Raw genomic sequence first — 68,982 nt, forward strand, 5'->3', positions numbered from 1 at the left:
AAATTCGAGGACGATTCATTCGACGGCGATGGAAAACACTGACGTCTACACAAAATCAACATCGTGTTTGAAAGAACTGCCTTGGAGATTCGTGAATAGTACGCATGAGAAGGAAGACAGACAGCCTTAGCCGTAAATGTAATTAAAGAAGCTGAAGAACACGAAAACAAAGAAAAAGAATCAAGAAAATAAAAGACCGTAGTTCTCAAAGTCTGTCATTTTGTTGGTTTATCCATGTCATGACGTCAATAATTGAGTTCACTTACTCCATAACCCATTTCAAAGCAGCCGCTCATAAAATATAACCCGGTTGTTTCGTCATAACCAACCTTTAATCGAGTTAAGTGTTTCGGGAATTTTAACCAGGTTTATAAAAAATAAACCCAGTTAACTGCGGCCGTAACCATAATATCATTCTAGACACAACTCTGCGTGAATTCATTATTTTTTCACTTATTGCTCACTGATTAAATAGACTTCATCGTGTTACGCTCTTATCTTATTTATTTAAATCAGGAGCCTGTATTTTCTGGAAGAAAAACCTAGGAGGTCCAGATGGGGGTCCAGGAGGGTGTCCACATGGGGTCCAGATGGGTTCCAAAAGGGGGTTCAGTAGGTGATCCAGATTGAGGGATCCATATTTTGTACCGACCCTTCATTGAGCGAGGTTTTTGACTTGAGAACATAAAACTCAAACGAGATTATTTGTGAGCTTTATGGAACTGCCAGCAGTTCGGAATAAAGGTTTTGACTTCACCTCCTCAGTTAAAACCGTAATTTGTTAGTTGTTTTAACTTAAGCGGAATATACATCCTTGAGATTTTACACGTTTCGGAACTGGAAATAAAATAATTATACAATTGTGTGGAACCCACATTATTTACCTGTTTCTCCTCAGGTTACGCTGCAAAAATCTTGTTGTACCTAGGATTAGACATCTTAATTAAAAGTTCTAGATGTTTTACACGGGTGTGGACAAAACGTGGGGTAGGCCATGGCCTAAGCCATGGTGTGGGCCATGGCATACCCTGTGGTCTACACTATGGCCTACCGGTGGTCAGATTTTTACAAACATTAACAAAACATCAGTAAGAGTCGAACGAGTTAGCTGGCATAAAATTATATCCCTCTCATAGGGGTATACTAAAAAGTCACTAACATGATTCTCAACATCAGAGGGAACGAAAAAATGCAAACCTTACAGCGCGCAGCCTTGAAACATGTTATTTCTCGCTGTCTTAGACATCTAGCTTCCCCAGCCAAGCAATCAACCATAACGGCAGGTTAGGAGGGAGGGGAAGGGCCCGGGTGGGACTCTCATATAAAAAAGACGTGGGTGCTGGTCGGAAATTTTAGAAAGAACCCCTGAGAGGTACCAAAACTGCGTTTTTAACCCCTAAAAAGTATGGCAAACCCCTGTCATTTATATATGGGATTCCCCCCTCCCTGGGAAAGGGCTGATACTACGTGGTCGCTGAGAATATCCAAAGTGGCTGCTCCACGATCCATACCGGTTGCCAGTTTGTAACATATTTTGGAGTGCTAGTGTAAACATCTAATGAACGGCATTAGTGACTGTTAGTGCTGGTGTTAGTGACTTTTCGTATACCCCTATTAGAGGGATACAAGAAACCTCGAGGGATATAATTTTATGCCACCTTACTCATTCGACTCTTACTGATGTTTCGTTCATGTTTTTAAAAATCTGACCACCGGTAGACCATAGGGTAGGCCGCAGGGTAGGCCATGGCCTACACCATGGCCTAGGTCATGGCCTATCCCACGTTTTGTCCACACCCGTCTTACACTTGATCCAAGCATTATTTACTTTAAATGTATTTGAACCGGTTGTCTGATCTCGCCTCAAACCTGCAGGGTAGTGCATTTCTCAACTTTCAACATCACCCTTCCGTAAGAGATCTGCTTCCATTTGGTAAGTACTGGATTACTGATCATACTGTTATTTCGAAAATCAATTCTGGCGTTTTCACTTTGCATGGTAAAATGCTTTTGAAATCATGAACTTTTCCAATCATCCGCGATTTCTTCGTGTCAGAGATAATTGGTCAACGAATTCTTTATGGCAGCACTTCTTATTCGCTATGTTATAAGTTCATTGTATAGTGTTAAAGACATATGTCACTACAATACAGAATGTTACAATGCAAGCTTTTCAGTGCTACCTAAATGAATGGGGTTTTGTTTTGAACCAGTTGCGTGGCCTCAGTTTGAAAGTACACTATGGCCTCCTCGGTTCATTTTGTTTGGATTGACATTCGAAACCACTTGCGTTCGAGGTTCCTTTACGTGCGAGCGTTCCTTAGCCTGAAGGTTGTACTTTTTATACTTGGACACCAAAATGCTTTACCTTGTACATTATTTGTGGAAAGTTCACATCATTTCCAAGCATTCGTATTGCTCAAAAAAGTGGGCTGGTGCCAAAAAACTTAAGCTAGATTGTGTTATATCCCGTGCGACTTACACGAAGTCGTGGTTAGATGATATATATTTAGTGTGACTCACATGAAGTGTGATAATAAAAACCATGTGCTTTTGGAGTGTTACATTGGCGACGAGGAGAAAAACAAGAGAGAATTATGACGGAACAAACAGCAGCAACAAGTGGAGCAGCACAAGCGATTCAAGTCGTCACAGAGACTAGAAACCTTCGAACACAGCCATTTATCATCCCCGACGAAGCGAACAGCGTCGGCAGCATGGGAAGAATGGCTGGAGGGAATTGAGCGAGAATTCCGATACTTCAGAATTACGAGGGCCGTCGATAAGAAGGATGCTATAATAATTTACGGCGGGAAAGAGATAGCTCGATTAGAAAAGAGCCTACCGGATCCTGAGGTGGAAGATGTGTACCTGAAGTTGCGTACTAAGCTGAATGATCACTTCACTCCAAAGAAGAATAAGCATCGTGCGAGGTATTTATTTTTGAAAATGAGGCCACACATGGGTGAAACCACAAGTGCATACGCGGCAAGGCTGCGAGAGAAAGCGAAGGAATGTGAGTTTGGAGCTACATTCGACGAGAGAATTTTGGAGCACATAATTCAAACCATTGATAACAAGAAGATGATTGAGAAAGCCATTAGCAAGACGTGGGATCTAACACGATTTCTGACCGAAGCAAGCCAGACGGAGGATATTGCGAGGCAAATGAAAGATATGGGAAGTGAGAATGTTTCCCGTGAGAATGTTTCTCGTGTGCATTCCGATTTGCAATACCCCAAACAACAAAGCAATGGATCCAACGAAACACAGCGGCCTGGGAAAAAGCACAAATGTCAATATTGTGGATTGTTTGGAGTCCATGAGAAAGGGAAAGATTGCCCTGCGTATGGTAAGAAATGCCATAAATGCCACAAATTGAACCATTTCTCCTCTGTATGCAAATCTGAGATTACTCGTAGCCACAAGTTCAGAAGACAGAAGCAAAGTAAAAGGAAAAGCAGTGGGAGAATTAAGAAGACAACTGAAGATGCAGAATCCACGAGCTCAGATGATGATTTTTTCGGCCTGGCAGTGCAACACTTAAAGCAGGCCAAGAAGATAAGAGTGATTGGCAAAAATGGTGATGATTATCGAACTGTTATGGTGAGATTAAATGACGTGGATGTCTTGATGGAAGCTGACAGTGGGGCGGATGTTAATATTATGGACGAACACCAGTTTAAGGCATTCAGCCACAGAACACATGACAAGCCAATCCTTGCAAACAGTAATGTCAAGTTGCGTACTCTCCAGCACAAACTCGAGGTCAAAGGAGAATTTCAAACCGTGATTCGTAATGAGACGTGTGGGAAACCGACCAAATTTGTTGTAGTGTCAGGAAGGATCCAATCACCTCCACTGATTAGCAAGGAAACACTAATAACATTAGGAATGTTGAAGATTCAACCAGATGGCAGCTTCGCTGAGCCCAATGATCTGGCCATATCTGTGGAGAGACATAATGCTAACACTGTTAAACAGGCAGAAGGTGAACAGGATACGAAAGATTTCATCACCAAGTATAGCCACTTATTTCAAGGTATTGGCAAGATAGAGGACAAGAAGAATGGTGGCGAGATCCTAAGCCGATTCCATATGAAACCCGGAGCAGTGCCGGTAGCACAGAAACCTAGGCAGGTACCATACTATCTTCAAGAGCCGCTGAAAAAGTGGTTGGACTTAGGCATTCAAGAAGATATCTTCGAGAAAGTACCTGACGATGAACCAGTTACCTGGTGCTCCCCTTTGGTGGTGCAACCAAAACCGAGGTTTGCAGGTTTGCGATTGGACCAGCTGGAGCCACACATGATCAGAGCGAGTGTTGACTTACGAGTTCCGAACCAGTACATGGAAAGGAGCCGGATCTCACAAGCACCAATAGTGGAAGATTTCATTCACAAGTTCCATGATTGCACTATCTGGACAAAAGTGGATCTCCGACAGGGGTACCACCAGCTAGTACTACACCCAGAATCGAGATCAGTCGCTACCTTCAGCACCCCCTGGGGTAATTTTAGACCTAAAAGGCTTGTATTTGGTGCAAAGGCATCACAAGATCTATTTGATGAGGCAATGTACAGAATTTTTGGCGACATTCCCCAATGTCTTAACCAGAGGGATGACATCTTGATTGGAGCGAGCAATTGGAAGGAACACAATGAAACACTGGAGTCAGTATTTCAGAAAGCTGAAGATTATGGAATCACCTTCAACGAGCCTAAGTGTGAATTTGGCCAGAAACAAATCACCTTCTATGGTTACCAATTTGGCCAGGGTGATTTAAGACCTACACCGGAGAAGGTACGGGCCATCCGTGAGTGCGAACCCCCTCAATCGAAGGCAGAGGTAAGAAGTTTCCTTGGTATGACTGGTTATCTATCCAGATTTATACCTCGGTATGCTTCGCTCACGAAACCACTGAGAGAGCTTACTCACAAGGAGGCTAAGTTTCACTGGGGAAGAGAGGAAGATGATGCATTTGAAGAATTGAAAGCCAACATCTCCAGCAAGGATACAATGGCATTCTTCAACCCCAAGCTACCAATCATGGTGAGAGTCGAAGCTAGTTACAATGAAGGTTTATCAGCTGGCCATTTTCAGCAATCTGCCAGGGGCTGGCAACCAGTGCATTTCATAAGTCGTACTCTGACTGATGTGGAAAAGAGGTATAGCCAGACAGAGAAGGATGCTTTATGTGTTAAATGGGCCAAGGATCGATTTTCTATCTACCTTCTTGGTGCACCCAGGTTTACGATTATTACTGCACACAAACCACTCCTGCCATTGTTTAATAAGCCAACGGCGAAGCTTCCCCCCCGAATCGAGAAATGGGTGATGGACATGCAGGATGTGGACTTTGAAATGAAATACGAGCCTGGTAAAGATGAGGCTGACCCTCTAGATTTCTTGTCAAGGCACCCATTACCAGTTGTTGGAAACAATGACACTGAGAAGATTTTGAAGGCAAGCATTGAAACGGAGCATGCAGTGGTGCTAGACAGAGTTAGAGAAGAAACACATTGTGATAGAGCTTTGCAAAAACTGAGCCAAACTATCAGGAAAGGTAATTGGGAGACCAGCAAGAAGGATGCTGACCTGGCACCATTCTACCCGATTAAGGACGAAATTTACGAAGCACAAGGTCTGATATTCAGAATGGAAAGAATTGCTTTACCAATGGTGTTACAGCAGAAAGTCATCAGATCAGCCCACAAGTTGGGACATCTGGGAACCACCAAGACGAAACAAATGCTTAGGGCTAAGTATTGGTTCCCCGGCATGAATGCGATGATTGACCAAATGATAGGTCATTGTTTTGACTGTCAAGTTACTACCAAAGATCGCAGACAAGAACCTATCAAACCATCGGTGATCCCGAAGGAACCTTGGGAAGAGATTTCAATCGATTTCGGAGGACCTTACCCAGACGGTCATTACGACTTGGTAGCAATTGATCAAAGAACCCGATACCCGGAAGTAGAGGTGGTGTCCTCAACAGCAGTGAAGCCGACTAAAGAGAAGTTGAAGAAAATGTTTGCTCATCACGGTGTACCCAAACGAGTGCAGTCTGGCAATGGTCCGCCTTTTAATTCGAAAGAGTTTGCAACCTTTGCAAAAGAAGAGGGTTTTGATCATCATCATGTGACACCAGAACACCCCCGAGCCAACGGCCAGGTGGAACGGTTTATGCAAGTGTTAAACAAGACGGAACAAATCGCCCATCTCCAGGGAAAAACTGAACTTGACAGGAATATGGCTGTCTGTGATATGTTGATGGCATATAGGGACACACCTCACCCTGCCACTGGGGTTACTCCATACCAAGCTATGTCGAATAGGCCTATTAGGACCAAACTTGATCACACAGTACCAAGAGAAAGAAGTGAGCAGGATGAGCTGATCGATGAGAAAGACCGAGTATATAAAGAGAAGATGAGACGCGATGGCGTGAATATCAAAGAACACAACTTCTGTGTGGGAGACTATGTCCTACTTAGACAAAAGAAGGTGAATAAATGGTCGACCGCCTATGAGCCTATCTTCTACACAGTTATCAGAATTAGTGGTTCGACGATCATGGCAAGGCGAGTTACAGATGGTCGTGAGATAACCCGAGATTCGAGCCAGTTTAAATTGGCTAATGCTATCATGCATGAGGAAGGTGCCAAAGGAGAAGATAGTGAGGATTGGAGAGAAACACTACTTATGAATTCTGGCAATCCAAGCACAGTCCAGTCCAGCAGTCCAGTCCAAGCCATCTCTGAACAAAGTGATTCTGCTGAAGAGACTGTTGCAAACGGATCATTAGGGCATGCCAACCAACAGTTTGAAGAGCTTCCTACAGTTCAGACAGAAGAAGGTTCTACTTCCAGCTCTCCTACTCCCAGAGTACAGTCATCTAGGCCTAGACGAGAGCGACGTCGACCTGCTTATTTGACTGGTTACGTCACGTGACATGTTTACATTAATTTTGATCGGACACCAGAAGCATTTAGAATATGCAATTGAGTTGAACTGCAGTATTAATTAGATGAACTTTGATATTTTGTTATGAGCATACTAACCTACTAACCCACTAGTTTTAAACATTAATTAGTCTCAAGACTTTGGTTCTGATTGATTCAAAGACTCTGGAACATTGAATTGGATTTTGCCATCCTGTGTTATTATTTTATTGTATGTGGACTGTGTAGACAACTGCAAAAAGGGGGAGATGTTATATCCCGTGCGACTTACACGAAGTCGTGGTTAGATGATATATATTTAGTGTGACTCACACGAAGCGTGATAATAAAAACCATGTGCTTTTGGAGTGTTACAGATTGCTGGGCTGTAGAACGAGCAAAGCTATTGAAATATCCTGTTAGATGGAGTTAGGACATATCCCACTGTAGTAAAAATAAGTTTGTTCTGAATTTCCTTGTATCGGAGTCAGTCATATTATTTTTTTAACGTGGTTTATTTACTGTGGCTTGAGAGTTCCATCTGGTATACTATCCATAACAAAATATACATTCCCTCGATCATAAATTGTCTGCGATCTCTCGCAGTCTTCGTAAACATTTCTTCGGCCACCAAGAAAAGGGCAGGAAAGTTCTGCGCGGGTGCGGACGTCCCGGTGAAGGGGTGTCACTAAGATGTCAGACAAGCGGCCAAAAAGGCAACAAAGGTAGTGTAGGATTTACAAGTATTTTCAATGTAGAATTTTCTGAAATTCAATTTAAAAATACCAACTGATTATCTCGCAACCTTGCAGTGGCAATGCGCTGATTATATAACTCCGGAAAACTCGGACGGGGAGCTTTCAAGCTCAAGGAGTTGTTTCCATCAGAAGAGAGAAAGAGGTAATTGCTTTTTTTCCAAATTCGTTGATGCAATTGTTTAGAGTTTTGAGCTTTCTTCGCTGCAAATATACGTTGCATTTCAGAAGCTCAGAAGAATTACTAAAAGAGAAACAGGAAGAGATAAAACGAAGGCAAGAGTTAGAGGGACGACTGGAGAAGGAGAGAGAAAAAAAAATGCACTTTCAGACCAATAAATTTTCAATAGAGAATTACTATATGATATAACCTCATTATAGTATTTTCTGGTAAACCCCTCGGAGAAAATGGATCCCTCACATTCTGGGGCATTTTTTGACCATATCTTTTCTTTTCTACAATTAAATCAGATTTAGCTCCAAAATATTTCATTTTCTGTAAAAGGAGGTAGTCGTCAAATCTGCAGAATGTCCACTCCAGAAACTTAACAAATCTTGCACGCAGATAACGTGTTTTTTTCCTTATAAACGGATTGTATGGCAGACATCCTGAGGAATCACAAACACAAAGAGAGAACCAACTGAAAGGATGAATGGAGAAAGGGAGAAAGAAGAATATTTGATGAAGAAAAATATAATTTTTTACTGCTTTTGATGCAAGTCTGACTGTCTATCAAAATGGCCATACACCAGTAAAAACCACTGAAATGAATGAGGGGGCTTTGAGCGTCGAAAAGTTCTTGGTTTTGCATCAACTAAGCTACACGATTGGCTTCAAAATCTCTCGCCACTTTTTCATCCAGACAGAGCTTAAACCAAACCCAATCGTGACTCACTCGCAAACATTTTCCCACCGTTCATTTCAGCTACATGTAATTACTGTGAGTTTTTATTGGTTCATTGTAGTTTCTGTGTCCTTTGTGACTGACTAGAGTTTTTAAAATATAACTTTGCCTTTGTTTTTACAACACTACCCAACTGAAAACCACTTTTATCATGATTTTAGGTGACTCAACAGCATCTAGCAATTAGAACTTGATGCATCGGAAAACCCCTCTTTATTACTTGATGCTACAATCATGGCATCAAAAAACTTCCCAATCATTGGTGAACAAGTTGTTATCATTTCTGTGACACAATACGTTACCACAGCAACAGTATGACCTGCTAGAAACACCCTTAATTTCAGCTTTAGGAGCATATAATTTAAAATTAGCACAGTAATTTTTTTTATATATATATTATCAAATTTTAATAAGCATAATGAGACGCAACTTTTGGCAAAGTTTAAAAAATTCTGTACATAGAGTTCAGAGCCACCTTAAATTTTCAAAAATTTAAGGTGGCCCTGGTACCTGTGTAACATGGTTGGCTAATCGCTTGCATTCAGCAAAGCTTTCACGTGCTCTTCAACAAGAAACAATATAGTCGCCTGTGCATGTCCTGATCTCAAAGCTCTTGCGCGCTATCTGGCTATTTCAGACCAAAATGTACGATTTTCACACTTTTCTGTCAAAATTTGTCGGTAATTATTACAGGTTATTCTTTCCATATTGCGTGTTTGAGCATTATGGTAATAATATTTTGAAACAGCAAAATCTATACACCCGATTTCAGCCTAAAATAACTAAAAAGCCATCACATAGGGGGCTTAAGAAAACCACGACGGCAACGGCAACGTCCCTAAACAAAAGGTTTAATGAGAACAATGGCTGTGCATTTGTGCTATAATTCTTGGTACATTTCCGGCTTTGCCGTCCTCTGCAAAACAACAACGTGAAATGACCAAATTCTGCGTTGTCTGGAAAACGTGAACCACGACGTAAACCCGAATTACAGCGGTACCGCACATTCTAGTGGCGATGGGCTATCCAGGGTCAAGTTAAAAACGTAAATAAAAGCCCCAGTTTTAATCAGAAATATTGCAATATTTTTCAAATCCCTCTTCTGATCAAGTGCACTATTTATTTATTTTTTTTTTCAGACAATTTTTTTAAGAATGATGAAACTGTTTCGAAAGCTGTTTTAGGTTAATTTAGATTAAAGATGTCGATAAGGGGGCAGTGAGTTCGTTCGGGGAATTTTCTAGCAAGACAAAAGCAGTTTAAACTACATAGTGGATAAAAACTACATGTACGTGAATGGATCAGGCTGTCATGTCAGACTATTTAGATATCATAACGCGTTCTCTTCCTTCTATGCAATAAATCCGAACACTGGCCTTAAAATGCTTTTGAACATGGATACCAAAAGTGTCTCTATCGAGATACTAAGAGCTGTAATGTAATTTCTCAAAATCATAAATAATCTATCAAGTTTTAAGAAAGGAAATCATGAACGTGATGGTGTTTGGATATCTCATTTAATTAGTATAAATTTTACGATTTTTTTTATCTCCATTTCTTTCTCAGTGTTAGTTTCGATTGAGAAGATATTTCAAACACTCAAGACCGTGTTTGACCTATAAGGTCATCCAAAAATACTCCGCAGGGCGTTCATTTTCAACTCTCTTTTCGGTGTTTGGAAACTCGGTTAAACATGGTCTTTCGTGTTTTATATATTACACAGCACATGGAGGTGATATGATAGTTTTGAGTTTGAGTGAATTAATACTCTACAAAACAACAGAAAAGAGAGAAACACATTTGAACGAGAAAAATTGTACTTCCTATTCTGCATAACTGTTTATCAGGCCGAAATTTCATATAACAATACCGTAAGGCAATATCAGCATTTTGGAAATTAACAACTGAACTAAACTGGCCAGGGCCTGTAAAACGACAACTGGACTATGCAGTTAGTGAGCAAAGTGAAGACTATCGAGAATTGCAAGCGAAGGGCTTTTGTTTGCAGTTTAGTTGTACTCGCGAAGAATATTTCTCGGCGATTACTCTTAGATGGCTCTGGATACTTTGAATTGCTCTTTATATTTGGACTAAAAGATCTTTATGTTTTCCCCTCTGGGCTTCTGGTATTACCATATCAACTGAGTGCTGTATTAACTGAGCTCGTTTACTGGCCAATAATAATTTAACTCTCACACAAATGTTTGGAGTTAAATGGCTGAGGGAAAGCCCAAAGCCGGATTTATTAAAATAATCAATTTGTAATTCATACAAAAATTTTACAATCTGTTGGAAATATTTTGGCCCAGTAAAGGTGAGGGCAACCAAAACGCCAAGAGCATTATAATGAAAATTATGATGCTGCCCCACCCCAGGAAACACAGCACTCACAAAAAGTGGCAAAAATAAAAACATCACAACTGGTCAAATATACTTATTCACTATATAGGAAAATATTGAGACTGCTGCCCTTGCTAATCAGTCCAATATAGTCCTTGAATTACTGGAGATATGGATACTGCTGCCCTTGCTAATCAGTCCCATAAATCCCAAGCAAGCATTATGACAAGAACATAATAAGAAATGGAGTATGACCTTTAAAGAACAGGTTTTAAACGATGAAACTAGTCAAAACTACTGAATCAAAAAGAAGGAAAATATGGAGACTGCTGCCCTTGCTAATCAGTCCCATAAATCCTTAACAAGCATTATTACTGAACACTGCTTATCAATTCGATAGCAACCATTAGAGAATAGGTTTTAAACAACAGGAGATATAGGAACTGCTGCCCTTGCTAATCAGTGCCATAAATCCTGAACAAGCAGTATTAAAGAACATTGCTAATCAATTGGATATAAACCATTAGAGAATAGGTTTTAAACCACACAAGATACAGGAACTGCTGCCCTTGCTAATCAGTCCCGTATATCCAGGAAATTATTACAGAACCATAATTATAAATGACCGAAACAGCTACATGTACTCATACTAATCAGTGTCATATTTCCTGAATAAAAAGACAGTGTAAGCTGCAGGTCTTACAACAAAAGGAACTAGGTTGATACCGAAGGAATGCGAATATATTTATGAAAGGCATTGGACTTCCACCTGCCCAAAACCCGTATCTGGGTATCAGATAAACCCCAGTCCGCAACATAAGAAGCAGCCCCAATCCTAAAACTGTGGCCCTTATAACGTGCCGGGTTGAGCCCACAGAATTTAAGCGCTAAAGACAGTTGGTCGGTAAAGGTGGTACGAGAAACTGGATGACCAAGTGATGTCATGAAAAGGGGGCCGGGTTTATTACCCCGCAGAGCTAAATAATCTAACATCAACTGGACTGGGCAAAAAGTAGGAGCACGAGTGATAACAATAGAAAAAGGGGGTTGGTTGTAATTGTGTTTAAAATCATGAAATGTAAGCTTTAATGAAACTATGAAACTTTAATGAGTCATTTCACCGACTCTCAGAAAGGCATAGAAGGCAATCGAGCACATGGCTTGAAATTGACAAATTTGATACCGGGAACATGAAAATCTAGAAGCAGCTTCAATGATTTTGTGCAAAATTGGAAGAGTAATTGGAAGCCGGCTATCCAGACGGGCGCCCAGTTTACTGTAACCCTTGAGCATTTGCATAATAAAAAATGCTTGAGAAGGGTCTGGAAATCCAGACAGCTTATGGGAATATCCCAATGCAGAAACATAACTTTTAACTGTCGATGGAGCATAATGATTATCAAACAAATAAGCAATAAACAGTGCCAAATTAGGGGGTGAAATAGGAAGTCCCATAGGAACCCCATGAAAAGTTGAATGTAAAAACTGATTATATAGCTTCCAAGCCCTTTTGTAAGTAGGAAGGGACGATGGCTGAAGGCTTGATTTCACAAGGGTTGAGACTATGGTGGCCAGTTCTGAGGCTGCAGAAACCGGGGAATCTCTGTGGGGCATTGATCCATATGAGCTGGAGCCAAACGTCTGAAAGTCGGTACCTGTAATCGAGACAGAGAGTCCGCTAAATTGTTGTAGATTCCGGGGATGTGTTTTGCCTTGAAGACAATGTTATGTCGTAAACAAATAGAAACCAGCTTCCTAACAAAACTCATCAACGGTTTGTCTTTGCATGATTGCTTGTTGATAACATGAACAAGTGCCTCGTTATCGGTAAAGAACAAGACACATTGATTACTCATTTCATGTCCCCACAGGTACAAACTTAAGACGATCGGATAAAACTCTAAGATAGCAATATTACAATAAGCCCAAGCTTGTGGCCATCTCCCATAGCACCATCTGCTACCAAAAACTGCACCAAAACCAATTGCACCCGAGGCATCTGTGTAAAGGCTCAATTTGCAAGAACTGTGCCAGGCATCATCAATGAAAAAGGACCGGCCATTGAATTCAGCCAGGAATGAGAGCCAAACTTTTAGATCCTCTTTGACCTCCTTATTAAGCCAAATAAGATGATGAGGCGACTTGACCCCTACCGTAAGGTCAATCAGTCTCCTTAAAAAGGCTCTACCTGGCTTGATGACCGAGCAGGCAAAATTTAATAGGCCAATCAATGACTGGACCTCCTTCAGAAATGTCTTTTTACGCTTCAAAAATTCTGAAATCAACAGTGTGCTTTTGCGAATTTTGTCAAGAGGTAGGCGAGCCTCTGAACAGATGGAATCCAATTCAATACCTGCAAATAACAAGGTAGTGGCAGGGCCACAAGTTTTCTCAGGTGCCATGGGAATGCCTAAGTAAGAACAGAGACTCAAAAACTGATTTAATTGGTCTTGACATAATTTAGCTGACGAGGCTACAATCAGAAAATCATCTAAAAGATGCAAAATGTGATCAATGTTCAATTTCTGTCTTGCAATCCATTCCACTGCAGAACTGAAAGTCTCAAAGGTGAGACAAGAACTAGAACATCCCATAGGCATGCACCGGTCGTAATAATACAAGCCCCTCCACTGCATACCAAGCAAATTGTAATCATCTGGACGAATTGGTATAATCCTAAAGGCATTTTTAATGTCAGTTTTCGCCAAAAAGCATCCCGGACCTGCCATTTTGATAAATTGAATTGCATCATCAACAGTAGCATAGCAAACCCTGGTATGCTCAGAGTCAATACCATCATTGACTGAGGAGCCCTTTGGATAAGACAGGTGGTGTATCAAACGAAACTCACCTGGGGTCTTTTTAGGCACAACTCCCAATGGGGATATACGGAATGGCTGAAGTGGAGGAAAATGAAAAGGACCGGCTAACCTATGGGAATCAAGCTCTTTCTTAATTTTATCGTCTACAACCGTGGGGTGTAGTGTCGGAAATCCGTAGTTGGCGTTACGCATTGCGTTACGCGTAGAGTTACGTATCTGGTCACCTGCTTAGCTTCAAGTTAATTGACAGATGAGTCATGTGCTTGAGAGTGAGAATGTTGGAGATGTTGATTGTGAATGAGAGAGAAAAGCACGAGTGTTTCAAAAAGATTGTTTACCTTGATAGTTCAAGATTGTACCGAGATTGTGAAGATATACAGTCCTCAGATTGAGGGAAATAAAGATTGTGAAGTCCTCATATGTGTGGCTTTCTAACACAGTGGTCCTTCGAGCCGGATTATCGAGCTTGAAGACGTCGACAAGATTGACCACGTGCGCGGACTGAAAATATGTCGGTCACCGACGCCATAGCGAAGAAAGTTAAAATCAGAGCTGCTCATAGAGGATCTGCGACGAAACTTCTTAATCGTTTGAAAGACAGGCTGAGTGATGAAGAAAATCCAGTGGATAAATTCTGGTTGAAAGAATCAATTCAGTCGATGCGACTGAAGATAGAGTCACTCAAAACATTAGATGACCAAATAATTGACCTTACTGCAAGTGGAACGGCCGAGGATGTCGAAGAGCGTATCGAGAAAGAGATTGAGAACAGTGATGGAGTGAGAGCAGAGTTGAACGAAATCGTGATGAGAATGGAAGAAATGATGAGTAAATTTGATCCGCCACCGCCGATAGTTCAGCCGAGTGCTTTGTCACCGCCCGCTCAAGTTCATTCAAGCATGGCGTCAGGAATCCCTCAGCAAAGCAAGGCGAAAGCAAGACTCCCCAAACTTGAAGTAAGGAAATTTCACGGGAAGATCCAAGAATGGCAAGAATTTTGGGACGCTTTCGAAAGCGCCATCGACCAAAACGAAGGCCTCACGGCCGTTGACAAATTCTCCTACTTGCGAAGTTTAGTCACTGAACCGGCCAGATCGTGACAGTCATCGTTCCTTTGTCACAGCTGGAGTTGCTCGGCTTGCGCGGCTTCCTGTAACCAGGCAAGACTGGCTTGCAATAAGTACATTTGGGCAACGCTCAAGGGATATGAAGCTAAGGGACGTCGTCCAAGTCAAGGTGAGTCCTATAGGGGGGGAGAGTTTCATTAACATGGAGGCATACGTAGTTCCAGAAATTTCTAGTATACCAAATACCCATGTAGAATTAGTAAAATCTGATTACCCCCACTTGAAAGGGATTTGGTTCTCTGATGTAAGTAAGGGAAGGGATGAGATGGTTATAGATGTATTGATTGGGGCAGACTACTTGTGGCATTTTCAGAAAGGGTGCACAGTTAGGGGTAAGTTTGACGAGCCCGTTGCTGTAGAAACGGAGTTGGGGTGGGTCTTGTCAGGGCCCATGAAGGGCCAAGACACATGTAGTGATGTACACTTCACCCAGATAAATTTCATTGCAAGCTCTGTTGAAGAGCAAGAAAGTCTAGAAGATGTTGGAAGATTGTGGGATCTGGAGACACTGGGTATTAGAGAGATTACTGACCAGGTTCATGAGTCATTTGAAAATAGCATCTCATTCAATGGGACCAGATACTCTGTTCGCTTACCTTGGAAGGAGGGGCACCCGGAACTTCCCAGTAATTATGGAACCAGTCTGTATCGTCTTAAAACTCAGATGCGAAGACTAGAGAACGATCCTGAGATTCTCAAGGAGTATGGGAACATCATAGAAGACCAGCTACGAGTGGGAGTGATAGAAAAGGTAGCAGAGTTGGAAAAGGCCCCCAGGATTCATTACTTGCCTCACCAAGCAGTTGTTCGCCAAGAGTCAGCTACTACCAAGGTAAGAGTGGTATATGATGCTTCCTCGAAAGAAAGTAAGAGTGTCGCATGTTTGAATGATTGTTTGCATGTTGGACCCCCTATGACCCCCTTGCTTTACAACATTTTGCTTCGATTCAGGGAAAATAGAGTGGTCCTGGTAGGGGATATTGAAAAGGCTTTTTTAAATGTGGAAGTTGACCCAGAGGATAGAGATTGTCTGCGTTTCTTGCGGGTGGAGAAACCCCCTGATTTGTCGCAAGTTGTTGTCTACAGGTTTTGTAGGGTTGTATTTGGACTGAATGCATCACCCTTTTTATTGAATGCTACACTCCGACATCATGTCAAAAGGTATGAAATTTCGGACCCAAGGTTTGTAGCTAATTTGTTGGATTCGTTTTATGTTGATGATTTTGTTGGTGGTGGAGCGACATCACAGGAAGGTATGGAGTTGTACCAGAAGACTCAGAGTCGAATGGCCGAAGGAGGTTTCAAACTCAGGAAATGGCTGACAAATGATTCACAGGTAAGGGCCAAAATGGCAACAAAAACCCAGATTGGTGATAAACAAGATGTGGTGACAGAGGAAGACATCAGTTATGCTAAGTCTTCTGTGGGCATGAAGTTGGGAAGCAAGGGCCAGAAGGTGTTAGGATGCGAGTGGGATTACGAAGCTGATGTCATCACTCTCGATCTGACGTTGATTGCGCAGCGTGCCGAAGGCTTACCTGCCACTAAGCGGAATACATTAAGACTACTAGCAGGAGTCTATGACCCCTTGGGACTTGTTAGTCCGGTTACAGTGAGTGTCAAGGTTATATTCCAAGAGATCTGTCGTCAGAAGTGTGGATGGGACGAACAGCTGGAGGGAGGGGTCAAGAAGGGCGTGGAAGATTGGATTAAGGGCCTCATTGACTGTCATAGGATTGATGTAAAACGCTGTGTTTATGACCACCCTCATGAGGAGGTGGAGGAGTGCTCACTGCATGGGTTCGCAGATGCAAGTAAGAGGGCCTATTGTGGTGTGGTGTACCTTGTTTATAGAACCCAGGTAGGTAGATATGTACGAATGTTGACTTCAAAGACAAGAGTGGCACCCTTGAAGGAGCTGTCAATTCCAAGGCTAGAGCTTATGGCAGCACTTATACTAGTGAAACTTATGGTCAATGTTGAAGATGCTCTTGCCTTGCAGCAGAGTGTTAAGCGTTCGAAACTGTGGCTGGACAGTCAGACTGCCTTGTTCTGGATTATGAACAGAGGGGAATGGAAACAATTTGTCAAGCACCGTGTGAACGAAATTTTGAAGCTGAGTGACAATGGAGATTGGAGGTACTGTCCAAGTCGAGAGAACCCTACGGACATTGGGTCGAGAGGAATGTCTGCATCCGGTTTAAAGCAGAATGTATTGTGGTGGCAAGGTCCGGCTTGGTTAACAGAGTAAGAAGAGAGTTGGCCTTCAGAGGGATCAGTGTCACCTACCACTGATCAAGAACAAGAGAGGACGACCAGCATCCTGGTGACCCGAACTGACCTGGTTGTGGGGATAGACAAAGTCATTGAAATTGACAAGTACAGTTGCATAAGGATGGTTTTGAGAGTGACAGCGTGGCTTAAACGGTTTTGCTTCAATGTGGCCAAGAAGACAAAGTCAGAGAGGAAGCATGGACCGCTATCCTTGCAAGAGCTGATGGAGGCAGAGATTGACTGGATAAAAGCAGCACAAAGAGAGTTAAAGTGTCAAGAGGACTACAAGCAGCTCTATAACAAGTTTGGTCTTACTGAAGACAGTAAGGATGTGATAAGATTCAAGGGACGGCTAGAGTATGCTGATTTGCCTGCGGAAGCGAAGGAGCCAATAATGTTACCCAAAGACCACCACCTGACATTCCTAGAAATTCAAAGATGTCACAAGAAGGTCCTTCACTGTGGAGTGAAGAGTACTCTTGCAGAACTGCGTACCAAATTCTGGGTTCCCAAGGGGAGACAAGTTGTGAAGAAGATATTGTCCCGGTGCGTGACATGCAAGAAGTGGGAGGGTACAGCATTTACCCAACCAGCGACTGCGAGTTTACCAGAATTTAGGGTCAATCCGGCCCCGCCCTTCTCAAAGGTTGGGGTAGATTTTGCTGGGCCAATGTATGTCAAAGGACGAGGTAAGCAGTTAAAGAAAGTTTATGTCTGCTTATTCTCATGCTGTGTTACTCGGGCACTGCACTTGGACTTAGTGGAAGATCTCTCGACTCCTACATTTCTGAGGTGTCTGAGGAAGTTCACCGCGCGAAAAGGAACTCCCACCTTGATCGTGTCTGATAATGCAAAGACGTTCAAAGGAGCAGAGAGAGAGATACGCACACTTTTTCGACATCCTGAGGTAAGAGCAGAACTGGAAAACAAAGGTATCGAGTGGCGTTTCAACGTAGCAAAGGCCCCATGGTGGGGAGGGTTCTTCGAAAGGATGGTGAAAAGCGTTAAACGATGCTTGAGAAAGGTCATTGGAAATGCAAGACTTTCCTTTGACGAGATGTTGACAGTCCTTGTGGAGGTTGAAGGTACCCTTAATTCAAGGCCCCTGACTTACGATGACAACAACCCATCAGAGGAGGTTCTTACCCCATCCCATTTGATACATGGAAGAAGGATTCAGTCATTGCCAGAGGTACTAGAGTCAGAAGAAGAGTTTGGAGAAAGTAGTGCAACATATACCAGGAGGCACAAGTACCTGACTAAGAAGCTGCAACATTTTTGGAAGAGGTGGCAACGGGAATATTTAACTGCCTTACGGGAGAGTCATGAAAGCAAAACTGCTGGGAAAGGAAGATCGCCTAAGGAAGGAGATGTCGTGGTAGTACATGAAGATGGAGTGAAGAGAGGCCTCTGGAAGATGGGAGTGGTAGAAGGGTTGATTTGTGGACGCGACAAAGAGGTAAGAGGGGCACATGTGAGGGTAATCACCAAGGGGAGGGATGTTCATATAACTAGGCCTGTTCAGAAATTGTATCCGATTGAAGTTCATGCTGGGCCGAATGCAGGTAAGAGACAAGACAGAAATCGATGCAACCAGCAAATTTGCAATGGAGCAGTCGGCCTCGCAGAGTGGCAGCTTTGGATGCGGCTAGAAGGATAAGCAGCCTGGCAAATCAGGAAAACGACTGACCTTGTGGCTGTATTCTTGACTCATACAAGTCAAGAGGGGGGAGAGTGTCCGAAATCCGTAGTTGGCGTTACGCATTGCGTTACGCGTAGAGTTACGTATCTGGTCACCTGCTTAGCTTCAAGTTAATTGACAGATGAGTCATGTGCTTGAGAGTGAGAATGTTGGAGATGTTGATTGTGAATGAGAGAGAAAAGCACGAGTGTTTCAAAAAGATTGTTTACCTTGATAGTTCAAGATTGTACCGAGATTGTGAAGATATACAGTCCTCAGATTGAAGGAAATAAAGATTGTGAAGTCCTCATATGTGTGGATTTCTAACAGTAGAAAAGCAGAAACAAGGTTTTTGGCTGTTGAAGACACTCTTTCGCCTTGAAATTGAATTGGAAAGCCGAAACTGAAACCAGAGTAAAGAAATTCCGCAGTGGAATGGTTGTACCCCGACAGCAGAGAAATCAACCTATCAACTTTTACTGGCGTTGGGAGATTTGGACTTGGCAGACTGGGTGTTATTATTGGCTGGCTTACTTGGGGGACGAAAATTACACTGAGTTGCCCTATGGTCCCCTGAACACTTGTAACAGGAATGCTTAAAAGAACAGCCTGGACAAACCAGGCCCCGGTGATATTTAAAACAAAAACCGGGAGGAACTCTAGGCAAATTTGCCCGCACCCGGGGCTTAGCAGCATGTTCAGGTTGTGGCCTCCTGGTTATAGGAGATTGAGCACGAAGCCACAATTCCCCATGCAAAACCCCCCAAGGAAAGGAAGAGGCCTGTCGTTGCCGTAGAAAACGAAAGTTTTGGTCATAATAACTCCAATTGTGACCCCTGGCCGCCAAGTCCTGGATGATCTCGCCATATTTCATCAAGGCAGGGGCCTCGGCTGGGTACTTAGAGGTGTAAACCCCTACAAAAATTAAAAAGCAGCTATTCCATGCTTCAATGGTCGTAATCTTCTTTGGTTTGGAGACTGGCTCCAGGCAGAGAGAGGGGATGGAACCCTTCTCAGCATTACATGTATCTACTGTTACACTATATTTATTTTCTAACTGAGGATTTGCAATAAGGGTTCCAAAATCAATATATTCCTCATTCCATATCTTGGCCCTGATCTTATCGGAGACACGAGCATCAAGTGGTAGACTGGATGATACAAACAACTGGTCAGGTCTGATGGTCTCACCTGTTAGGCTCTTCTGGACAGCTGTGATGGAGCCCTGGACAAGGGAACTACCTCCAGTTAAGGGGTCTGTGAAGGGAACCTCAGCTAGGGCATCTGGAGGGGGCACAACACTGTTGTTGGCATCCATCCGACGCGACACTTCGTCAGCCACCCTGTTGACAAGTTGGTCAATCAACTCAGGGGGAAGTATGGAAGTTGACTCCGGAGACACCACGGGAGCTTCTGGTTCTGAATGGGCTGCCCCGGTTCCTGAGGACTTCACAGATGTTCGTCTGCCACTCTTCTGCTTCTTCGCAGCTGGCGGTTTAGCAGTAGAGGCTGAAAGCCTGACTGAACGTTTAGGCGGCATAACTGCAAAGAGAACTCACATAATGGCAGAAACTGAAGCTCTTCTAAACAAGAAAATTAAGCTTAGAAACTGTTAAAGGATAAATAAAATGTAAATAAGTAAAGCGCAGGGACAAGCCATGTCAGACAAAGAGTCGACGCACCAGCAAGCCCTATAAATGCCCAAAAGACACAGAGGGCGAAGCCTCAAAAATAAAAATAATTTTGAGGGCGAAACCTCAAAGGCAAAAATAAAACAACCTTGAGGGCGAAACCTCGAAGGTAAATAATTATAACAACCCTGAGGGCGAAACCCCAAAGGCAAAGATCTAACAACCTTGAGGGCGAAACCTCGAAGGTAAATAATGATAACAACCTTGAGCAAAACCTCAAAGGTAAATAAAAACCTTGAGGGCAAAACCTCGAAGGTAAATAACAACAACAACCTTGAGGGCGAAACCTCGAAGGCAAATATAAAACCTTGAGGGGAAAACCTCAAAGGTAAATAACGATAACAACCTTAAGGGCGAAACCTCAAAGGTATATAATGATAACAGGCCTCGAGGGCGAAACCTCAGAGGTAAACATTAACATAAGCCTTATAAAAGTCATAAACCATTCAAAAATGATAGATACATTTATAGATACCCATCACAGGCCAGTAAAACAACTGAAGTATCAATGAAGGAGGCTACATCACATGCATTCATGGTTGGCAATAACCGATTGTGCCACAAGTACCAAAACAATATTAACGTCATAAAAGGGCGGGAGGGGGTATGATGAAATACATGCAGCCTAAGACCTAAGACGACCCAAAGCTTGCAGTATGGCGCCCCGGTAGCTCCGATATAAGAAATACTGCCCCAAAGGATTAACATGAACGCCATCCGCTAAATACAAGTCCTTATGGGGACTAGAAAAATCCTTGTGAGTCCAACAGAAAGCGTTGGGAAAGGGCTCTAACACAACACGAACATAATTGTTCAGAATCGCAGCGCGTTGAAGAAAATCCTCCCAATCTGTGAAGGAAACGCCGCGTGGAATGACATGGCAAACTCCGACCATAGTCACCGAAAAAACGTCCAAAAGCGACCTGACAAGCTCCTCTATGGACGAACCAACAACCTCCGGTCTTACGTTCGAAAGATCGTTCGTACCGACCTCCAGAATGACTACATCTGGAGCAAGGCGCGTGACCACGTGGAGGTCATGGCGACGGAGCTTTTCAACGGTTCGACCGCCAACACCGAACAAATGCACCGTAGCAGTCCCCTCAAGGTGAAAATTACTATCCGCACGAGCGTCAAAAGGAGCCTGCAAGTCGGATTGTAGTCGCTTCACGAATGAATGGCCCAAAATGAGGACTTTCGGGACGGCGCTCGCCATGACAACACGCGTGAAATTGAACTCGCGAAAGAATTGTACGCTCCTAACGGGAGAAAAACAGCTACGGAAACGAAACAAAAGGATCCCAAAACTAAAGAATGCCTAAACGATGTGCAAAATGAAAAAATGCTTACCGTACTTTCGCAGAGTTCAAATGAGTGTCTTCGCTCGTTGATAAAAACTGAGCGAATGCACGACCACGCTTGCAAGCGAGGTCACTAAGCAAGCCGTTTGCCTAGAGGGGTTGCGATGTATTGACCTTCACCTCCACCCCTACCCTGTGTCACGCAATGCTACGTGACTGTAACCAACAAAAGACCAGAGGGATAAAACATAAAAATTCTATTCGCAGGCAAATATTTTATTTTTTTTCAACTTCAGTAGTTGTATAAGTTTAATTTACAGAAATATAAGACTAAAACAATAAAACTTAGACACTAGATATGAACTGGATATTGAGGTATATTTGGAACTTTAACCTATATTTAGGAGTAAAATACTACCATAGTTCTAATATAAAAATTATCTTTCAAGTCGTTAAAAGAAAAACAGGAACACTGTTGCTAAATCTGTTTCAAAGGGCGCCGAGCAAGCGCAAGCGAGCTTATTTTCGGAATCAAGTTCAAGTAGATGCTAAAACTGTACGTGTATTCGTATATAAAATTGAATACATGTATACGTAAACACAGACACTCTGTATTGGTCTGGAAACGATCTTTGCTCTAGTCGTATCTATAAAATCGTTATTGCGTCTCCTCAGAAGGACAAATTTTTGTAATTGGATACCTGTAATTGGATATATACGCCATTCGCACGTCAATTACTGCGCTTTAATGAATCTTTCATTGTTAGTGCTTCCTACATCTTTTTAAAATTATGGAAAGCGCTATTGACTTTTTCACTGAAAAGAAGCCCTTTTTAATCTCGAAATTTGTTATCGCTGTGATTATAATTAATAATTGAAACTCGTGGTGTACAATTCAGAGAGTAATCGCGCGTGCTCGTAATTTTACATCGGCCTCGCGTTCGAGCTCGTCAAATTTTAAAATTACTTGCGCGGCTACTTCCTGAATTGTAATCCACTCGGTTCAATTCCTATTACTTGTCAGACGGAAATAAGTTTAGACGTCAGTCCGAAGGAAAACAGAGGATTAAAGAACAAATTTTTAAAACGTTTGACAAGAGCATATGATGTAACGTAAGCAAGAACTTAGGTTTTTAGAATTAGAGTTACGTTTAAAACAAAGTTATGACACAAAAACTCTCCAGCAAGGACTCGTGGAGCGTCCGCTTTGGGCCGCCGGCAAATGACATTTTTGATCTGATCAAAGCTTAGCACATTAGCAAGAGTTTCTCATTTTCAGAGACGAACTACATTTTAGGTTAAAACAGAATGAGAACAAATTCCTATTTTCTTTTACTATATAACGTACTACAGGCAATGTACGACAGCCTAGGAAATGGGTGCCTAATTGTCCCAGCAATGCGATAGTTAATACACCTTATTCACGAAAGAGCGCCTTCATATGACGTCAACACAACCATTTTGGTGTTGCAAACAATAAAAGAGCAGCCATGTTGATTTACCAAACCTTGCAATCTTGGGAGTTAAACGGCTTTGTTAAGTAAAAACTTTCTTTAGTTCCAATACATTTGCACTGCTTCCGGCCACGTGAATGAGAACGCTCCATAGTGGTAAACCAGTAAATCAACATAATAGTGCTAAATGCCTTGCAAATCTCATAGACTCTCGTTTTAGATGGAAAGAAGGAATCCAACAAATTTCAAAACAACTATCTAGAGGTATTGGAGAGTAGTCATATACGCTTATAGGGGCCGTAACCAATCAGGAGGCAGGGATTGTACCACGTGACCATTTTTTTCCCATACATTCTCTTAAATTTGCAAATCCAAGATGGCCCCTAGGTAGGCCAAACATGGCGCCCGTGACGTCACAGCTCGCGCATGCGCAGATAGGGTGACATGAAATCGAGGTTGTCACGTGGTTGACCAAATAGGGTGTGAACCAATGATAGCGGGTTCGGATGGGGATAAAAAGGTGTTGAGTTGGCGGGTTTGGCATTGTTGTTTGGAGATCACAGTGACGAGATGGCTTCAGAGGAGAGCAAGACGAAGGTGGAGGTGATTAGTGTTCCTGAAGAGGAGTTTCCAGACGACATGACGAGAGAAGAATTTGCAGCGAAAGTGATGGATGCTGTTCATGAGGGTATTCTTGGAAAGATAATGAAAAACGCCGTTTCTCGCGCCATGGATGTCGTTCTGAGGAAAGAAATTACGAAGTTGGCGGATGAGGTGCTGAGGTTCCGAAAAGTCCTGTCTGAGAAGATGCTTGCTGACCAGTCAATCTCGTTTAAAGACCCAGTGTGTTTGGAGAAGTTGCCGGATGGATTTGAGGCCGGATGGAAAGAGTGGAGGAGCAGTTGGGCCGACAGAGAAGAGTTGGCGTACCAAGCATTTATCAAACAAATTGTAAAACCACCATCAGAGGAGTGAAAAACATTTTATTTATGCCTGTAACTAATAAAGATCCTTTAACGAGAGAATGTACATGGTTTGTTGTGTGATTTTTTGCATCATCTTGAGTGCTTGCACGTCGTTGGTGCCCAGGTGCACGAGGGATAGCATCATGGTTTGGGGGGTGAGAAATTCTCCGTGAAAGCCTGAGGAGGATTCGAAAACGCGTCCGAAGGGCCAGACCTTGGAGAGGTCTCTTCTCATGTACCACGGGTAGGGAAAATGTTGGGTGAGGAAGAGGAGCATGACATCCTCGTCGGGGTGGGGTTCGTCCAAACGGATTTTACAGGCCAGGGGTCTCTATGGGAAAATGAAAAAAGAATTTTTTAATGCCCCGACCAGGAATCGAACCTGGGTCTTTGAGGCCACAACTCAACGTCTTAACCACTAGACCATCGAAGCGCTTACCTCTTTAGGACTTGGTTTTGGGGATGTCATCGGGAGGCAGTCCGAAATTCACGGTTTTGCAATGAGGGCAGAGTCTTTGGGAGGGTTTCAACCACCAGGTGTGGAGGGCTTTACAGCTTCCGTGAAAGAATTGGTCGCAACACGGTGTCAGGAAGTAGTCTTGGATACTGTGATTGGGAGTGTATCCTTCCTTACACCATATACATTCGGGTTTAGGAAATCGTGACATGGAGTCTGAAAATAGAACAAAAAACGACTTTTTATTGGACACTACTTGATTTACATGGTGGGACGTGTGCACGGTCCTATTGAACGGCGCCCTCTTCTTCAGGATAAACATCAATGAAAGATTTGACGTGATTGACACGTGACAGGGCCTGGTCGTAACTGTTTCCCAGGAAGACGGGTTCGTAACAGTTGGTTTCCACATTGTGGTACATGCCATAGATGACCCCGCAACAGGTTGCATAGGCGCACCCTAGTCCCCAGTCTTTTCTCAACGGTCCCGAGAGTGAGCGTACGAATCGGGTGTGGTTCCCTTTTCTACTCAATTCTAGTATCGGTTGGCGGCAGCAGGGTCTCATTTGTTTGCATACGTGGCAATGGAGGTCGGGTTCCATGTCTAAAATTGAAATAGTCGATGGTAAGTGTTATGGGCCCAGTCTACATGGAGGACTAAATCGTTAATATCGTCCTCGTCGGCGACCCCCAGCCTCTCTTCCAGGAACAAAAGATCTAGTTGGTCCAGGGCCACCCCGACGATGTCTAAAAATTCCCTGTACAAAGGGGTCTCTTCTTCCTTCATCTGCGCTCGCACTCGTTTTCTCATGACGGTCAACTCGGAATGACAATGCTCTAATACTTCCATACTCACTTGGTACTTTGAGAAGCCACAGCAACGATAGTATCCACAGTCTTCTGTAATGGGCGCTCATGCAAGTTGAAATAACTCAGAGTGCCTTTGACGGTCCGACTCGCTTGTTTTATACACACGGTATAATGGTGTCCAGTCTCTTACCGTGAGTGGGTGTGGTAGGGGGATACCCCCTATCCCCTGGGTCTGTGGTAACACGTGACTTCGTCTTGATCTGTGATTGGCTGGACGGATCTGCATAAAGCGAATCAGCGTCGTCCGCTCTTCACTCTGAGTTTTTAACTTGTATTGAGCGCTTACCATGGCCCTTAGAAAGATTGGTCTGCAAAACCATGTGCTTAGAAAACCTGATACTACTTACGAGGAGGCGATCGATCGAATGGACGAGACCTGGACTCGATTTTACGAGAGCATGAATTTTCCCATCCGGGATTTGTTGGCGGGCCGACGTTGGCTGACAAGGTTTAAAGACTCTAGTCAGCTGGAAGTGATGCTGCACCAAATCCTGTTCTTTATGGATGAGCAGAGAGAGAACTGGACCCGAACCCGGCACAAGTACCTTAGCATCGAGAAGTGTTTTGGCAGAACCTTATTCAACGCGATCCTAGCTATACGTAGGAACCTTGTGTGGGACGTGAAGGTGAAGCCGCCTGTGGACAGGATCACGTTTCACAGACTTATGTTGTGCTACGGTTTCGAACCGTTTCAGTCCACGTGGACTAAGAGACAAAAGAACACGGTGAGACGTTATGTCAATGTGATCAACTTTTATTACGACACATTTAACAAATGTAATCAAGTGACAATGCGAGCGATGATCGATGCGAACGATAGATTACCCAACGTGTAAATATGAAAAAATAAAATGTCAGAGTGTGTTTTTTACAAAAAACTGTGTCTGTGTGTTTTCTTAGTTTGGGTTCTGTCCATGAATCAGTATGTCTTGGGCGACTCCTCGCGGGTATTCGTCGATCCATTGAAAGAACTTGCAGTTACGCTTGGGACACTTGAGATAGAGCCTGTCCGGGTTGGACTGGGAGTGGGAGGTGGCTAAGACCAGGGACTTGTTGCATAGACATCGGAAACGAGCTGGGTCGATGTTCCTGTAGCAGGGGTGGGTCTGTTCTTCGACGCGTCTCAGGTAGGTGTTCCCTCTTTGACGCCACAGGTCACATAACACTTGGTGTAGAATCTGGAAGAGGGGCATCGGTAATACTCCCACCAGGTACCACCTTCGGGGGTTTTCACTCTTCCATATTCCATGGGTACCATGCAACGCGGGCAGGTGTAATCTTGTGTTTTCAGTTGGTTCAGGAACTGATCGGGGTCGAATTCCTGCAACACTTGTACTTCGGTGAATTCTCCTTGGTCGTCCGCTTCAGGTGGTAATTCTACGAGGTCGTCTTTCTTGAATTTGTCGAGTCCCATGGGTTCCAGGACTTGAATGGTTCGAGGAGGTGATTCTCTTATCACGGTCAGGCATCCGCCTTGAATGGCAGGTAGCTTTGAGTCTATACGAGGAAGAGAGATGAGTTAGTATCCCAACAAAGTGTTTTCACGTAGCATGGTTTCTAGGATGTGTGTGGTTTTTCGCGCGTTTTTTGGGGTCAGTCTTTGCCTTCGCTTGTAATGGTTACTTTTCATTTGGCTTTTGACTTCTTGGCGTTTGATCGAGAAGGCGCTCCATGGCTGCAAGAAGCCTTTGAGAGGGACGGTGGTCCAACTGACAGAGTCCGGTGTGATCTCTTTGAAGAGGACGCGTTCGTTGAAACGTAGTCTGGAACGAGGTTCTTCGAATAACCATCTGTCTAAGGTGGATTGTAGTTTACCTTCTCCTTCCGCTCTCTTGGGTAGGAGCAGTTTCAGTTTCTTACGCGCCTCCTTCTTTTTGGACGATTTTCTCTTTTTCCTGTCGGGTTCGACGTGTGAATCCATGACTACTGCTGAAAAGTGACTCGTGATGGAATGCGTGGTTCGACTTTATGGACGTTTTTTACGACCAATCGGTGACGTGTGGTGTGATGGGATCATGTGACGGTCTTCGTTTCGATTGGTGGGATCTGAAAAGGGCGCGTGATCCGTGAAAGTACGGAGTGGAAGTGGATCCACGGCGCGGGTATAAAAGGAGCCCGTTTGACGCGGCGAATCATTCTCGACTTGCTCTTGACGCGGTGATGACCCATAGGATTTTGGATGAGAGAGACGTGAAAGAGATCATTGAAGATCTGAGACAGCAGTTGAATCTGGCTTCTGATATTTTGGCTAGACTCGAGGAAGGCGAAAAACCGTTGCATGTGAAGATATTTGACTTGGAGTTACGTCTTGTCTCCCCTTTGTACTATAAGCTCCAGAGGCACATGATAGACTGGTGCGACAGAGAGAGCTATCCTCATTTGTCAGGCTTGGATATCACGAGGCTAGCGGATCGAGAAGGAAAGAAGTTTAACGAGGCTGTCGGAGAGGGGTTAAGATGACTTACTATAGCAACTCGAACCAGATTCGGGACCTAGTGAAGCAGATCGTGGATCAGAAGGTACACACTTTAAGAGAACTCGATGCCATTCCGGATGCGAAAGTGGACATGTACATTTTTGACAATCTCTTCGAACCGTTAGGTCAAATACCCGATTGTCTGTGGTCTTTTGAGCTCTTGATGAGACGTCGTCCTGACTGGGGTGGTACGATTTTGGAGATGATGAAGAGGAACGAAAAGGTGTATTTGTTCTGCGGTGAGTGGTGTCGCGTGATGTACAGAAGTGGTAGCGGTCAATTCAAATTCATTCATTGTCGGGATCCCGCCCTGGACGCAGAGCGTTCCTGTTTGATCGCCACGGATCACCTCTCGTACATGATGAGCGATGCCATCCGTGATCTGTTTGAACCCTTGCGGTTCGCTCGAGACATATCACAACGGGTGTTGGAGTCCGACAAGAGTCCCAGGGTGGAGGAGATACTGACTTTCAACAGGTGTGCTCACAAGGAAACGTGTCTGAAGTTGGAAGAGTTGATCTACGATGTCATGCGTCAGCGTGATCTGTGGAAGGATCGGTTTTTCTTTCGTGCCCTAGAAGCGGATGAGGATTACCTGTGTGGTGAGTGTAGAGAGAGTATGCGACAAGCATTCTATGTGAATGGGAACGAGGAGGAAGCCCTGAAGTGGAGACCCGGTAAAGGGGATTGTGATTGGAGAAATTGTAAATATTATGCCATGGATACCTATGAGGAAGACTGTGATAATGAGTATGGTCAAGAATGTAAGAACTCGGAATATGTTCAATACTTTTCAGATTCAGACTAGTCTTTTTCGCCTTCTTTTTCGTTTAGCCAATCAGAGTTGTTTTTTCGTAAGAACCAATCAGACACGACGTTTTTGTACATATAAGAAAGTCGAAATAAAAATTGGGTTCAAATCATTATGTCTCATGCCTTGAGTTGGTTGATCTCGAGAGTGTGTGCGACCATGGCCGATCGATGGTGTTGGACGACCTTGTGTTCCAAGTGCACTAGAGTCTACGAGCGATACGGTAAGGGTGAACCCATCCCTGACCATTTCAGTGATTCGCCCTTGGAGGTGTTTGACTATACCGACGTCGAACCCAACGTGATGCGTTTTGTCGCTTATATCTTGTGGTTGAAACAGCAACCCGATTCATTTAAGAAGTATCTCGAGGTACGTGACCAGCGTTTCGAGTTGTGGAGACAGTGCGTTTACAAACTTTATCGACTATGAAGAAAGGTCAAAAGAAGCAAAAGCCGCTTTCGACCGGAACGTTACTGGGACGGTATCGGGATCCCTCCAGACCAGGTAGTCTGGGTTGTCTGACGCGATTCGCCAAGGCCAATAAGATCTCGGTACGACGTGCTCGTGAGGTCTTGCAACGGGATTTGGGGTACACGCTGCACAAACCCAGACGTCGTCGTTTTCCCACGGTCCCGGTGGTAGTGTTCGGAATCGACGAGCAGTGGACGGCCGACCTGATCGAGGTGATCAATATTTCAAGGTACAATCGAGGGTATCGTTACCTCTTGACGGTGGTGGACGTGTTTTCCAAGCACGCCTGGGTCCAGCCCTTGAAGAGCAAGACGGGTAAAGCGGTGACGGAAGCCATGGCTAAGATCTTGAAAGGAGGTAGAAAACCCATCAATCTCCAGACGGACGACGGGAAGGAATTCTACAACAAGACGTTTCAGGATTTGATGAAGCAGAATGGCATTCATCATTTTTCGACGCGTGGGGATACGAAATCCAGTGTGGTGGAACGGTTTAATCGGACCCTGAAGGAACGTTTGTACCGATACTTCACCGTGAAGAATACGATGACGTTCGTGCCCGTGTTACAAGATCTGGTCCGAGGGTACAATCGATCGTATCATCGCAGTATCAAGATGGCTCCTGATCAAGTGACTTTAGCTAATAGCGAGGACGTGTGGGAGACTCTTTACGGTAAAAAGGAAAAAAAGGTAAAAAAATCTAGACGACCTTCACTGAAAGTCGGGGATCGTGTGAGACTGAACAAGAAGTTCCGACAGTTCAAGAAAGGGTATTTACCCGGTTGGACCGAAGAGGTGTTTGTGATACGGCGGGTGCGTCCTGGGAAGGTCACCACGTACAAGGTGGAAGAATGGGACGGCACGGCGGTCGAGGGCACGTTTTACGCGCAAGATTTGCAAAAGGTGGACGTGAAAGACGACGATCTGTTCCGCATCGACAAGATCGTCAAACGAAAAGGGGATAAAGTCTTGGTGCGTTGGAAAGGTTGGCCAGTCAAGTACGACAGTTGGGTGGATAAAAAAGGCTTGTACGTGACCAAAAAGCCAAAGACGAAAAAATGAAAGACTTTTACGTGCAGTTGTTGAGCAATGCCAGCACGAGTGAGTTCACGGACAACAAGGCCAACAGTTTCAAGAACCGTCTGCCGTATCCGCTCCTGTTTGAATCCGACAAGGAATGGAAAGTGGGATTGGCGAGCGTGTCTTACCCGATCCCTCCGTCACGACCGCATCAAGTACCAGTCCCTCAATCGCACGACTTTGAAGACGACGACTATGTTTTCGGTATTGAGTGGACCATCGAAACGTTCAGGTTGCAATCCGACGGGATTACGTGGCGTCCATTTCGTTACCGCGTACCATTTGACGTCACCGGGAAGGAACTGAACCGTGACCGACACAAAGTGACGAGTGGCAGATCTCTCATGCAATACCTCATCAATCGTTTTCACGAACGAATGTATCATTACATGGATCGCGCCGATGAGAGTCTACGAGCGCCGGACGGGAAAAAATACTACCCCGTGTTCCGATGGGAGGGGAACGATTTGATTCTTGACAACACCGACACGTTCCTCGACGAGTCCGGAGACAGACAACGTCCCAGAGTGTATTTTGGTCCTAAACTGGTCAAGAAGTTGGGTTTGATTCGCCAGGAATCGTATTACTCCGTTCACTTGAACGTGAACATGATCAAGATCTTTCCCAACGATACCGTCCCGTCTGATTTCAAGAAAGACTGGACTGACCATAGTGACAATCGATCTCACGAATTTTGGAATTTGAGCAGCCACGGAGTGTTACAGCTCAGTCCCTATTGCAACTGGCGCTTCAGTTACCTGGACGAGGAATACGCCAAGACCTATCGCGGAGTCATCGTTCATCCGGACCTCCCTCCGCCTCGCAGTCCCATGTACCTGTATTCGAATGTGGGTCGTAGCACCATCACGGGGAATCGAGTCACGGATCTCTTGAGAGAAGTCCCCCACGACCCGATCAAGACGACGTACGAGCCGAATCAGACTCAATATAAACCTGTGCGCAGCAACGTTTTGGATATAGTGGAGGTGCAATTGGCCGAGAACGACGGACGATTGGTTGACTTTGAATCGGGCGTGACGTCGGTGACACTACACTTTAAGTATGAATGAGTCTGCCGACGACTTTTACGTGCAACTGATGAGCAATGCCAGCACGAGCGAGTTCCCGGACAACAAGGCCAACAGTTTCAAGAATCGTCTGCCGAACCCGTTGCAGTTGAGAGAGTCGGGCTGGAAAGTGGGTATCAGTGACCTCTCGTTTCCGTCCGCGGTGCGTAAGATGGACTTGAAGGATTCTCTTCTGTTTGAAATCTGGTGGATCGATATGGTGAACGCGGATCGAAACCTATACACCCAGGTCTCTTCAGTGACGAGAGAAAGCGATTTGGAATTCACGCCGAGGACCGGTACCGAGTTACTGAACATGATACGAGATCGATACATGCATAGGTTGAGATCTAGAACGGATGTCGACGTGACCATGTACAAGAAAAAGAGCAAACCCGACGATCCCACCGAATTGCTGTACACGGTCATGCATCGGGCCGAGAATGGAGAATGCGTCCTGGACAACTCGAGAACGTGCCTCAGCCTACTGATCCATGGTAAACGCGTCTTTCCCCAAATGTCCATCGGCATCGAATTGGCCAAGAAGATGAAATGGGTCAAGATGGGAACATTGCAAAACGGACAACCGGGTTACGTCTTGGGACCCCACTTGAGGAAAGAATTTCCCAAGGAAGTCATACCCACGGCCACGGACTTGATCATAGGACAGAATGACGGGGACGAACTATTTTACAAGATTGACCCGGACACATTACATTTGAGTTGTTTCATCAATTGGGTTTTCATGAACCTGGATCGCAGTTACGAAGAAGCGTTCGGTCACGAGCGTCGTTCCTTGTTCGTGTATTCGAATGTGGGACAGAGTATGGTGACGGGAAATCAAGTCACGGACATGTTGAAACAGGTTCGTTACGATCCGGACGTGATCGACCTTCAACCGAGACACATCCTATATCTACCGGTGCGCACGACCTTTTTGGACATTGTCGAGACGCAGGTGTCTGAGAACGACGGACGACTAGTGGACTTTGCGTCGGGTGTGACCACGATCACGTTGCATTTCAAGAAAGGATGAGTGATTTTTACGTCAGCTTACCCAGTCACAGTAGTAAGAGCGAGTTCCCTGACAACAAACCGAACCATTTCAAGATCAGGTTACCACACCCCATACATCTGAATGGAAACGTAGGATGGAAAGTGGGATTGAGTAGCATCGCCATGCCAGATGCTCACGTGACTCTGCCTTCCTTCACCGCTTCTGCGGATAAAACCATCTTGTCCTTTTCCGCATGGAGACGCATAGAATCGAGTAGCCGCTACACGTATGGAGAAGCTTACTTCGACACGGATGACCTCAAGAAGGTGTTCTACAACGTGGACGGTATTGGACTCATGAAATCCATGATCGCCTATTTCGATCGACAACGCGTCTTCAAACAATCTGGACCCAAATTTGGAGCCAAATATGTCACGAATGATGGGAAAAGAACCTACGTCAGGTTAAAGTGGGAAGGCGAAGACCTGGTCACGGTTGTCCCTGCATTCCACATCAATATTGAACTGGCTTGTAAAATGGGATGGCTCGAAAAGAACGGCAACGGTTATAATCTGGGACCTAACCTGCAGATCAAATTTTTTGACGATGTCATTCCGGACATTAGCGTCGTCGGGGACGTGCATGACGCTGACGGAATACCTGCCTTTTGGGCTGTCATCACAGATAAAGGAGGACATGGAGATTTTTTGAAACTCAGCATCTATTGCAATTGGCGTTTTCTGAACCTGAACAAGGCGTTCGAGGTGGTGGTGGGAAACAGTTCGCGATCTTTGCTCGTCTACTCTGACGTGGGTGGAAGTGGTGTGGTGGGAAATCATGTCACGGATTTACTGAGAGAGGTCAACTTGATTCGAAGAGGTGCGGGTGTCCAGTATTTCGAGCCTTACCACATTCAATATATTCCCGTGCGCAAAGACGTCCTTGACATAATAGAAGTGCAAGTGGCTGAGACAACTGGAGAACTGACGACCTTTGGAGACGGCAATACGATCGTGACGTTACACTTTAAGAAAGAATGATCGGTGGAACGCTGGTACGATTTCATCCCGACAAAATGAAGCAATCTGGAGACGGATTCGGCATGGCTTGGAGAGGTGTCAAGAAACGAGGTCCTGGTATTCTCCGAGACTTTATCACCGAGACGGCCACGGAGGGTCTGAAAGGTTTAAATTCGGGCGGCAAGGGAGGAAAGCCCAATTGGAGAGGTGGACTCGCCGGGGTCAAGAGAGGAGCGAGACGAGCCGTGAAACGTAAAGCGACGCAAGAGATCAAACGGGCGTTAGCGAAAAAAGTGAGAAAAGACCTATTTGGAGTATGAATCCCATTTACTCGAGGCGCGTGAGACTTATCCCGATACGACGAACGTATAAAGGCGGATCGATATTCCCGTCCCGATCAAAACGCCCGAACTATCGTTGGGTGCAGTCGGCCCTGAGAAGGAGACGAAGACGACGACGTAGACGATGACGGACCTCGTGGCTCATGCCCGGTCGGCGGGGGTTCGTAACCCTCGCCTGAACATGTTCAGTACCCCTCCCACGGATGTCAGCATGTCGTCTCGACGTTTGGTGAGAATCAACCCGTTCAATACGGGGATCAATCCAGTGACCTTCCAAGTCGATCCTCAAGAGGACTTTATCGACTTGAACGAGAGTTTCTTCGAAGTTGAATTGACCGTCAAGAAAAACGACGCTACGAATCTGCTGACAGCGGATGTCATAGGACTCGCCAACAATCTTGCCCACACCCTCTTCAAACAGATCAATGTGAGATTGAATGGTACTCTCATCAGCCCCCAGACGGATACTTACCACCTCAAAGCCTACATCGAGACACTGTTGAACCACGATCGAGACGATGGTGAATCGATCCTGACACCCAGTGGCTGGTACAACGTCTCGGTGTACCCGACGACGGAGAGGCCGATGAATTGACTGCCAATAAGCTGGATACGACTCACGCCAATTATGCTGAATTACCCCAAGATCTCAAGAACCTAGTACAGGGTCGACTCCAGTTTCTGGATGGAGATGCCGTGACTTTGAGGTTCAAGCCTTTCCTGGAAGTGTTTCATCTCAGCAAGTTACTGTTACCTGGCGTACAGATCCAGATCGACATGTACTTCAATACCCCAGCCCTGTGGACCGTCCGATGGGCCGGTGCCAATACTCTGAGACTGACTGAAGCCGACGTGAAAGTGAGATTGTTCCTGTCTCAAGTGAGAGTGACTCCCTCGGTGTACCGAGAGATCATGACAAGCCTGAAAGGTGGAAGAGTGGCCACTTACCCCACGGTGAGAGGTGAAATTCGCACTTACTCTCATCCCAACGACAATCGTCATTTTGAGTGCAGCAATCCTTTCCACAGTAAACTACCTAATAGACTAGTGGTGTTGTTGATGAAACAAGCTGCCTTCAACGGAACCATCACCGAGAGTCCGTTCAATTTTGGAAAATTCAATCTGGCTTCCATCAAACAATTAGTGAGAGGTGAAGAGTACCCCTACGAGACCTTGGAACTCCCACACGATGGGGACAGTAAAGATCAGAGAGGCTACTACAGATTCCTCCAAGCCTCAGGAGCGTTGTGCAGGGGAAAAGGAAACATGGTCAGAAAAGTGGATTGGGGACACGGCAAGAGATGCAACATGTTTGTATTTGACAACACAGCCAACGGATGTTTGGACAGTCCAGTGTTGAACCCCAAGCAGGAAGGTGAACTGCGTCTGGTGATCGATTTCGGAGCCAATCCGGGAGAAAACCTGACCATCTTGTTGTACGGCGAATTCGAGAACTTGCTGGAGATCAACGAGAACCGAGTCGTCATCTACGACGTGTACCAATGAGAAGAAAAAAATGGAGAAGGTAGCCTTGAATAATATACAATTGGATCATTTGGCACGGACGAATCCGTCCCTACGCTGTGTATTTTACGGCACGGTACCTTGCGATCGGCTTCCCAGGTCACTGCCCCAAGAAGGACCGACCGCTTACATCGTGAACACGGACCCTCACGACAAACCGGGCGTGCATTGGATCGCTTTGTGGGCCGACAAGAACAAGTGCGAGATACTGGACAGTTACGGTCTACCGTTGGACGCGTACGGAACCGCCGAACCGATCCAAGAATGGTTGGATCGTCATTTCAAGTACCAGATTCCCAACGGCAAGAGTCTACAGTCCCTGTTCAGTCAGAGTTGCGGCGGTTACGCCCTGATGTTCCTGATCGACCGAGCCGAAGGTCGTGACATGAACGATTTCTTGAGTCGTTTTAAGAAAAACGAGTTTGTGGAGAACGATCGTAAAGTAGGACAGATGTTGAAACGTTTGATCGTGGACGAGTTGGATTGGCTCAAGATTTGTAAAACCCCGTGTCACCAGGACACGTGCGGTTCCTACGGAGGAGTGCGTCATTTGTTATAAAGTAAGCCGTTCGAAATAAAAGATGTTCATTTTGAGAAAGGATGTTGCGTGGTGAAGTCAGATGGTTCCATCGATTCTTAGAACTGTGTCGAGAAGAGTATAAGAAATTGCCCTCGGACGATCCTCTTCGACAGGTCATGGAACGCATTTTGGATTGCGACAGTTACCGTCGAGTCCGATTCATACTGGACCGGGAAAAAGATCATTGGCTTCGATACGTTCTGTTCCACCTGAGTATCAGAGCCAGACTTCAAACGAACGCTAGTAGAGATTACAAGTGTTACCCGTATTGGCACGTTCTTCGCTACGGCAATAAGTCCTTACGCCATCACTTTGTGAGTGCATAAAAAGGTGCGACGGAAACCCAAATCGTTCATTATGGAGTTACTAACAAAACAAGACACTTCATGGATCTTCAGTTTCGAGGGCATAGACACTTGGACGACGTCATAGCCAGGTTAGAAAAACGCTACGGAAAATCTGGTAAAAAGACGCCTCAACCCAGTGCGGCTCATTTCAAGAAAAACCAACCGCCAAAACGACGACTCGATCTTAAAATACTTCAAACCGCGAGAAGACAAGTGTCTTTTCAACCGCCGGCTGTCCTTGACACCCGGTGAATTACCAGCTACTGTGACCACCCGCAGAAAACGCAAGAGAGCCGCCACCACCATGCCGGGTCTTTCCGAGAAAGAAGATAGGAAAAGAAGAACGAAAAAGAGGCATTGGTACGAAGACAAGTTCGGAGATTTGAGTAAATTCGCCAAGAAACCTCGAAAAAAGAGATCGGCGCCTGCCAAGCGTCCCAAGAGAGCCGCGGCCAAGAGAGCCATGGCCAAGATCAAGAGTCGTGCCAAGAAAAAAACCATCTGTTTCAATCGTAAGGTCACCCTATTGGGTCTGCTGAGACGCATCCCGGCCGTCAAGACCCCATTGGCCAAGTTGTTCGGATAAAAACGGAACGTCTCGAGACCGTGGACCATTTCAAGATCATGGAACGACGCAAAGCGTTTCAATTTCACACTCCGTCGAGTTTGTTGATAGCGGGTCCGTCTGGGTGCGGTAAGACGGTGTTCACCACCAAACTGCTCTTGGAGAACGGCGACTTGTTCCAACAAACACCGAAGAGTATTCATTACTGCTACGGATCGTGGCAAGATGGTTTCCAAAAGCTCAAGAAGGGTGGGGTCAAGTTTCACGAAGGCATCCCCGAAAGCGAACAGTTACCCCGATGGTTTCCTGGAGGGGGTGTGTTGGTCCTGGACGATCTGATGGACGAGGGTGGTAACGACAAGCGCGTGTTGGATCTCTTCACCAAACACTCGCATCATCGGAACATCACGGTGCTTTACCTGTGCCAGGATCTATTCCCCAACGGAAAATTCGCCAAGACCATTTCCCAAAACGCTCATTACATCGCGGCTTTCAAGAACCCTCGGGATCAGTTGGGGATACGAAATCTAGGTCAAGGTCAACTTTATTTAGGCAGGGCGGCCCAATCAGCACTTGGCTGGTATCAAAAGGGGCCCTGCGTAAATTAAGACTACATTAAATTTCTATACATAGAGATTAACGTTTACAATTATAAAAAATTAAAAATAAAAACTACTCTCTAAAATAAAGTCTAAGAAGATTTTTAAAAATGGGGAGCGATGTTGCTTCTTTTATTGTAGTGGGTAAATTATTAAAATGAAGCGCACCAGAGTATCTGAAAGTCCTTTTCCCTAGCGTTAACTTGGGTTTCGGCAAGTGCATGTCGTTGCTTTTCCTCGTGTTGTAAGAATGAACGTTGCAATTTCTAATAAAATAATCCGACAAATATGGAGGAGCTAAATTATTTAAACATTTAAAAACTAAAATGCATTTGTGGGCTTTTCTTTGGGTTTCCAAATCCACCCACCCTAACATTTTAAAAGATCCTTCGATTGTTGCCCTCCTTTGTATAATGCGTGCTGCTCTGTTTTGCAGACGTTGCAAGCTGTTACTGCAACCGATTGACAGCCCATCCCATACCGTGTTAGTGTAATCAAAAATCGGCTGAACTAAACAATTATACACGCATTTAGCAGCTTTTAGAGTAAGGTAGGGTCGTATGCGTGACAGCAGGCCGAGACGTTTTCTTACTCTCTTACAAATCTATTACTGCAATCGTTTCCCACGCAATGGCAGGAAGTGTTGGACACGTTTCGAAAGGTCACCGATCGACCTTACGGTTACATGCTATTGGATCTTCATCCAGCCAGTCAGGACGATCAACGCGTCCTCAGCCATGTGTTAAAAGACGAAGGATTCGTACGATGCCATCAGTTTGCGACACCGTCATGTTGAGGAGCGAGGTCGAGTGGTTTCCGCTTTTCATCGTCATATGCAAGACCAGACTCAAATACTGCATGAATCCCCATGAGCTGGACTACGAACCGATGAGACAGGTCACAGAATGCGAGAGTTACCGTCAAGTACGGTCCATCATAAACGCATATAATGGTGAAGGTTTCGATGATTTGGTTCATACGCAACGAGAACTCGCCGAGAGGAAGATAGAAAGACAGAGGGGAATGGATAAAAATGAGCTCTTATGGTAGTGACGATTTCAACCTCTCGGCTCTGAACGATTATTCGCCTTGGGGGACACCGAATCGGACGAGTACTCCTATTCCGCCTGCAGCGGGTGTGGGTGTGAGTCTGAACGCTCTCTCGCCGCTATCGTCACTGGCGACACCGCCCCTGCCAAATGTCTCGCCCGTCGGAGTAGGTACTCCTGGCTCGAGTGCGTCGCAGACCAACGTCACGGCGGGTGTCGGTTGTGCTGGATCAGTGGCGCGCTCCAACGTCACGGCAGGTGTCGGGGCACCCCGGATAACTTCCGCCACACCTTTGGCACACGCTGTTCGAGGAGGGAAACGACCGAGACGCGTCCCGCGTCGAAATACACCGACGTCCTCCAGTGATTCCGGCAGCCGCAGAAGAAGTAGCGCTAGTGGTAGTGGAAGACGCAGAGGTAGAGGCAGAGGCAGAGGTGGAGGCGGAGGCGGAGGCGGAGGTGGAGGAGGCGGAGGTGGAGGCGGAAGTGGTAGTGACTCCACACCTCCTTCGTCGATTCGATCGGGTCGAGGAGGAAGAAGAAGGCGAGGAGACCGTGTTCTCGACCAAGCCCAGATGCAGCAACAATTGGAAGAGATTTTGCGCCAACAACAACAGACGGCCGCGGGTCGTCGCATTGCGGGCATCACAACCACCAACACGATTACGACCACCTATAAAAACGGACAACGTCCTACCGTCACACGCAATTCTACCAGTGTACGTAACTGAGAACAACCATGAGAAGACGCCGTCGTCGACAGAAAAGGAGAAAGCAATGGGGCGGTGCTCTTGCGAATGCCTTGTCTGCGATGTTACCCATTGGCAAAGGGGCTGCCTTGGGATTGGCCAAAGCGTTGGGTGGCCGCGCCGTGAAAACAGGAATCCGAGCTGGAACGACCGCTGCCATTGGTGCTGCGGGAGTAGGCGTGGGTCGAGGGATCCGAAGACTTGTGAGACTTAAGAAAAGACGACCCCCTCGCCGAGGAAAAACCATTCGAATCAAGATGTTGAGGAGTGGAGTCGAGTGGTTCCCCTACTTCTTGCATCTATGCCGATGCTCTCGCTCTTACTGGGATGCGACCAGCATGGATCACGAAGACATGAAACGTATCGCGGACGAGTGCGATAGTTACCGACAAGTCCGGGACATCCTGAACCAATCCATAGAAACCGCCTTCAAGGACGAGATCTGGGAATACGAGCAACAGGCCAAAAGGATCGAACGTCCCGATAGAAAGTCAGACTACGTTTGGCACTGGTTAGAGAAGAGTCATGAGTACTTCTGTATGTTTATGGGATGAACCTTTCAACACCGTGGTGGATTTGGATTCCCTGAAACGTTTGGACGTTTTGTACGCTTTCTACCACAAGTATTGGTGGTGTCCAAGGCAGATGTTCGGTTACTACAAGTTGTGTAACGCCATTCTCAACGGACTGGCCTTACTGACCGTGGCCGTGAGTATCGTCTTGGGATCCGTGTGGAAAGACGGGTACACGGTGGTAGGATTGACGGCTTTCGCCACCGCACTGAAAGGATGGAACGATTTCAAGAAGTATTCGTTCAAGATGGACATGGCCCAATTCGCTTACACGACGTACGAAAAGACGCTGACAGAACTCAGGAACTACGCTCTGGGTGGTGTGGAGGAATTGGATGGGTTTTTGACCAAGATGCAAACGTTGGACGACGTGGTGACGGATTTCACATCTCCCACGTACGACCGATACGTTCGAGACTACGACATGCGATTTCGTCACGTGCCGCTATAAAAAATGACATCGTGGTAATAATCTTCATTCAGAACCAACATGCCCAAGATGCCCGGGGATCAACCGTCTGGACCGACTAGCCAAACAACACGACATTGATTATTCCAGGGCCAAGAACTTACAGGACAAATGGAACGCCGACACCAAGATGATCCAAGCCATCGACAAATTACCCGGACGTAAAACCATGACAGAACGCATTGTTAAGAAAATCATGCAAACCAAGAAACGTTGGAAATTGTAAACTTTATTGTTGTAATTAAACAAGGACCCGCGCTATATAAGGAGCCTTGGACTGGGCGAGCAGTCAGTCATTTCACTCTAGACACGGAGCTGTCAACATCTCCGGGTCGCGCGATACGCACGGAGGTCTCATATCTGCTACTAGTGCTGCGCACAGTGCTTACAAGACTAATAAAGGCTGTCATTCCGTAACTATTTTTTTTAAATCGAAATATCTGACGCGTGGAACGAGTCTGTACAATGTTGCGTGGAGCTGAAAATAATGCCAATGGAAAACGGGTGCAGGTAAGTAAATATTTTTTTTCTGTTACATCGATTCTCTCTGTATCGTTTGTTAGCCTCTAGAGCTGTATTTCACGAATGTCTTTGTTACCTTCATACGTAGGTAACTCTTGAGATTGATGAAAGTAAAAAGGACCAGTTTTTTCGTCTCCTTCAAGAAATTCCAGAGGTGGCCTGCGAAGTTGTGTCCGTACGAAGCATCCAAAGTGGAAACGGTTAGTAGACTACAGTTCTAACGCACCATTTACAACTTATAACTTATTATTTACAACCTTCACAAACTCGGCTTCTCGAAGATTGCAGGAAAGACTTCAGCCAGCGACAAAAAGCAGAAAAACTGTTTGACAATAATTTGACCGTTTTGATGGAGCAACAGTTTTCGAATTGCGCGCCTTTTCTCAGTGATAACAAATGGAACTTGATTCCTCGGTGTCGAAGGTTACATCATCCTGCTTCCGGCGACACCTAAAACATTCAATGTGGATTTGTACCGTTCATGTATTTTTATTAGAGTAGTGGGAATCTCTGCTCGGGCGGAATTGTTTATAGCAAGGGAACAGCTTCCAAATTTTTGGTTTAGTTTCCCAAAGATTATGACATGGTCTCCAGTTGTCATAGAGTTGTACCATTGATATGTATCACATAAACTACATATGATCAAGTGGATATTTCCAGGACTGATATGCAATCTTGAACAATTCCCTTCATGTAAGTTGATTTCCCTGTAACAATTTGGGATTATCATAAGAGGTTGTGTGTAGGACTCATTGTACTTACCCTTGAGTTGCCCCTGTTCACTTCCATCCGAATTTTTATTCTAAACTTTTTTTTTTTCTACAGCGAGGAAGCGCTTTGCCGTACCAATCGATGAAGAACCACTACGGCCATCACCTGTTCGTCTCTTTCCTCGAAAAAACGACGAGGCCGTTGCTATTTTCCCCAACAATGAGTCTAGCGTAGCTGCGCCGCCCCAAGTTCCAGAGTCAACCTGTGACTTCTGTCTCCGAGCTCCGTGCATCACATCTTCTGAATTCAAACCAAACGGAAGATGTGATGCACGCATAACCAACCACACAAAAAGGCGAAAAGACTATAAGTGGTATTGGAAGACCCTCAAGGACAACGGGCTTTGGGACAACCCAACGTATCTGGAAAAAAAACAACAACTGGGTTGCCTTATTGACGACGTTAGAGAGGTTATGCCACATTGCGTGATAAAGGACGTTCGTGATAGGTGGCCTAACCCCCCTAACGTCCCCTATCAAGGGCATCGTCGCTCGTGAGAAGCGACATTAGCAAGCAAGCTCTTTCTTGTGAGCGTCAGTTTCATCATGGATAGACCTCACTTTTCGCTTCCAGCCCAATAAATCAACGCAGTTTAACAGTTACTTGACATGGTGAACCTTTTTTGTTTTTCAGTACAGTGTCAACAACTTCTGCAAGAGTACTTCTTTTTTTCTTCATACACAGTTTTGCACGGCATCTAAAACTACAGCATTCTAATTTTACACTCGTCAGCCTTCAAGCAACGGACTGAGTTACAATGAATTATAAAAAGTTGTCCATATGCCATCCTTGAACTCGTAGGTTTTATCTGACAGTACCCTGTGTGGGGCAATTCTGTCCGGTTGGCGACTGGTCTGATAGTACTGTTCAGATGTGGCTTCACGCAGCACATTCTCATTCTAAAAAATTGAAATAGAACAGGAAAATAATACATACCACAGCAACCAAGGACAGGTCATGTACTTCATATGCAACTGTCCATTGCTGCTTTCTTCAGTTAGCTTTAATTTCTATTTTTCAATAAAGGGAGCTAACCTGGGGTGGGGGGGGGGGGGGACTCCCATGTAAAAAGGATGGGGGTGCTCATCATACCTTCTTGGGGTTAAAATAGTAGTTTCGGTTCATCTTAGGGTGTTCAGCCTCAAAAGGTCCACATCGGGAACTTTTGCACTACCTTTTAGGTTAATGAGCCAAAAAAAATTTGACAGGACACAATGTGTTGTCTTACAATTGGTACTTCTTGAGGGTGAAAAGAATTGCAAGCCACGCCCACGACATAGGGTCTTGGTAACTGTTAGGGTTTCTTTTTATGCAAAATTTTCGGCTAGCACTCCTGACCTTTTCATATGGGAATCCCCCCCCCCCCCCCCACCAGAAAGTTGATGGTAAAGATAATGATAATAATTTGAATAATAGTTATAATTAACAATTACTGGTCTATAGTGGAATTTCTATAACAGTGAAAAGAATAAGTGTCCTTGTGTGGACGTTCGTTATCCTCTGTCTATGTTTTTCCACTTTTTGTGAAGATACACGAATACAAATAAAAGTGTTGTGGTACATACCCAGTCAAGAACTGCAAGCTGCATTCTCATTTCATAGGTGTCTTTACGACTGAAATGGATGCGCTTCTGTGCATAAATAAGCATCACCATATGCAGTGATTCTATCCAGAAAGTATCTCGGCACTACAGTAAATAGAGGTAATAAGTTCAAAGTTATGCCATTGAAGAAAGCTTTTGTATTGTAAATAAAACATGTATAGAGCCAATCTCTCTTTCTTAGGTGGGAGTAATGTTGCTGCCTACTCGTGGACTTTCCACATTCAGTATGAAATATAGTGGTTATTTGTAGATCTGTGAAGTAAAGATACAATTCCATACCATAGATATTGATGTATGAATTATTATTACCAAGGCATAATCTTCAGCAAATTTGTAGATGTTGGTACCCACTATAGCCTTCCGGTATGCTGCAATAGCCTGTTCAGTAACAAGAGGTTTTTTGCTGCATACATAGCCTTCTTGACGACACCGAGACTCCTGATGGCAATTTGAATGATCCCCCTATACCACACAGATAAAATGAATAGAAGAACCATTCAATCATCTATACAATTTTTAGTATGTAGAGTCATGGATTCTGAATCAGTAACTTGTACAACCTTGCTAATGACAAGGTGTAAAGGGGTCACCTGTGGGGTGAGGGTAATAGAAACTTACATTGTCACAACAGCCACTAACCACTCATATCTACTTGTGTCCTTGGAAATAATCTCTTGTTGTCAGAAAATTAAGATAACAATTCAAATGTACAAGTTCCTAGTGAACCCTTTTACCTGGTAATGGTCTACAATGTTTACTATGTATCGCCTCAGCTCATCAGCATCACCATTGCAATTCTTCATTGCATAATAGATATGCGTCTTCGTGCACTTCACTGTCAAAACAATGGCATTTTTAGAAGGTTTTTTAACTTCAAGTAACGGTACTGTAATTCATAGGATTTGCACCACACAATTTAAGCAAAGATGAATATGACATACAAACAAGCCACTTCGAATGCAAAGAGGGCCTTTGCAGAGCTTATGTTAGTTTCAGTTTGTATCCTACAATGGAGAATTACCTTTGTCAGACAACTCTGCAAACCATGATCTCTCTGAGTCCCTAACAAGCCCACTGGCAACCTTTTTGATGGCCTTCTTGACACCCTTCCCACCTTTATTAAGGAAAAGGAAAACAAGAACTACCATTCCTTATCACAGAGACTAAAACAGACCATAGCTACTAGCTTGATGCTGATTACAAGCTAATCCTTACTAGTGAAACCTAGTAATTTGGTTGGTGACCTACCATGCCAACTGTCATATGAGTTCCTAATCCCTTTGGTTGCAAGCCACTGCCTCAATGCCGGCACATAGTCATGTGCAACTTCACCAACACGATGACCTACAGGTGTTGCAAGGGTCAATACAAGAGTTTAGCAAAGAAACATAGGCTTTTAGACTTCATAAAACACACAGATTATACATGTGTGAAACAAGTAGTATTTGCATAATATTCATGAAACATTATTCATAAGAAACCAGTGCGAGAAACCCTCCTTTCTATGTGTGACAAACACCTGTTCAAAATAAATATAGTCTTCCAACATCTTGGAGCCACACAATATTTTTGGGATAAATCCTGGCAAGAAATATAGGTACTGTGATCATTTACGAAAAGCCATACATATCCTGCATCTAATTATGAAGTGCTTATCATTTATGAGAAGAGTGCACTATCAAATCAACATTACAACTTACCAAGAGCTGTTAGAGAATCTATCACTGCTTTAGTCATGGGTACTTCTCGAGATGCTGCAGACGGCATATCTTCTTTATCCCAATTTAGGCAATAAATAACTTTCTTGTTTCTGAAAAAAAAAATTAAGAGAATTATCAACAATGCCACATGTTAGGTTGTATTCAAGCAGAGATGGTTATAGTTCAAAGTCCCCATTGATAAGATAAAGCAGAAACTGTGGTGTGCTGCGCAGCTCGGCTGGAATCATGTCTAGCATCTGTTATGATGATCTAAATTTATGAAGAAGGAAACAAAATTCCATGAAATTTAATTGAATCAATAGTTCACAAACAAAACAAAAAAGTGCAGAAATTCCCGGAAAGGCGGCATCATACCTTGGAAACATACATCTCCTTGGAGAAGATATTGAGCATCCTGCTGTGCTTCCGACCTAGTAGCTTCCTGTAATTTTATCTCATACCAGGCTTTCACAGCATTCTTGTATCCTAAAGAAGTGTATACTGGAAAGAGGGAAAAAGATCAACTGAAGTATGTTCACAAGAGAAAAATAAGCTGCATAACTGGTTCCCTCATGGCAAGGAAGAAGGCAATGAAAAGAAATAAACTCTATGACACTTTTTCTAGAAATTGCATGATCACTGATGAGTATAGGGAATTTTTGTGTAGTACACCAACTAAAGTATAACAATACTGCTATTGTCAGAGAGGATTATTGTATTTCAGAGAAATTGTAATACCGGTAGTAATGTCCACATTTCCGATGTGAGCTGCCTTACAAGCACTGACATACTGGGTCTCGGTAAGGCCAGAACTGATAAATCCATGTAAAACCCTAAACAAAAATGACAGCAGTGTTAGCTTACACAAATGTCAAGTTCAAAATTTTCGGAAATTCAAATATAAAAAATTACTTATACTTTTACCTCAAATTGGCTGTGTACTTTCCGCCGATGATACTGCTGGAATTCCATCGAAGGGAATGACCGGCCACGCAGCCCACGCTGACGAGCGCCACATGTCCATGCTTTATCGCATCGAACGATGGCAACTCTAGAGGATAGCCACATAAGGGACACCTTCCGCCATATTGTGCCATTGTAGATATGAGGTTTCGCACCGCATCGTTGGATGAAAGAAAATAGTCTTCGTTCTCCGTACTTTGGGTGTGGATATCGAACTTTCCGGTTGTATTTTCACCGTAACCCAAAATATACGGATCAGAGATATCCGTTTGCGTTTGTGCATCTATTTTTTTCGAACACGAAGGAAAAGGTTGTGGCGAAGGTTGTGGCGAAGGTTGTGCCGAAGGTTGTTGTATCGTAGACAAAAACAAAGATTGACTGGCTGTGATTACCATCTGACTTCGTTCGAACTCTTCGAATGAGCTCAGCAATCGTTCCATCATCAAAAGGTTACCCATTGGTGTACGACTGGTTATACGTAAGGCACTTTTAACACGTTGAATTTTAGCTTTCAATCCCTCCAAACGCTCCTCCATACCCGCTTCAACCTCAAGCTGTATGCTGTACCTAATCCGTTGTGCACGAGGAGGCATTAGTTTGGGCTTCTTGGAGAAAGATTCCGCCATGAAAAATCCAAAGCACCGAAAAATAGTTGATAAGATAAAATAGCGCCTAAGAAGCAAAGACAATGCGTGCAAACTAGCTCGATTCAAAGTGGAAGTTGTGGCACCACAGCACGACAGCTTCCGCCATGAACCGAACCGTCATTCCCAAAAACGCATATATTACATCATGCCCTTTTTTTGAGCATGCCAAATATTGCATAGAAGATGACATAGGCATATTGAAGGCTCAACAAAGCAACGAATCGTCTGCGAGGAGTCTGTGAGCGGGTGCGTATGTTCAGGGATTGACAGGGACGGTTACAGGCGGGAAATTCAAATTTCCTTCGCTAAATTCTTCAATTAGCGCTAGAAGGATCAGGATTTTAGTACATTTCTGACTTAAATTCACAATTTGGGTGGTTCTACACTCGCATTAAGTTCTTAATGTGTAGGTTTTTATTTGTTCCATTTCAGAGTGGGTTTACCGCATCTTCCTCACTGAGTCCGCCATCTTTGATTAGGACTACGAACAAAGATTGCGTGACAAAGAGGGGGAGGAGCTATGCCTTTTATAGCGCGGGTCCTTGTTTAAAGAAAGTTACACTCTTTGTTGTTTTTCAAAAAGAGTCTCTTTGTTTTCTTCTTCAACTCTCGCACGTCATGCCGTTGTGGTACAGAGTATTCGAGGCATTCGGTGTCACAAACAAACGTTCGAACCTTATTTGGTCCCCGAACGTCGACGAAGATATGAACAACAACCGAAACCTAATTCTGGAGGTGAATTCGAACACTAAGAAGGGGGTGTTGAAATAAAACATGCGATACACCTCCATGCGTATATGATCGTACGAAATGACATTGAGGGGAAAGAACACGGTGCCGTGAATGTACATGGGACTTCGAAACTCCGAGGATCGCACAAAGTCCTCCATCTCGCGATAGTACTGGAACCACACCGTGATAGGAATGGGATAAGGCAAATGATTCCAGGAACGCGTCAAGGAATTGTGCGTGTCGAAGGGTTTTCCATGGTCTCTCATATAGGTAAGGGCGTCATGAATCATTCTGCGATGAGTGTCCACTGCGAACGAAAAAAACAGTGTCAGGTCCATAGTCCGTCCTCATGGTAAAGCGAGGGGCCACCGGGAAAAGGTAGTAGACAGAGCTCTCGAATCTCAATATCCCTTCGTCCTTCCACGCGTCTAAAGAAGAGTCTGAACCTTTGAATTCGGATCAAGTTATAAGTATAGTAAGGAGTATTGTAAATGAACAGACGGTAAAAAATAGCTCTGACCTCTCGGGTCGGTTCCACGGGGAGACGCACACAACCGTGAATGTACAGGTCTCGATCCCGATACAGAGTCACGAAATTTCTGAGAAAGGTATAATAACGTCGCCAAACGTTAGGGTCTAAGTCGTACGGCAAATTATTCCACAAGTACGACCCCTCGCAATGGCAGTGGTCAGGTCTACCCTCACTACGATATCGCTCCAACTCTCGATCCATTCTAACTAAACGATCATTCGCACCTGCCGTTAACTGGTACTCCTCATGATCATCTTCCTCGAGTTCCTCGTCGGTTTCCAACACGACCTCAGGCTGAATATCGTCGATCACGCGTCGGCAGTTGCCGCAGTTCATAACCCGTCCCTCCATCTCCTGGTAACAACGTCGATGCATGAACACGCGGCAGCAAGGAGTACGCTGGCACGATGCCAGAGAATCGACGTGAATATCTCTCTGACAAATAAAACACACTTGTTGAATCGGTGTTTCTTCGGGTATCTGACCCCGAAGGCGACGACTACGTCTCGGTGGTTCATCGTCGTCGTGTGATCGTGCACGACGCCGACGACGTACTCGTCTTGGTGATTGTTCGGGGGACTGACTTCGAGGTCGGCGGCTGCGGTGCCCAGATTCAGTCTCCATCACCAAAACCGAAAAAATGTCGAATGCGCACCTCGCTTTATGTCAATCATGCACCAATCAAACGAAAAAGGCCGACATCACGTGTACAGGGTAGACCCGGGGGATAGGGGGTATCCCTCTCACGGTAGGAGACTGGGCCCAGGTCGAGTGCAACCTGGGATCCAGTTTTTACCGTAAGTATAAAAAAGATCGGCTCGAACCGTTCACGGCACTCTGAGTTTTTGACTTGTATCGAGCGCTTAAAATCATGGCACAGGAGCTGACCGACGAGGAGATGAACCAACACATGGATCAACATGAAGCAGTGAGTATAACGTGCACCCTATGTAAGAAAGTCATCCTCAGAACCGAAACCTGCGGTCGTACCAAATGCTGCCGTTACTACGTGCATTCCAATTGCTTCGTCGAGTCACTCGATGATCAGATGAACAAGGGGGTGAATAACGAGAAGTTGCACTGTCAGATCTGTCACACACCGTGCTATCTAAGTACGATCGTGGCTTCCCTAGACAACTGACGGCATCTTTTTTTCGTCACGCCTTTGTTCGCAGAGTTACTGGGACTGTCTCCCCCATGAGATGCAGACCTACATCCTTCATCTCAGAGAATCCCAGTCCTTCATTGATATGCGCGAACGTGAAATGAGGAGAGAGCTTTGTGACGAGATACGAACCTTCGCTAAGGTCAAAGCAGAATGGGGGCTAGGTGCAATCAAAGTAGTTCTAGAGACATGTCTGTTAGATTATTGTCCCAAAGGAAGAGTTCCAGGAATGAAAAACAAGCACATGGTCGTGAATGGAATCTACACAGACGAACGCAACTTTAAGCGAGCCATATTTTTAGGGTACGGGTTAAATCATGCTTGTCTCAGAATACCGGACGTTAAGAGATTGATATCCTCACCCCCCACAGAATAGCAATTACTGGGATCGATTACCTCGTGAACTACAGGACTACATCATGCGTCTAGCCAGGAATCAAATCCTACTCGAGCGCAGAAGAAACAAAAAGTTACGACGTCTTCTAAAGGAAATAATAGAATACGGCAAACTGAAAGAACAATGGGGCATAGGACACATTAAGATTGTGACAGTTCGATGTAATTCGTCATGTTGTATAAAAAAGAAGAAAGAAGACAGATTCACACATTCGAAAATAATTGGCTGTTACATCGACATTGACGACAAACCTAAAGAAACGTATTTAGCTCCCACCATAAAAGAGGCCAAGAAACGCGCCCCCATAGAAAAGACTTTCCTCTACCCTGATCGCTCCACCAAGTACGCTCATAATAGGTGGTTAAGAAATCGTTCCCACTCTCTTACAGAGCTACTGGGACAGGCTACCATCAGAGACACAGTGTCATGTGATCGACTTGGCAACCTGGCAACACATATTCGACCGCAGGAACAATGAACCATTGATTAGACTTCGAGAAGAAATTTTAGATTATGGCGAACTGAAAAGACAATGGGGCTACGGACACATTCAAATTAAAAAACAGAAATACACACTTAAATCAAATAACAGAAGCAAATCTTATTTCACGGCTTTCTATGGTTATTACATCAATCTTAGTAACAGGAAAAAGAAAGTCTATCTAGGATACAGTTTCATAAACGTGTTCCATAACTTAGAACGTAAAAAAGCGTCCCTGTTCGGTCCCTTTGAGGACGATAATGTTGATGTTGAATAAAAAAGCGATGTTCGTAACATTTGTCTCATTCATGTCTTCACAGAACAGACGGACCCACGACGAAGCCTTCTTCGACGATGACGATGACGACTGGATCTTTGATCCGGCTCTCGACCGAGTGATGATCCAAACCGGAGGTGGAAGCAATACAAGACCACTCCTAGAATTTGAATTAAGACCCGTAGGCGCTCGACGTAACTGGAGAAATGTCCTCAACAAACAACGATTCGAAGCCACACTCAGACAACACAGAGACGTGACTCCCAGGGACAATCTAGGCCAAGAATTGACTCAGGCCCTTCAACGATCCATCGAGCAACAAATCGCTCAGGATCCTACCCTGACACCCAACTCCACGGTCCATTTCACCATGCAGTCCAGTGCCTTCACGCACGCCTTTCAATCCACCACCTTCACCGTGCGCGAATTCGAAGAAGGGAGTGAAAGACTAGACACTTATCTCCAGTCTCTCGCGGCCAAACTCAACTCCAACGAAGAATTCACCCCCGACGACACGTTCACCATGGAAACCACCTTCATACACACCCCAGGTCGTGGGCGCGGGAACGGAAAACGATACAAACCGAGCTGTGCGGCCGTACGGGGAATCGCCAAACGGTCGCGCGTGACCATCAAAAACAAAGACAATCTATGCTGCGCTCGCGCTATCGTCACCATGAAAGCCCTGGTAGACGCGAACGGAAATTCGCGTGACCAAGATTACCACAATCTCAAACAGGGACGACCCGTCCAAGAGCGATTGGCCAAAGAACTCCACCGTCTAGCCCACGTCCCCGAAGGACCTTGCGGCATTCCCGAACTGCAGCAGTTTCAGGCTGCGTTACCTGGGTACCAACTCAAGGTCCTTTCCATCGATCCACCCCACATGCTCATCTACGCGGGACCCGAACCCTCGGACAAGATCATTCGTCTCATCAAAGAAGACAGTCACTACGACGGATGCAATTCGTTTAACGGGTTCCTAAGCAAATCCTACTTCTGCGACGAATGCAATCGAGGATACGATCACGATGACTTTCAAAATCATTCCTGCGACGGTAAATGGTGTCCCGCCTGCAAACGAAAGGACTGCCCCGATTTCATCGAAGCCAAACGACCCCTAGCACGAGGCAAGTTTCCAGCCCCCACCTCGATCTGCCGATTGTGCCACAGAAAATTCTTCGGAGACCAATGTTACAACTACCACCTGCAACGGCGGAGCCTCAACATTCCATCCATCTGTGACACTTACAAAAAGTGTCCAGACTGTTGCCACGTCTACGAACCAAAACACCGGACTGGACGAGGAGGTGACCATCGTGTCCCCGATCACACGTGCGGATGGGGCGAATGCAGTGCAACTCTTCGAACTCGTTTCCAACCCCCTCAACGACATACGACAAGTCAGAATCGCCAACGACGAAGCCCTAGAAGTCGTCCACGCCGAACTCAAAGACAATCAACCCGACAACGGACGAATCAACATCTTCGTCGCCGCTTTCACCACCTGCTGGGCTCGGCTCAAATTATACAGCTACCTGGAACAGTTAAAGCAACAAGTTCTCTACTTTGACACCGATTCCGTCATCTACTCGCACAAACCAGGTCAAGCCGATGTTCCGCTAGGCGATTACCTGGGCGAGATGACCAACGAACTCGACGACGGCGATTTCATCACCGATTTCACTGCCGCTGGACCCAAAAATTACGGATACAGAACACACCAAGGCAAAGTCTGCTGCAAAGTCCGAGGCTTCTCACTCAATGTACGAGGATCCAGGCAACTCAATTATGACGTCATGCGACAAAATCTACTCAACGAACTCACACATCCTCTCGAGCAACGACGCAACATCAACGTCGTCAACCCCAACTTCTTCTGGAGAAACCCCGCCACCAAACATCTCAAAGTCATCACACGGACCAAACGCTACGGACTCGTCTTCGACAAACGCGTCGTTGACACGAACACTTTCATGTCGTTTCCGTACGGATACACACCAATGTAATTTTTCACTTCCTGTAATCAATAAAATCAATTTTGAAACTCACTTCCTGTCTATCTCCTTATTTGGGCATGCGCGAGCTGTGACGTCACGGGCGCCATGTTTGGCCTACCTAGGGGCCATCTTGGATTTGCAAATTTAAGAGAATGTATGGGAAAAAAATGGTCACGTGGTACAATCCCTGCCTCCTGATTGGTTACGGCCCCTATAAGCGTATATGACTACTTTGGAGTTCTTTGTAAGATCAAGCAGTTTGTCGATGTTGCAAACCTTACACAGCTGATAAAGTACAAGGAAGCCATATTTTTCAACATCTGTCCCTATGCTAACGACATTCTGCACACTGCACGTTGTTATAAGCGTTGTTAAAGTGCTTGTGTGCTAAGAACTAAGGGTAAATGTGTCATTCGCCATCTTGCTTGTTCATTAAATTGACAGGTGGGATGTTTGAATGGATAAAAATATCTGGTAAATTGCATAGATTTTGAATAAATTACACTCAAAAGAGTTCTCAGTTGCGTAGACGTTTATATATAGAGCGCTTTCTTTGTCTGAGGGCGCGTGTGTTCGTGTGCGAACAAGGAAAGTTCTGTTCTTTTTCCTAACATAACAAGGGCTGCAACCAGGGCAACTGAATTGAAACACAACATTAGATCTGTTTAATAGTGGTGTTTTGTCTTTGTGTTACTTTGGTGAAGAAACATACTTGTGTTATTTTGTCCTTCTGTCTATATCAGGGTCGGCTAAATACCTACGATGTTGATATTGTCGATGTTTTTGTCTTTCATCTGTTTACTACGTGTACATACCCCGCCTTAACCCGGAAGGGGTTGAACACATCTAACAACAAGATAGTATTTACAATAAATAAACAATATATCAAAGAGCTCATTAATTTGACCCTAATGCCATTTTCTTCTTTCTCATCTTCTCCTTCTCCTTCTTCTCATATCCACTGACTCTTTCCTCATTTACTTTCCCGCAGATTTGACGAACTAGTTGTTTTCATTTTTGATGAATATTTATTGTTTATCTGCTTATTATTGCTATTTTTACCTCTAGTATTTAACAGCCAAGCTCTTTGTATGCAGCTTGAGCCTGAAAATGATATAGGATAATACCAAAATACAACAACTGATATTTCCTTGTATTTTGTCCTGTATTAATATATATAATCGAAACAATGCAATTACTCGGATTGACCTTTATCCAATATACACGATGCAAAACTTGGCATCTGGTAAAAATAGAAATAAGAAACCGACAAAACTAGACAGAACTTGCAAAACAACAAACCTGCATTGCAATTTGAAGAACAAAATGTACAAGAACGGTAAAATACCAAGGTATTATTAAACTGGTGGTCTTATTGGCTTAATTGTTCCCCAGTTCTGTTTCTAATCTTTCAAAGAAGACAAGACAAAGTAAGAAAGGACAATAATTCTCTTCATTCAGTTGTTGGAAGGCTAGAAACGTAAACACCGTTTCACCATGAGACTTTGGCTTGTCATTGCTATCGTGTTGCTGATCATTCAGTATCAAAAAGGTTAGTTGACGGTACTTTTTTAAAGAGTACTGTACCTTTCTTCTTCCCAATGGAAAAATATGAAAAAGGAACTTGAAAGAAAATACAAGCCTCTTTAAATTCCAATCTTTAAAATGACTTCATTTACATTCTGTAATGTAAAGGATAGCTTTGAAACCCTGTACATGTGGATGCAATTGTTTTCTCCAGTACCCCATTTGGTTGCGAAACTTACTCTGACACTGTACTGACAGTTTGGAAGTATGTTGGTGTGAATTATGTGCAGGCGTTGCTTTGGGGGAACAGGAAATTTTGAGACAACTGCCATAAATACAAGGAGATTATCAAATAATGTTTTTTAGGGTTGTCACCTGCAGTCTTTAAAAATTATTATTAACCCCGGATTTCCTGCATAGAGCAAAAAGCCACAGCCTAATTTAACTGTTCCTTCCATTGAGTTGTTCTTCGTGAGACAGCAAACAGTAACCTTTTCTCTGAGAAGGTTTAAAAAGTATGACGTGTTTGTGTGAACAGCTTTGTCCTGTGAGGTTACATGTACCATAAACACCAGCGGATAAGCTGCACTTGCTGATGTCATGTTTTTTTGGAGCGCTTTGAAAAAGACTACCCATACTTAGCTAATAGTGTCGGCGAGGGTGCTTATGGGATTGCCTATTTCGGGGGAGTGCGTGGGAAGGGGGTGGGTACCGTGCATACGGCTGGCGCGGCTGAAATTTGAATTGACCAATCAGGATTCAGTAGGCGGGAAAAACTTTACTGTCTTGACGTTAATGTATGTTAACAGGAAAGGCATTGTAATCGGGCAACTTTTCTCGCTGGAGATTGCATTAAATATTCACTAACCAGCATTTACATTTCCAAAAATCATATCAGATTGCAAAAATTGAAAAGTATGAAACATTTTGTTTCCCTAAGCTTCTAATTTGGCGCCAAAAATGGGTCACCGGCAAATCGCTCGTAGTTCGTGGAGTGTCGTCAAGTAAGATATTAGTTGCGTTATTCTGAACGAAACATGCTGTTCCTCGTCAAATTAAACCCGGAATTCTCAAGTTAAGGTCAAAGCGACTTAAGCATTGTCTCTACTTTTGTCCGTTGCGAAGAAAAGCATTATTATCGTGTCGTTTCGGTAGGACAGCTCGGTTTTAATGCCGCTCGTATTGCGAGCGGAGCCGCCGTTTGTAAGGCGAACAGAGTTTTCGCATGTCGGCCTTGCATTTTACGTCTTCAAAATACCCCTTGTTTGGCAGTTTCTCTGCTTGTTACACAATTCAAAGAAGAATATATTGCTCTCAGAGCATCTTCATTTAGTTGCTCCTTAGTTCTCCAACTGCTACTCTCGTGGATTGCCGTTCTGCCACATTTTGTTCTTTGTGTCCAGCCCCAATTACTCCATAACCGCTCAAGAGTATTTTTTTTTACCCAAGCCTTCCTCTATTTTCGAAAGAGAGTGGTGGTCTGGGCCATAAGTAGCCTGGATAATACTGCTCAGATTGCTTTAGTTACTTGCTTATCGACTCGTGACCTAAAAACCAAGAATTATAAAGTTGGTATCACCAAACTGTCATCAAAAGGGAATTTCTGCGTAAAAACATTTTGTTATTGTTTTAACACAGGAAGATGACCACGAATCTTCTGATTTTGAAATCGACTATGAGTATTTTCACAAGAGAATTAAGCCAAATTTAGTTCACAGAATTTCTGCATTTGAGTGTCTCAAGGTAAGTCCCTCAGAGTCGTTTTTCAAATGTTCTTCTATTCCCGTTTCGTACTAGGCAGCGTAAAAACCGTATTTAGCCTGGAGCTTATGTCTGTGTGTGACGTTTGGGGTGGGGGGATCACAAAGTACCCTTGTCAAACAATAATGCCACACATCCTAAGCAAGCAGGGAACATTTTGGAACCTGACGTATCTAAGTCAACTATGTTTTCAGAGATTTTAAGCTTAAATTTCTGTTTTAGGAAAATGTTTTTATGAATACTTCTGAAGGTACACAGTATTATGTTTAGCCAAGGTGTAATAAGATCAGCGCTTGTGATTTTATCTTTCAATTCACCAGGTCAAGAGCGCCTGGGCTGGCCACTACGAGTACAACACACTGGATCAAAATGCCATTATTGGACGACATCCCCAGATAAGGAATCTCATTTTTGCGAACGGCTTTAGCGGTCATGGTAGTCAGCAGTCTCCCGCTGTAGGGCGAGCCGTCAGTGAATTAATTTTGGACGGTGGATTTCAGACAATCGACCTTACAGCATTTAGCTACGAGCGTGTTACCAAGAAAGAACCATTGAGAGAGACGAACATTATCTAGCTAGATGGTTATGGCGACTTGTTAGGCTGAGAAGACGTAAAATTAATTGGTGTCAAAGGGCGCTTTCCTTCCGACCAAAACTTCAGGTTTGCATTTCCGGAAATTTCCAGAGGCAAATAGAACAGCATTTTCTACAATTTACCGAAAAGAGAATATCCTCGTGAGCTTTATCTAAATTTTCCAAAATGTTGTGTGATTTTCGAATTTTCGGAAACTTTCTCAAGAAATTTGCCCTCGTTTCGAAAATTCCGGAATTTTCGTCAAATGGAAGGCACCCAAATTTGTTAACATTTTCTAATTAACAAAGTCATATCTGAGGTGATCACATTTGATTGAAAATGATTCGAGACTAAACGTCGTAATGTGCTCGATGTATTCTGGTTCTCAAAGGGAATATGGCTCCAGGACTTCGGCTTATAGTAACAAAGAATTCCGAAAACATGAGGTAATTTAGAGGCCCCGGCCCTAAATTTTCGGAGCGTTTGAATTAGCGACTATAGTTTATTTTAATTATAGATAGTGATTCATGCGCCGACTTTCTTTCGATGCGTTATGCGTAGTATGTTTTTAGTAGCCACATGTGATAAATTAATCATCGTTACCGTCATCACAGTCCTCTTTTAATCATCATCATCATCATCATCATCGTCATCGTCATTATAACAATTACTATTCTGGTAACTGATCTAATCTATGAACTGTTCATCAGTTATCGATTACGAAATTATTGCAATAACGTCAAGTCAATAACTGGTATTACGCGGCCGCTGGGAAAACGTCGTTGGGCGACGTCTATAACGCCTTATGGCCATGATTGTGTGTCGTGAATGACAATGATTTAAATAATTATTCGCTTGCGTTTGTGAATGTAAACAGCTTGTGACTGCTAACACGTGCGGAAGACGATATTACACCAGTGATGGGCTCTTGATCACACCCAGACAATGTTCCATTGAGGACAGCGAGCTAGAGCGATTTCTATTCCAATTTATATTGCATTGCTCCTCGAATGCAACGAAAAAGGCAACAGCACTAAAATCACCAGCTGCAGATAAAATTAAACGAACCGGCCTTATTCTGTTAAGATTCTTGATTAGAAGAGGAAAACCTCCTGAAGCAAATAAAAGACAAGGCATGTGCTTTTTAGAAAACTCAGCTATCTTTTAAATATTCATGACACGAGAACTTAATAATTGTTCTCGCGAAAGCAACGTGTTCATGGCAGCTTCGATTAAAACCTGCTGTCGCCGAAGTTTCGTTGGATAATTTCTGAAACGAATGTTCTGCTGAAAGTCGGCGGGAGGAAGAACGAGTCTTTCTATTTTAAAAATAGCACGAAACTTCCCTGGTTCCCTAAGGCGATGTGTCTAGGATTCACATCAGGCCGGGCTGAACAATATTTCAGGGGCGTCGGTCAGCCGAGCACGCGCAGCACGGAACAGCTCTGATTCAAGACGGGTTGGTCTTATCATTTCCATTAGGGTTATTTTTTTGCCATTGCGATATTCAGATTTTCGATAACGTCTTAAATATATCTGCTGATTAAGTTTAACAGTACAGTTTGCGCACTTACTCCGGGTTACAAGTCAATTTGCCCCACCATTGTTTAACTGGACTGCAAGCGCTTCTACATAAAACAACAAGCTGAAATCCGTCTGCTTTCGCACGCACTCCATTTTAAATCATCGACCTCCCTTACAAGACTACTTACTCGCTCAGTGTTTCTGTGGTCATCACTATCTACCATCAAGTCGAATCAACAGGTTTGTCATTGATGTCGTTGCTTAGCTGAAAAACGAAAAGATAATTTGTAAATGTCTAGTGAAAGGACTTCAAAGTTTATTTAAGGGATTTTAAACCACACGCAAAAGTATCAATAAGCGTGGCTTGGATATGTATCATGAATTCGTTTGGAAACCGTCAATTTCACAATTTCAGGCTTCTTGCAGGAAGCTATTAGTTTTTCGTATGGTACAGGGTAGTAAAGTAAACACAAAGCCGATAGCATTAACCACAGAGCGAAAAATTTAAATGATTAAATAAGTTCCACTACAGACGAGCATTGCAGTTGAGGGCCACGTGCGCTCAGCCAGATTATTATAACAAAAAATTAAACTTTCTCTGAAAGCTTCTATACCAGGGATGTTATACAATTTTATGTTTTGTAACAGCAAAGACGCCTTTGATGAATGAGTTTATGAGCTCATAATATCATGATATATCGAATGAGCGGCGTCAAACATTACGCATCTCGAAGAGGTTTTCTTTTGAATTTTCTATAGAATATACCTTTAAGATAAAGTTAGCGTTCGTCATTCGTAGTAGTGCTCGATCTTCCCGAGAGGTTTCAATAGTTTTTTGTGTGACCTCTTCGGCTCGTCGATGATTTCCAAGCGATATTGTTACCCGATTAACACTCCTTTATAAAAGTAACACATTTTGAATTGATAATTAGGTTACCACACCCGTCTTGCTCCTTCTCTCCTTCTCTGCCACCTTCACTCCGTGGGGAGCAAAGGGCCTCCGCAGTCTTGTTTGCAACAGTTATTTGGGTTGTGTGTCGAAACGCCGTCCGCTTCCTCAGCGGGCAGTGACAGTGCCTAGACTTTCAATTCATTTACCCAAGTTTGGTAGATTTCTCCAAATGAATCAAAAAACATAAATTCACTAACGGTCATACTGTCTAATTTCACTTCCGTTTTGTTGTCCGGGTTGTCCAAAGCCCGATTAAGCTAACCCAGGATTAGCGAGAATTTTGATTTGAGTTGTGTAACTTTTGGTGAGGTTTTATGTTTATACTGTTTGTCCTTCTGTTCTGAGTCTGACTAAGCTCAAACTTCACAAAACGTAAACAGTAAAACACATTTTTATATAGGAAAAATTAATACTTCGGTTAACTCTTAATCCTGGGTTAGCGTTAACCGGCTTTCGAACAACGCGACCCTTCAGGAGATCTAATAGTATCTAAAACAGTTGTCGGCGCTTTTTTAATACTCAGGGTAAACAGGGCTGCCGGTAAAACGCCGATTATGATAGGAGTCATTTTCGATTCTTTCCGTTTCGAATATTTTGTGGCGTTACTCTCGTGGCGTGCTGACCACTTTAAATAAAGGATTGTTTTGCTGGCTTTCCACTAAGATGGAATAAGAACTCAACGCGTGCATGAAGATTTTAATTGCCTAGGAAAGGGGGGCTAAGGTACGGCGCTCTACTGTGCCTTTCATACTGTTTTACTTAGTGGTCAAGCTGACAGGCCCAGTTGTAAGCTCTGGAGCATCTTGTTCCCTCGGACTTGAATCAGAAGGACGTGCAACTTTCATCTATCAAACTCCCCCCCCCCCCCCCAAAAAAAAAAACCACCCAAAAAATTCAAGACAAATGATAAAAAAGAGAATACTAACGTAATTGTGGTTTATAAAACTGGAACAGAAAAGATGACAGGGAAATTACTTCTAAGACGTTGAAAAGAGAACTGAACCAATAGGCGGCACCGTAAATATCTTGCGAGTTTTAATTTCACGCCACACTGTTACAAACTACACAGTGAATTCTTACTATAGCATTAGCAGTTTCAAATGCAGTCCTGTAAGAATTTATCTTTATTGAGTACACATCGAGGACAGTATTGTCAAATATTTCCTTAGCACCCACTGTGCAACAGCTGTTTCTGTTATGACCAGAGGAGTTCTCGACATGTCCCATCATGCTCCACTCTAATGACTGATCACATGACACCAAACCACACATGCAGTGAAGCATGCTGGGCTTAAGATCCAGTGCTCTGGGAGAAAGACTCCAGTGATGCTGATTGGCTGAGTCAGTCACGTGACTGCCACCGTCATGTTCTAGGTATCCGGCCAAGGATTCAAGGCAATGGGCTACATTGTTGATGATAGCAACAAATTGACCTAAGAAAAAGAAATTCCTAGAGATTAAAGTAGGAATTATAAGGCATGTCCAAGGACTTCAAACTAACTTAAAAATAATTCAATCAATTTGCATTTCAAGCCAACAGGCAAGCTTCATCAGCAAGCTTGCAACTTGGATTTCTAGTGGCAAGTAAGGTTACAGGGTCGTCACAGAGTTTCCAAGCAGCAGCATTTTTGCTGGAGAAGGTGGCTGATTTTGCCATCTTTTTATAAGGAATGGGAATACTAGCTAAGCAGGGTAGCCGGCTTAGATCAAGAAGTACAGGTGGTTACTGTTGAAGACCCTGAGGGTTACTGCTAAAGCACACAAAGCTATATACCAGTGCCAAACAAGGTGTTTACCTCTAGTACAGCCAAGATCTGCAGCAATCTTTGAGCCATTCGTTTTCCCATACTGTCTCAAGAATGATGCTAAGTGAGTGTCTAGACATCCAGCACCAGGCACCACATATGGGCATCCCAAAGTCTCATATAAGGGACCGTTCATTTTTTATGAGGGAGGGGGGGGGGGGGGGGGGCTGGTGGGATTTGGGAAGCACCATTTAAAAATCGCATGATCCCCCCTCAGCTTACCAATTTTTTCACATGGCCCCCCCTTATAGCGGTCATTTTTTGGGATGAACCCCCCCCCCCAAAAAAATTGAACAAACAATATTTAGATTTCAACTTTTTTAATATTTCTCTATTATCCCCCTACTTCACGTTATTGTGCTCACTATGAAGACAATATTGACAATCCCTCTACTACAGAGAGCTGTTGTTTAAAAAACTAATCAAAAGAAAGAGAAGTCAATTTCGGATCTCCTAGTTATGGCTCGCCCTGAGCGTGTGGCATTTGGCCTCTCATTGGCATCTTTCTCATCCGAATTGATGAATGCAAGAATGACATCACTTGAGTCATCTTCTCCCCCAGAGTCAATGGCATCACTGTCATACTCATCATTGTCACTTTCATCCGTTTCACTGCTGTCAGCACTTGCCCTGTTGTCATTTTGGGTCAATGTCCTTGCATTTCTCAGTGTTGGCTGGCCAGCTCTGAGAGGACTCTTCTGCTGCAAACATGAATGTCTTACAATTGCCTTTACTTTCTCACTCTTGCTGCTTTTCAAATGCTGCTTCAGCCCGTGGTGGTTCAAGTACTTGTTTAGTTCTGGAACACGTAGCTTTTTAAGCTTGGTTAGATCTTCGCACAACTCAGTCCCAGGATAATCCTCATATGATTTATCTTTTGCGTCCCTACTTAACTTTGCCTTTTCTTCTGCTCTCTTTTTCCTTTTAAATTCCAGCACTTCAAGATGCTGAAGATAATCCACCACAAACTTTGATTTGACAATAAACTTATCTGCAAATAGAGCAACACTCTCTGGGTCATATAAAACCAGCCTGCCACTTCCATGCTCTTTCTTCGCTTGGACCCTTGGCTGCCAGTCATCTGGATCACACCCTTCTTTTGGGGTCTTCTGGTAGGAGACGTAGTGGTATTCCGGTAGGCAGGAATGGTCAGGAACTGGTTTAGGGTATCTTTCTATGGGTGGTCCAGTCCATTCACAACAAAAAGAACAAATTTCTCCTACCTTTTCTTGACAGGACAAATTTAGAAACTCCCTGTTGTTCTCCCCCTCCTCATAGTGCTCATTCACAAACTTCTCAATCTTACGGAAGTAACAGTGGCCTGGAACAGAGTCTTTCCTTGCTCCTGCATTGTGATACTGAACCAAGTACGAAGTGTTGTGAAAAAACTGGAAATCTGTTGATGTGTTGTGTGAAACACATTCTTACATTTAATTTACAGATGTCTTTATTTGGAAGGTTTTTACCTCTACTCTAGTGATAGGCATGTATAAATGTTGCCCTGTGCAGGTAAAACAGAAAGCTGTTGAAGTACAAGAAGATGAGCCGGTAAGTGTTAATTTCTTGTCAGTGTTCCAATTTTTATCTGGACATTAAAAACGCATGTATGCTTCACTTTTATAATGAGAAACTTCTGTATTTTCCTATTGTAAAGATAGCACCTAAAACTGTTTGAACATTTTTAAAATGGTATGTGTCTTTTAATATATCGTTTGACTTAGGTCTACATTTCACTACACGAATACAACATCAAATGGTTACACGAACCATGATCATTCGATAATACCAGTTCAATATAATAAATAAAAAAATCGTCTTTCCTTTTCTGATAGGTCACTAGTTCCTCCTCTGCTGATGATACAACCATACCTCAGGGTCTCCGGAAAACAAGCCTTGGCTATATTGTTAATCCAATCGGGAAAAGAGCGCATTACTACATGAGCATCATGAAAGAGGCTCGTTCCAAAATGCGCAACAATGGCGAAAGCGACGAGTCGTTTAAGAAAAGGTTTACAGCTGAACGATCCAGGCAGTTTGACATCTTACAAGCAAAAGAAGCAATCTTTCTAGGTGCGGATGGCTGTTCAGAAAGGGCGAGTGAGTTTTCCATGCCAGGGTACCGGTTGAAGCCCAGTGATGGAAGAAAACTGAACTTCTCCATCAAAGAGCACAGAGCAATGGTGGAAAAGTTGAATGCCATACTGAAAGATGTAAAGGAACACGATTCCACACTCTTTCAGTCCAATGGGCTTGCTTTAAAGCAGGGCGAAGAATTTGCCCACAGTTTTAATGTAAAACAGATCAAATGTATAAAAGCTAAGTTGACGAAGGTTACCCAGGACATGGAAGCATTAGAAAATAAGAAGAGCAATTATAACAGCATATTCAAGGGCATACTCAAACAGTAAATCAACAAAAGGAGAAGGAAAAAAGAAAACCACAGAAAGTCAAATGAAAGAAAGAGGAAGCGGACTGAAAACAACGTCCAACGAGTTTATGGAATCTGTGTTGGAAACCCGCTAGGAAATGATCTTCCACAATGCCTTGTGTACCCTCCTAGAACGGCCGTCCCGGAAGAGTGTATTAAAGTTGAGGATGTTGCCACATCGTTATTTAGAAGAGATGGGCCATACATCGCACAGCTCTTGGAAGGGAATTATTTCACCAATGCTGCAAGAAGCAGAATCACCACCAATCTTGAGCAGGAAGTCAGAGATTATGTTTACACCTTCATGTACCCTGAAGAGTACACTCTGACGGAAAGCATTGCTGCTTCTTGTAGCATTGGTGAAAGAGACTCCCATAGCAACACAAGCGGCGACGAAGAACTCGACGACAGCGAAGATGAAGATGAGTGCCAGTGAAAGTTGCATTCGAAAATAACAGTGTTAAATACTTCTTTTCAGTAGCTACAAATGCTTTTTGTCGTCAAACGTTTTTTTTAAAGCAGTAGGAAAGTTTGTCATAAATTTGTATCCTGCCTTCTATGTTTATTCTGTAGCAATTTTTTTGATATTCAAACATTATCCCATTTTAAAGTTTTACTAAAATATTTCACGTGACCCCCCCTTTTTCCCTTATTTTTTTGGGATGGCCCCCCCTCGAAAGACATTTTTTTTCGCATGGCCCCCCCCAAATCCCACAAGCCCCCCCTACCTTATAAAAAATGAACGGTCCCTAACGCACTAACAGATGCTTGACAAACTGTCTTCAGCTCGTCAAGGGATGTCTCATCTGGTGAGCACAGCAAAAGAGTACACACGGAAGATGAAGTTAATGAGGACTCTGGCACCAAATGAATGTAGCTGTTTAAAAATATACGAAAAAGAAAAGCAGGTTTGCTAACTGGCCTTTTTGAAACCAGTTGTCACTGACATGACATTTACCATGCAGCATGATAAGCTCTGCACAGGCATGTACCTCTAATTCAAAGCAAAATCAAGGTTGACTGGTTGGTTAGTCCCTTAAGTTTGTTTGGGAGACTGCTGTATTGTTTTGCCATCCAGCTTGGTGTATTTTGTATCATGTGACCATTGGATGCAGAAGGCCCATTTATTTGAGATATTGCTGTCATTGTACACTGCAAGTGTATGGTGAATAAAGGTATGGACTGAAGTGATGCTTCTGATAGGAGAGTTCAACCAAGTCAAACCAAACCTGGCTCAATAGAGTGGTTTTCAGTTGAGTGCCGTAAAACCAAAACCAAACCATTACTTACCAATTAGACTATTCCACCAATCTCAAACTGTGGTAAAACCAAGACTAATGTAACTGCCTGATTACTTTTGACACTCAGTTGAAAACCGCTCTAAATCTAGTAATTTTATTAGTAAGAATCAAGATCAGAATAACAGTTATGAAAAAATGAAAACTGAGGGTAAAAGACGTTATGTAATCATAATTACCAAAGGATGGAAATTAAAATAAAGTGATGTACATGTAGAGTACATGGTGGGTTGTACCACCATACGTTAAATGCACTATTGGATTTAGGAAGCTGACCTTTTGTCATTCAACACCATATGTTCAATCTTCCCGACTTGACCAAAGCTTGATTCAGTAATGTCCATGCTGAAAGTGCTCGGGATTGTTGCTCCAGTCAGACGTCGCACAGCAGAGATGTGAACAATGGATAGACGGTCAATCACATAAGCACCCTATGATGAAAACAAAACAAGTTATCAAAAAAAAAAAAAAAAAAAACTAACAAGTGACTGCTGTGTACAGGTCTGTCAATCCCACTAGTTGTACAAAAATTGAAATTGTTTCTAAATTAGTTGAGTTTTAGATTTCATTTAGATCTCATTTCTTCCATGAAGACTACAGGGCTGCCAGTCTTGCTATTAATTGTCAGCGATAATAATTATTATTGCCATGTGCCACAAGCAATACATACAACAAGAAACAAACAAAAGACAGTCCAAATTATGCATTATCTCAGTGTATTATGTCTTTAATCCCTTATAAGAAATTAGTCCACTAGAACTGTCTCACCCAACAAAACAGCTGTCAACAACTATTTTGGGTCCCATTTTTCATCTCATGACAGAGACATTCAATATTTCAGTCAAAAACACTTGTATCTATCACATACTGTACACGCATGCATAGTCCTTAAGATCTCTGTCTTTTGGACATGTAGGACCTTAGATTTACAATGATATCAGAAACACTACACAGCTGTATGCATGACTAGGTGAATTCTTTAGCTTAACTCCCAGTTGTATCTTGCAGGTGAATAAATGAAGTGAAGGCAGCACTTAGGTAGGTGCCCAAATCTGTTTCTAGGATTATGTCTGCCTGGGCTGGATACAAACCTTATCTCTCAAGTACTGCTTCAGTGCTGCAGGATGTACGCATTTCTGGCAAGCTACCACTTTAACTCCAATAGCTAGCAACCAATCAGCAACCTTCAACATCTGCTGTAGCACAGCACTCTCCATGTTAACATCATGACCACTTCCTGCTGTCTCTATTTTAAGTTGTCGCTAAACCATTCATCAGTGTCCCCTGCCATTGAGACATTATACAAAGCCACTTTGGCATGATGGCTTAAAAGTGCTTTTTTTCTTTGAAAGGTTGCAACATCAGGGGCCTGAAGAATGACACCTTGTATGATCTTGGATTCATTGACAGGATCACCCTCGCAAGTCACTATTTGGACTGGCTGAAGGTCCGTGACAGACACTGAAGAGTCTTGGGAATTACTTGGCAGTGATTGAAGAAATGCCTGTGTGTTTGATCAATGCATGGTGTCAAACCATTGTGACATTGTGACATTGTGGAATAAAAAAGTTAACAAGGTTTATCTCAAAAAGAATTTCCTGTTATGTCCTCTTATTACCATCCCTGATCAGAGTCAAATTTCACATCAAACATGTGTTTTTCTAAGTTTGAGTCTAAAGCCACCGTATAGCATGTTAACAAACATTCAATGATTGAAGCACTGGCCTGGGTAGTTATATCTCTTTAGCTTGTGTAAGTCATGTTTGAGGTATTAATAAAAACTTGTACTTAAGTGAGTGCATTGGCACCTTGAACATGTATCCACCGCTAGATAAACACACAAAAAATATTAAATCCTGTACCTTGATGACGAGCACACTTAAATACTGTTTCTCAGATTCACTAAGACGACAAGCAGGCTTTGTTCCAATTATGCTGTTTACAATGGACAGCATGGTCTTCATGTTACCAATATCAATGTTCATTTTCCATCGACATGACTGTAGGTGACTGGTAATGACTTCCAGTGAATGTTGACTGATCTGAGTGATGAGGGCTCTTGGGACAGGCAGATCAAGGGATGACTGTATCAGACTATAACAGAGAAACAATAAGGATCAATAAATCTATGCACACCTCTACAATTACCAGTAACAGTTTTCTACAAAAAAAGATAAACTAGCAGATTTGGCCCCTGACTATAACTGCAAGATTATATGAGGTCTCATACAACTCTCTACTTTCAAAGCGTTTCTTTCCACCTTTTTTTTAAGGTGTGAAACCCAAGGTATGAGCAAGTTGTTGTTGCAATCATTTCAACTACATTACATTTTTTGTACATGTTCCGTACCAAATATGTGACTTTCATCTTACTAGTTTTATCTTTGAAAGAGAAATATAATTTAACATTTTTGCATGTGATACATAACAGACAAAACTTTCAATGTAGATAAGACAATTCTATATTTATAGTACCAACTGCGCTTAGCCATAAACCTGCCTTGCAGGAAGCCCACTCTTAAAGTAAGTAACATAAATATAAATTAATTGATAAACAAGTAAACAAAGAAAATACAACCTAGCTAAAATGTAAGTACATAAAATTAAAATGACTTTTTTACAATAAAAAATATAACAATATAACATTGTTGAAAATGGAAGTAAATTCATAAATTCAAGAATTTAATAATTGATATTATAAAAAATTATGTCATAGATAAATTTAAATTTAAAATCTTATGTGACAAATCTTTCTTTTAAAATGCCTTTGTACCAGTCATGGTGCGTGTTGTTGAAAGGTTTGAAAAGTAAAACTGTGTGCTTAATTTGTCACGCTTCATGGATGGATGCAATGTGTTGTATGTGTTGATAGATGAAATGCAATTACATGTAGGTTAATAGGCACCTTAGTAAGAGAAGTGCTGTTCTCAAACCACCATCACTGTAGCCTTCAAGATGGCCCTTCACAGCAAATAGTATCAACCTTGGTATGGGGTGCGACAAGCCAGACAAGCTGTGAAGAATCTTGCCTGATGTTGATGTTACAGTCACATGACCACCAGAGGATGACTGGAAGAACTTCAACCTGAGTATCAGACAAGTATAAAGATGGGAAACTTCACATGCTTTTAAAATAAAGACAAATGTATTGTAGTGAAAAGTATTGAATGAAATTATTGTTGTATCGGTACAGCTATTACTTTGTACAGTGTGACACTAGATTCCATTGTCACCTAGCTGGCAGAATGGATATTTATCTACCTTCAGTTATAAATTAACTGAGGCAAAACGGAAAACAAACCCTTCCCTTCCAACAGTTGTGATGGGTTTTATTCCCAAGATGATCCAACAATTACATATGGTTAGGCTTCAAGCTCAGTACTCCTCTCACAAAGTCAAGCATCCCGACCCTCACGCCCGGACCCACGTGTACAAATGTCATGTATTTAAAATAATTGAAGGGGTGGGATGATGTGTAGTAGATGTCAAATTCTCACATATGGCCAGGGTCCCCTCCCCTGGGTTTGACATCAATGTACATTAACAAATCAGTCAAATACAGGTCATGAATCAGCAAACTTTATTTAGTGCTAGGTCTTTGGAGAAGATACCCTGATTCCAGAGGTTTTCTCACTCTCTTCATATCCTAGTGTTCAAATTTGTGCCCTGAAGTAGCGAAAATGAGTCACGAAGCAGCAAGTGAGTTCAGTTTCTTTTTACACTCTTTTTGACCACCACAAAGATGGCTTTTTGTGATAGAAGAAGAAGAAAGAAAACCCCAGGGACCAGGGTATCTAGCAGACTAAACCCTTCATTACCTGGGATATTAACAAAATGGGATCATGTTTACATTAGGTGGTGCAGGTTGATACTGTTGACCAATATATTGACTGATACTCGGTCGATACATCAGCCAGGTATCGGCCTTGTATCAGCCTTGTATTGGCTGAGTGTCGGTCAATATATCGGTCAATATATCGGTCTATAGTGTCAGCCGACACTACAGTAAACATGATTGACAGCATGTTATTGGCTAAGCTACAATGCAAGTAACAAATTAAATACAATGACCACTAAAACGTGGGGAGGACCAATCAGAATTGAGTGTTTTATTTTATTACAATAAATTTACGCTTACATTGATATAGTTAGGGATTTTATATGTAAGAACTTAAAATTACCTTCCATTTGGTCCAAGCGCTGTCTGAACTAAATCCTTCAATGCGCGTAGCGAGCCCTTTAACTTAATATCATCCAACGGCTGCACTGCAATCTGCATATAATTCAAAACACTCATATTAGGAAAATACATACCATATATAAGCTTCAGCTACTAAGTAGTTTATTTTAAAAAAAAAAAAAAAAAAAAAGCTGCTTATAAGTGAGAATGTATCTTCCTGGCAGCCTACCTGAGATGTCCATTCGTCTTTCGTAGACAGCCTTGAAGAAACACTTCCCTTGTGAGATAACTTTAAGAATTCCTAGGAATTCCTAGGAATTTCCTAAGAATTCCTAGGAATTCCTAGGAATTCCTAGGAATCTAAGGTGTGAATTTTCACGGTAATTCGGACTTGGAATTCCTAGGAATTCCTTGGAATTCCAACTGAAATATACTCACCTTGAAAATTCCTTAAAATTCTCAAAAATTCTTAGGAATTTCTGAGAATAACTTGGAATTTGTAGGATTTTTTGAGAATAGGTTGGAATTTTTTGGAAAATCTGAGAAAAACTGGGAATTTTGTATCATTTGTAGGCCAGACAAAATTTTGATGATTAATGTCCAGCATTAAAATAGCAAATAAAGTCACTGATATCACATCAAACAGGTTTTAAATCAATGGTTTATTACATTGGCTTTCATGAATTTAAACATAAGAATAATTATCCTGTTTCTTTTTCATTACATCAAGAGTCAAAAGTAAAACTGAAAACAGATATGAAGGTCAAACTTTTACATGTTTGATAAAAAGAGAACTTTTTCAGATAATTTACTTACTTTTTTGGTTTACAAATCCAAC

The 68,982-nt window shown here is 43.4% G+C and overlaps 11 protein-coding genes, 1 non-coding gene and 1 pseudogene across 15 annotated transcripts in view; 7 read left to right on the forward strand and 6 right to left on the reverse strand.

The window, feature by feature from the left end:
• Nucleotides 1-12,424: 12,424 nt before the first annotated feature.
• LOC145487689 (uncharacterized) lies at nt 12,425-13,963 on the reverse strand. Its single transcript, XM_081466512.1, has one exon. The coding sequence runs from the start codon at nt 13,959-13,961 to the stop codon at nt 12,510-12,512; it is 1,452 nt and encodes a 483-aa protein (XP_081322638.1). The 5' UTR covers nt 13,962-13,963; the 3' UTR covers nt 12,425-12,509.
• A 964-nt stretch (nt 13,964-14,927) lies between these two features.
• LOC145487671 (uncharacterized) lies at nt 14,928-17,171 on the forward strand. Its single transcript, XM_081466490.1, has one exon. The coding sequence runs from the start codon at nt 14,976-14,978 to the stop codon at nt 17,145-17,147; it is 2,172 nt and encodes a 723-aa protein (XP_081322616.1). The 5' UTR covers nt 14,928-14,975; the 3' UTR covers nt 17,148-17,171.
• Nucleotides 17,172-17,178: 7 nt separating this feature from the next.
• LOC145487682 (uncharacterized) lies at nt 17,179-18,830 on the forward strand. The gene has a single exon (XM_081466501.1). The coding sequence runs from the start codon at nt 17,292-17,294 to the stop codon at nt 18,828-18,830; it is 1,539 nt and encodes a 512-aa protein (XP_081322627.1). The 5' UTR covers nt 17,179-17,291.
• Nucleotides 18,831-19,311: 481 nt separating this feature from the next.
• LOC145487699 (uncharacterized) lies at nt 19,312-22,146 on the reverse strand. 2 transcript variants are annotated; one of them, XM_081466523.1, is made up of 2 exons: nt 20,830-22,146; nt 19,312-20,790 (listed from the first exon to the last, which is right to left on the reverse strand). In XM_081466523.1, the coding sequence occupies exon 2, from the start codon at nt 20,389-20,391 to the stop codon at nt 19,321-19,323; it is 1,071 nt and encodes a 356-aa protein (XP_081322649.1). In that variant the 5' UTR covers nt 20,392-20,790; nt 20,830-22,146; the 3' UTR covers nt 19,312-19,320. The 2 variants fall into 2 exon arrangements, with proteins under 2 accessions (XP_081322649.1, XP_081322655.1); XM_081466529.1 differs by having other exon boundaries at nt 19,312-20,706; nt 20,746-22,146.
• Nucleotides 22,147-24,623: 2,477 nt separating this feature from the next.
• Nucleotides 24,624-24,695, reverse strand: Trnah-gug (transfer RNA histidin (anticodon GUG)). The gene has a single exon. It is a non-coding gene; the product is annotated as a tRNA-His (tRNA).
• A 2,854-nt stretch (nt 24,696-27,549) lies between these two features.
• On the forward strand, nt 27,550-32,924 carry LOC145487738 (uncharacterized). The gene is made up of 2 exons (XM_081466558.1): nt 27,550-27,612; nt 31,744-32,924. The coding sequence occupies exon 2, from the start codon at nt 31,810-31,812 to the stop codon at nt 32,527-32,529; it is 720 nt and encodes a 239-aa protein (XP_081322684.1). The 5' UTR covers nt 27,550-27,612; nt 31,744-31,809; the 3' UTR covers nt 32,530-32,924.
• Nucleotides 30,320-31,587, forward strand: LOC145487713 (uncharacterized). Its single transcript, XM_081466536.1, has one exon. It carries the CDS (start codon nt 30,405-30,407, stop codon nt 31,494-31,496), a length of 1,092 nt encoding a protein of 363 aa, XP_081322662.1. The 5' UTR covers nt 30,320-30,404; the 3' UTR covers nt 31,497-31,587.
• Nucleotides 32,925-38,498: 5,574 nt separating the features above from the next.
• Nucleotides 38,499-39,245, forward strand: LOC145487747 (uncharacterized). Its single transcript, XM_081466568.1, has 2 exons — nt 38,499-38,727; nt 38,773-39,245. The coding sequence occupies exons 1-2, from the start codon at nt 38,499-38,501 to the stop codon at nt 39,243-39,245; spliced, it is 702 nt and encodes a 233-aa protein (XP_081322694.1).
• Nucleotides 39,246-41,306: 2,061 nt separating this feature from the next.
• LOC145487721 (uncharacterized) lies at nt 41,307-45,347 on the reverse strand. 2 transcript variants are annotated; one of them, XM_081466546.1, is made up of 7 exons: nt 44,902-45,345; nt 44,450-44,545; nt 44,223-44,315; nt 43,936-44,036; nt 43,511-43,663; nt 43,163-43,285; nt 41,313-42,496 (listed from the first exon to the last, which is right to left on the reverse strand). In XM_081466546.1, exons 1-7 carry the CDS (start codon nt 44,966-44,968, stop codon nt 42,350-42,352), a joined length of 780 nt encoding a protein of 259 aa, XP_081322672.1. In that variant the 5' UTR covers nt 44,969-45,345; the 3' UTR covers nt 41,313-42,349. The 2 variants fall into 2 exon arrangements, with proteins under 2 accessions (XP_081322678.1, XP_081322672.1); XM_081466552.1 differs by lacking the exon at nt 43,936-44,036 and having other exon boundaries at nt 41,307-42,496; nt 44,223-44,320; nt 44,902-45,347.
• On the reverse strand, nt 44,986-47,064 carry LOC145469088 (uncharacterized). Its single transcript, XM_081453071.1, has 4 exons — nt 45,826-47,064; nt 45,640-45,734; nt 45,277-45,402; nt 44,986-45,011 (listed from the first exon to the last, which is right to left on the reverse strand). Exons 1-4 carry the CDS (start codon nt 46,488-46,490, stop codon nt 44,986-44,988), a joined length of 912 nt encoding a protein of 303 aa, XP_081309197.1. The 5' UTR covers nt 46,491-47,064.
• Nucleotides 47,065-53,566: 6,502 nt separating this feature from the next.
• The window catches only part of LOC145487795 (uncharacterized), a 167,839-nt gene continuing 152,423 nt past the window's right edge, over nt 53,567-68,982 (forward strand). The window contains exon 1 of the mRNA XM_081466599.1: nt 53,567-53,647. Coding sequence (XP_081322725.1) covers nt 53,593-53,647 — 55 coding nt within the window. The 5' untranslated portion in view covers nt 53,567-53,592. The remainder of the gene's footprint in view (nt 53,648-68,982) is intronic.
• On the reverse strand, nt 57,753-68,427 carry LOC145486176 (molecular chaperone MKKS-like; annotated as a pseudogene). The gene is made up of 9 exons (XR_014049254.1): nt 68,374-68,427; nt 68,146-68,237; nt 66,870-67,049; nt 65,827-66,058; nt 65,056-65,468; nt 64,241-64,395; nt 63,411-63,543; nt 60,230-60,353; nt 57,753-59,866 (listed from the first exon to the last, which is right to left on the reverse strand). The product of XR_014049254.1 is annotated as a molecular chaperone MKKS-like (transcript).
• Nucleotides 61,650-63,375, forward strand: LOC145487802 (uncharacterized). Its single transcript, XM_081466604.1, has 2 exons — nt 61,650-61,786; nt 62,071-63,375. The coding sequence occupies exons 1-2, from the start codon at nt 61,724-61,726 to the stop codon at nt 62,644-62,646; spliced, it is 639 nt and encodes a 212-aa protein (XP_081322730.1). The 5' UTR covers nt 61,650-61,723; the 3' UTR covers nt 62,647-63,375.

Source organism: Orbicella franksi, chromosome 1, assembly GCF_964199315.1.
Source record: "Orbicella franksi chromosome 1, jaOrbFran1.1, whole genome shotgun sequence".
Taxonomy (NCBI): Eukaryota; Metazoa; Cnidaria; class Anthozoa; order Scleractinia; family Merulinidae; genus Orbicella; species Orbicella franksi.

What these genes read in the sequence shown, in the direction of transcription:
- LOC145487713 (XM_081466536.1), top strand. Translation starts at nt 30,405, where the DNA reads ATGAAAGACTTTTACGTGCAGTTGTTGAGCAATGCCAGCACGAGTGAG.
- LOC145469088 (XM_081453071.1), bottom strand. Translation starts at nt 46,490, where the DNA reads ATGGCGGAATCTTTCTCCAAGAAGCCCAAACTAATGCCTCCTCGTGCA. An exon ending in AAGTACACAGCCAATTTGAG is followed by an intron (nt 45,735 to 45,825) that starts GTAAAAGTATAA and finishes ATTTTTGTTTAG; the next exon opens with GGTTTTACATGGATTTATCA. An exon ending in AGGAGATGTATGTTTCCAAG is followed by an intron (nt 45,012 to 45,276) that starts GTATGATGCCGC and finishes TTTTTTTTTCAG; the next exon opens with AAACAAGAAAGTTATTTATT.
- LOC145487738 (XM_081466558.1), top strand. Translation starts at nt 31,810, where the DNA reads ATGATACGAGATCGATACATGCATAGGTTGAGATCTAGAACGGATGTC.
- LOC145487699 (XM_081466523.1), bottom strand. Translation starts at nt 20,391, where the DNA reads ATGCCGCCTAAACGTTCAGTCAGGCTTTCAGCCTCTACTGCTAAACCG.
- LOC145487747 (XM_081466568.1), top strand. Translation starts at nt 38,499, where the DNA reads ATGAGCTCTTATGGTAGTGACGATTTCAACCTCTCGGCTCTGAACGAT. An exon ending in GCAGACCAACGTCACGGCGG is followed by an intron (nt 38,728 to 38,772) that starts GTGTCGGTTGTG and finishes ACGTCACGGCAG; the next exon opens with GTGTCGGGGCACCCCGGATA.
- LOC145487802 (XM_081466604.1), top strand. Translation starts at nt 61,724, where the DNA reads ATGTATAAATGTTGCCCTGTGCAGGTAAAACAGAAAGCTGTTGAAGTA. An exon ending in AAGTACAAGAAGATGAGCCG is followed by an intron (nt 61,787 to 62,070) that starts GTAAGTGTTAAT and finishes CTTTTCTGATAG; the next exon opens with GTCACTAGTTCCTCCTCTGC.
- LOC145487671 (XM_081466490.1), top strand. Translation starts at nt 14,976, where the DNA reads ATGAAGCTAAGGGACGTCGTCCAAGTCAAGGTGAGTCCTATAGGGGGG.
- LOC145487721 (XM_081466546.1), bottom strand. Translation starts at nt 44,968, where the DNA reads ATGCCGTCTGCAGCATCTCGAGAAGTACCCATGACTAAAGCAGTGATA. An exon ending in AGATTCTCTAACAGCTCTTG is followed by an intron (nt 44,546 to 44,901) that starts GTAAGTTGTAAT and finishes CAACACCTGTAG; the next exon opens with GTCATCGTGTTGGTGAAGTT. An exon ending in CTCATATGACAGTTGGCATG is followed by an intron (nt 44,316 to 44,449) that starts GTAGGTCACCAA and finishes TCCTTAATAAAG; the next exon opens with GTGGGAAGGGTGTCAAGAAG.
- LOC145487689 (XM_081466512.1), bottom strand. Translation starts at nt 13,961, where the DNA reads ATGCGTAACGCCAACTACGGATTTCCGACACTACACCCCACGGTTGTA.
- LOC145487682 (XM_081466501.1), top strand. Translation starts at nt 17,292, where the DNA reads ATGGTTTTGAGAGTGACAGCGTGGCTTAAACGGTTTTGCTTCAATGTG.